Here is a 65,503-nt window from a genome sequence, read left to right as displayed (position 1 = left end):
AGGTGTTAGCTCTTCTCTAAATTTTTGGTAGAATTCAGCTGTGAAGCCGTCTGGACCTGGGCTTTTGTTTGCTGGAAAATTTCTGATTACAGTTTCAATTTCTGTGCTTGTGATGGGTCTGTTAAGATTTTTTATTTCTTCCTGGTTTAGTTTGGAAAGTTGTACTTTTCTAAGGAATTGTCCATTTCTTCCAAGTTGTCCATTTTACTGGCATATAATTGCTGATAGTAGTCTCTTATGATCCTTTGTGTTTCTGTGTTGTCTGTTGTGATATCTCCCTTTTCATTTCTAATTTTATTGATTTGGTTTTTTTCCCTTTGTTTCTTGATGAGTCTGGCTAGTGGTTTGTCAATTTTATTTACCCTTTGAAAGAACCAGCTTTTGGATTTGTTGATTTTGCTATGGTCCCTTTTGTTTCTTTTGCATTTATTTCTGCCCTAATTTTTAAGATTTCTTTCCTTCTACTGACCCTAGGGTTCTTAATTTCTTCCTTTTCTAGTTGCTTTAGGTGTAGAGTTATGTTATTTAGTTGACTTTTTTCTTGTTTCTTGAGGTATGCCTGTATTGCTATGAACCTTCCCCTTTGCACTGCTTTTACAGTGTCCCAGAGGTTTTGGTTTGTTTTCATTTTCATTCATTTCTATGCATATTTTGATTTCTTCTATGATTTGTTGGTTATTCAGCAGCGTGTTGTTCAGCCTCCATATGTTGGAATTTTTAATTGTTTTTCTCCTGTAATTAGGATCTAGTCTTACTGCATTGTGGTCGGAAAAGATGCTTGGAATGATTTCAAATTTTTGAATTTACCAAGGCTAGATTTATGGCTCAGGATGTGATCTATCCTGGAGAAGATTCTGTGTGCGCTTGAGAAGGTGAAATTCATTGTTTTGGGGTGAAAAGTCCTATAGATATCTATTAGGTCTAACTGGTCTATTGTATCATGTAACGTTTGTGTTTCCTTGTTAATTTTCTGTTTAGTTGATCTATCTATAGGTGTGAGTGGGGTATTAAAGTCTCCCACTATTATTGTGTTATTAATTTCCCCTTTCATACTTGTTAGCATTTGTCTTACATATTGCGGTGCTCCTATGTTGGGTGCATAAATATTCATAATTGTTATATCTTCTTCTTGGATTGATCCTTTGCTCATTATGTAGTGTCCTTCTTTGTCTCTTTTCACAGCCTTTGTCTTAAAGTCTATTTTATCTGATATGAGTATTGCTACTCCTGCTTTCTTTTGGTCTCTATTTGCGTGGAATATCTTTTTCCAGCCCTTCACTTTGAATCTGTATGTGTCCCTCGTTTTGAGGTGGGTCTCTTGTAGACAACGTATATGGGGTCTTGTTTTTGTATCCATTCAGCCAGACTTTGTCTTTTGGTTGGGGCATTCAATCCATTTACATTTAAGGTAATTATTGATAACTATGATCCCATTGCCATTTATTTTACTGTTTTGGGTTCGAATTTATACACTCTTTCTGTGTTTCCTGTCTAGAGAAGGTTCTTTAGCATTTGTTGGAGAGCTGGTTTGGTGATGCTGAATTCTCTCAGCTTTTGCTTGTCTGTAAAGCTTTTTATTTCTCCTTCATATTTGAATGAGATCCTTGCTGGGTACAGTAATCTGGGCTGTAGGTTATTTTCTTTCAACACTTTAAGTATGCCCTGCCATTTCCTCCTTGCCTGAAGAGTTTCTCTTGAAAGATCAGCTGTTATCCTTATGGGGATCCCCTTGTGTGTTATTTGTTGCTTTTCCCTTGCTGCTTTTAATATTTGTTCTTTGTGTTTGATCTTTGTTAATTTGATTAATATGTGTCTTGGGGTATTTTGCCTTGATTTTATCCTGTTTGGGACTCTCTGGGATTCTTGGACTTGGGTGATTATTTCCTTCCCCATTTTAGGGAAGTTTTCAACTTTTATCTCCTCAAGTATTTTCTCATGGTCTTTCTTCTTGTCTTCTTCTTCTGGGACTCCTATGATTCACATGTTGGGGCATTTATCATTGTCCCAGAGGTCTCTGAGATTGTCCTCATTTCTTTTAATTTGTTTTTCTTTTTTCCTCTCTGTTTCATTTAATTCTACCATTCTGTTTTCTAACTCACTTATTCTATCTTCTGCCTCCGTTATTCTACTATTGGTTCCCTCCAGAGTGTTTTTGATCTCATCTATTGCATTATTCATTGTATATTGACTCTTTTTTATTTCTTCTGGCTCCTTGTTAAACCTTTCTTGCATATTCTCAACCCTTCTCTCCAGGTTATTTATATGTAACTCCAATTTGTTTTCAAGATTTTGGTTCATTTTCACTATCATTAGTCAGAATTCTTTATCAGGTAGGTTCCCAATCTCTTCCTCTTTTGTTTGGGTGGTGGGAATTTATTCTGTTCCTTTATTTGCTGGGTATTTCTCTGCCTCTTCATCTTGCTTATATTGCTGTGTTTGGGGTGGCCTTTCAGTCTTCTGGCAGTTTATGGAGTTCTCTTTATTGTGGAGTTTCCTCACTGTGGGTGAGGTTGGACGGGTGGATTGTCAAGCTTCCCTGATTAGGGAAGCTTGTGTCGGTGTTCTGGTGGGTGGAGCTGGATTTCTTCTCTCTGGAGTACAGTGAAGTGTCCAGTAATGAGTTATGAGATGTCAGTTGGTTTGGAGTGACTTTGGTCAGCCTGTATATTGAAGCTCAGGTCTAGTTTCCTGTGTTACTGGAGAATTTTCGTGGTATATCTTGCTCTGGAACTTGTTGACCCTTGGGTGGTGCTTGGTTTCAGTGTAGGCATGGAGGCATTTGATGAGCTCCTATCGACTAATGTTCCCTGGAGTCAGGAGCTCTCTGGTGTTCTCAGGATTCGGGCTTAAGCCTCTTGCCTCTGGTTTTTGGTCTTATTCTTGGAGTAGCCTCTAGAAGTCTCTATCTGTCATTTCCAAGGTGGTTCCCTCTGTTTTAGCTTCTGTTTGCTAGTCTCTTCAGTGTCTAATTTCCTCCCTGACACTAGGGGGCAGTGGTGGACACTTTTTAAGGCTCAGTTGTTCAGTCCTGTTCTGGGAAGGGAGGAACGCTGCAGACAAATATCTCTGGCATCTGTGGGGAGTGCTCACAGTGTCTTGGCCACACTGGGTTTTCCCCCACTCACAGCGTGTGTGCTGTCCCAGTCTACACTGCACAGGCTCTAGGTTGCTCTTCCGGGAATTGTCTGAGGCCGGCGCTGGGTTGCATGTACCTCCCAGGTCTAAGCCTCTCCGGTTCAGGTAAGCAGGTACTCCACAAAGGCACAGATTTGGTTGGGCCTGCATTTGGTGCCCTTCCCCGGTCTGAGCAGCTCAGGTGACCATGTGTCTGGCGAGCGGGGTCACTGTGAGTTATCGCCTCCCCAGTCCCTGCTGCTCGGTTTTCTGCGTGTACAACCGGCGCACCTTCTGAGGCGGATGTTGACCCGCCAGAAACCCAAGAAGTCTTGCTTTCAAGGAAGCCTGCTTGCAGTTTGGTATCGGATCCACTTCCTACCTTTCAATCACAGTTTAATGATAACTTTTTAAGGGTCTTCTCCGATTATATTATCCACAGTAGAATTCTCCCTCTTCTTTTCTGTCACATTATTCTATTTATTACCTTATTAACCCTGAATAAGACTATACCTGCTTTATTAAATATCTCCTTCTTTATTGTCTGACCTATTATAATATCCATGCAGGAAAAAATTTTTTTCACGTGATTTTCCCTCTGGTTTTATTAAGTGCTGTTTCCTAGCTCATAGCACAGTTGCTGGCATAAGAGATGTGCCTTAACTGTTAAAAACAATTAATTGGATAAATCATTAGTTGTTACATCTAAAACTTTAAAACGTTTAATTTTGTTTTTAGTATAATTTAATTTATTTAACCAAATTTTAAGGTGATTAAATCTAGTATTGAATGAAAGGAAAGATGTTCTTCCCATGGCAGGGGAGAATATATTAATAAGTCCAGTTGATCAAAATGAGTGAATCTGTATTTTATCCTCATTGGCTGCAGCCTCATAACGATTCTAAAGCTACTTTTTTTTGGATGTTATATCTTTCTGATATTATGTGATTTTCTCTAGTAATATCTTCACATAATTTCTGTTGTTGTTTAGTTCCTAGGTCATGTTTGATTCTTTTGCCACCCCATGGACTGTAGCTTGCCAGGCTCCTCTGTCCATAAGATTTCCCAGGCAAGGATACTGGAATGGGTTGCTATTTCCTTCTCCAGGGGATCATCCCAACCAAGAGATCAAACCTGCATCTTATGCCCTGTCAAGTGAATTCTTCACCACTGAGCCATCTGGAAAGCCTCTATAGATGTTCCTTAAAACCTTTGTGGAAAATCCCAATGAATTAATTAACAAGAATCAACCTTGGACACATTCCAAGACCCAGTGATAATTGCAGCTGGAAGGGATGAAATAGCCTGTGATCTTCACCCCTAATAGGAAGAAGATGCCATTCACTTAGTACCTGGCATAACAATTTCAGGAGGTCCTTTCTTAGACTTATAGCATGATTTTAAAAGTATCATGGGAATGTCTTTCAAAATTTTAGTCAATGAGTCTGGTCATGTTAATATGACAGAGTGAAAAGAACTGAATAGTCAAATGCTATTTTTCTTTTTGAAGTTAGTAGGAAAGAAGTTACTTGTGAAAAATGTCCCTGCCAAATAACTAGTTAATTTCTTCTATGTATGTGCAGGATTTGCTTGTCATTTTGATATATTTCCTAATGCACTAATGCAATAAACTTGTTTATCAGTGTGTGCACCATGGAATTCCTTTCAAATAATCTACACTGCACATAAAAATGATCTGAATAATCAGAAGACTCCATGAAGCAAATGGACAGACAGTCAAATAAATTATATGCTCAACTAATAAGGCGGCCTTTTGCCCTCTGTTGTCAAACTGGATGAAAAATAATTCCAAGTGTTTATGAGTAACTTCAAGTCATTCTTCAGGTTCTGAATAAGAGTCCAGAAGGTAAGAGTGATATTAAATACTGGGACCCAGGGTCACAGTTGTGAGACTTTCTTTGTTATATAAGAGAGTAAATTACTTAGAGTAAATCAAACTTAGATTCAATTCTAGGTGTATGACTTAAAAATGTGTACTTGAGAAAATGAATTAGATATTCTGAGCCTTAATTTCTTCACTTCTGAAACAAGGATTACAGCTCTTGCTACTGTAAATATTAAATGTATTACATTAAACTATGAGTGTTTGATTAGAATATACTATAGGAGTTTGGAGTACTTCTCACTCTACTTGAGTGATGTTATCAGAATAAGATTAAAAGGGACAGTTTGGGCTGCTTCAGGAGAACCAGCTTTTGAGGGCAATATAAATGTGGAGAGACTTAGTAGGAGGCTATTACGGTGGACCTGGAAGAAATTAAGTAGGGAATGATCAAATCTGTGATATATTTTGAAAGTAGAGTTAGTAGGAGTTATTCAAATTTTATGAGAGTAACAAATGGGTAAAGAACACTAAAATTTTGTTTCTGAACAATAACATGGAAAATTATAGTATTTAATGAGATAAATAAGGAATGCCTCTTTAAATTTTGTTTAGAAAATGCTCAGGCTTCTTGTGGAAAATTCAGAAGTTAGTTTTACAAATAGTAAATTACTATTCGATTTGATTTCAAAATTAGAGATGTTGCAAATAAACGTTTGAAATTTAGGGGGAAGATAGGGGTTGGAGATGCAAAATTAGACTGCTGCAGTCTAACTTATTGGTGAGAAAAGGGAAATACGCACCTAAAGACTTAAGAAGTGTCAGTGAAGTTAGAGACAATTCAGGACAAGGACCTTCTATTCACACATTCATCTACCCATATTGACTATGTGCATTACCTTAAGTGTGTCTAATATATTATACTTTGTGTCTATAAATGCTGCACCTTTTCATGGCTTTCTCTTCCTGTTTCTTTATACTTTCAATTATTTCATACACTCAGCTCAAGTACTGTTTCCTATTGAAAGTCTTCTGTGATACCCATTTGATACATTCCTGTATTCTGAGTCTCCAGCACTGCGTGAATTTAATGGGACTTAATACATGTGTCGGCCACCTCATGAGAAGGGCTGACTCACTGGAAAAGACTCTGGTGCTGGGAGGGATTGGGGGCAGGAGGAGAAGGGGATGACAGAGAATGAGATGGCTGGATGGCATCACCGACTCGATGGACATGAGTTTGAGTGAACTCCGGGAGTTGGTGATGGACAGGGAGGCCTGGAGAGCTGCTGTTCATGGGGTCACAAAGAGTCGGACACGACTGAGTGACTGAACTGAACTGAATACATGTGTCTGGAATTGCTTGCTATTTCATTCTGTGTCATGTCAATGGGGTTAAAACAAACAAACAAACAAAAACAAAAGACAGAAAACAAAAAACTATGCCTTATTCAATTTGGTAATCAAAATGTCTATGACACGTTAGACACAAATGGATGTTCTATACGTGTTGTTCCAATGAATGGATAAATAAAAAATTATTCTTATACATTTGAGCACTTTCTTCCTTTTAAGTGTTTCCCCCCTTGTTTTTTTTTTTAGGTAAACTGCTTTGATATGTGAAGTCAGCTCCTGTCCAGATTACATGGAATCAACAAAAAATGTAACCTACTTTGTTCTTCTGGGTCTCACACAGAATCCAAAGGAGCAGAAAGTTCTTTTTGTTTTGTTCCTGTTCATCTACCTTTTGACTCTGGTGGGCAATCTTCTTATTATAGTGACTACAGCTGTCAGTAAGACCCTGAACTCACCGATGTACTTTTTTCTTGCTAGCTTATCATTTATGGATGTCACTTACTCCACTTCTATAACTCCCAGATTGATTTCAGAGTTGTTATATGGGCAAAAAAACACATCCTTTGAATCTTGTATGGCCCAGCTCTTTACAGAGCACTTTTTTGCTGGATCAGGGGTCTTCCTTCTGCTGGTGATGGCCTATGACCGCTATGTGGCCATCTGTAAGCCCCTGCATTATTTGGTCATCATGAGGCAGAGGGTGTGTGTTGTGCTCCTGGTGCTGTCCTGGGCTGGAGGTTTTCTGCACTCAATTATTCAACTTAGCACTATTTATTGGCTCCCATTCTGTGGCCCGAATGTCATTGATCACTATATGTGTGACATGTACCCCTTATTGGAACTCGTCTGTACTGACACCTATGCCATTGGCATCTTAGTGTTGGCCAACGGAGGACTGATCTGCACTGTAGTGTTTTTGCTCTTACTCATCTCCTATGGAGTCATCTTGCACTCTCTGAAGAACCTGAGTCAGGAAGGGAGGCGGAAAGCCCTCCAGACCTGTGGTTCCCACATCACTGTGGTTGTCTGCTTCTTTGTTCCCTGCATTTTCATGTATGCAAGACCCGCTAAAACATTCCCCATTGACAAATCTGTAAGTGTGTTTTATACAGTCATAACCCCCATGCTGAACCCATTTATCTACAGTCTAAGAAATTCTGATTTGACTAATGCAATGAAGAAGCTCTGGAGAAGAGACATCATATCTCATATTAAATAAGTGTATCATCGACCATGAAGGGAGTCATTTCACATCAGGGTCCATTTCCTTAGAATGCAGAAGTCATTTTAAAATTTGATTCTGATTTAAAATTTTTTATTTAAAAAGAAAAAGTTCTCTGTCTTCAAAGAGTTTATGATAATTGCAAGTAAAGATTACACTTATACAGTTATGCTATTAATAGCAGTTTCCTCCATACTAGAATGTAAGGTCCACAATTGCTTCTTTATCACTGTATTGAGAAATGTGTCATGCCTGTATTGTAAGGAGTTAATAGTAAATAATGATTAAGTGGGAAAACTATTATATAGTAACACTGATTTTTATTCAATTTATACATTTAACTTTTTTACTCTTTTTCAGAGACAAAATAATTTTTATTTAGCTTCTTGTAAAGAGTTGGACATGACTGACTGAACTGAACTGAATTTAACTAAACTTTTTAATTTTTACAATTTAAAGTACTTAATTATTCACTCTGTATCATAAGCTCCAGTTTCATCCACCTCATTAGAATTGATTCAAATGCATTCTTTTTAATGGCTGAGTAATATTCCATTGTGTATATGTACCACAGCTTTCTTATCCATTTGTCTGCCAATGGACATCTAAATTGCTTCTATGTCCTAGCTATTGTAAATAATGCTGTGATGAATATTGGTGTACATGTGTCTCTTTCAATTCTGATTTCCTCAGTGTGTATGCCCAGCAGTGGGATTGCTGGGTTATATGGCAGTTCTATTTCCAGTTTTGTTAAGGAATCTCCACACTGTTCTCCATAGTGGCTGTACTAGCTTGCATTCTCACCAACAGTGTAAGAGGGTTCCCTTTTCTCCACACCCTCTCCAGCATTTGTTGTTTGTAGATTTTAGATAGCATATTAAACCTAGATAGCATATTAAACCTAGATAGCATTTGAAACCTAGATAGCATATTAAAAAGCAGAGACATTACTATGCCAACAAAAGTCCGTCTAGTCAAGGCTATGTTTTTTCCAGTGGTCATGAATGGACTTGAGGGTTGGACTATAAAGAAAGCTGAGAGCTGAAGAAGTGATGCTTTTGAACTGTGGTGTTGGGGAAGACTCTTGAGAGTCCTTTGGACTGCAAGGAGATCCAACCAGTCCATCCTAAAGGAGATCAGTCCTGGGTGTTCATTGGAAGGACTGATGTTGAAGCTGAAACTCCAATACTTTGGCCACCTCATGCGAAGAGTTGACTCACTGGAAAAGACTCTGATGCTGGGAGGGATTGGGGGCAGGAGGAGAAGGGGACGACAGAGGATGCAATGACTGGATGGCATCACCGATTTGATGGACATGAGTTTGGGTAAACTCTGGGAGTTGGTGATGGACAGGGAGGCCTGGTGTGCTGCGATTCATGGGGTTGCAAAGAGTTGGACACGACTGAGCGAATGAACTGAACTGAACTGAACTGAATTCTGACCGGCATGAGATGGTACCTCGTTGTGGTTTTGATTTGCATTTCTCTGACTTGAGCCGTGCTGAACATCTTTTCATGTTTTTCTTAGCCATCTGTATGTCTGCTTAGTTTTCAGCCCATTTTTTGACAGGGTCATTTATTTTTCTGGTATGGAGCTGCATGAACTGCTTGTATATTTTTGAGATTAATTCTTTGTCAGTTGCTTCGTTTGCTATTATTTTTTCCCATTCTGAAGTGTGTCTTTTCACCTTGCTTATATTTTCCTTCATTGTGCAAAAGCTTTTTAGTTTAATTAGGTCCCATTTGTTTATTTTTGCCTTTATTTCCATTACTCTTTGAGGTGGGTCATAGAGGATCCTGCTGTGATTTATGTCAGAGAGTGTTTTGCCTACGTTTTCCTCTAGGAGTTTTATAGTTTATGGTCTTACATTTAAATCTTTAATCCATTTTGAGTTCATTTTTTGTGTGGTGTTAGAAAGTGTTCTAGTTTCATTCTTTTATAAGTCGTTGATCAGTTTTCCCAGCACCACTTGTTAAAGCAATTGTCTATTCTCTATTGTATATTCTTGCCTCCTTTGTCAAAGATAAGGTGCCCATAGGTGTGTGGATTTATCTCTGGGCTTTCTATTTTGTTCCATTGATCTATATGAGAAAATACAATTTTATGATTGACAACTGTACACTACTTAACAAAAGCATGTTGATTTTGACATAGAGGCACACAGAGGCAAGTTCCAGATAGAGAGTTATTTACCATTATAAAATTATATTTAGTTTTATGTATTACCCAGTTGGTAGTTAACTTTTATTTACTGTCAGAATTAGTTAGAATTTGGAAATTCCCTGCCAGTCCAGAGGCTGGGACTGTGCACTTTCATTGCCAAGGGCCTGTGTTCAGCCCCTGGTAGAAGAACTAGAATCCCACAAGGTACACCACACAGCCACACACATAAAAAAGCCACACCAAAACAAACAGACAGACAAAAACCTAGGCATGGAATATTGGAAAAAAGAGTTTGCTATAATACAGTTCAAAATTTTTTTGAAATGCAAGCGTTCATTTTACTATGACTCATTACAGTTTCTATTTAAGTCACCACACTTCCACGTAGCGTAATTTATTTCCTGCCACTCTGAGGGTAAACCCATCTCACCCAGTGTTTCATCAGTCCCTTTGGTGTCTCTGCAGGGTGGAGTCGAAGTCCAATCTGTCGTGTGTAATCTGGGTGTATATTCCCACTGCTTTGTAGGGAAGGAAGTTTCACATTATAAAATGCCCTCTTCCCATGAATAACCAGGCAATCTGAGCTACTCTGGAGGAGCACAAAATACTTCACAAATGTTGGCTATTTTGCACCTAAAATCTGATTTTCAGACTCCAAACTTTTTTCTTTCAGGTCTTCTTTGTTTATTGATGAATCCTGAATACTTAATATATAGCACAAGAAACTCTATTCAACATCCTGTAGTAACCTAAATGGGAAAATAATTTGAAAAATAATAGGTCCATGTATATGGACAACTCACTCACTCTGCTGTACACATGAAGCTAATATTTTTAGTCAGCTATAATCCAATATAAAATAAATATTGAATGTTACAAAATAGAAATTTTAATTTAGTAGTTATGTCATTGGATTCCTAGATGTTCATTGGCAGAGAATGGATAAGAAAGTTGTAGTATATATGCCCAATGGAATAATTACTCAGTTATAAAAAGGAACACATTTAAGTCAGTTCTAATGAGGTGGATTAACCTAGAGCTTATTATAAGAGTGAAGTAAGTCAGAAAAATATATTGCGTATTAAAGTATATGAAAGAGAGTACTGATGATCCTATGTGAAGGGCAGCAAAGGAGACAGTCATAAAGAACAGATGTTTGGACTCAGTGGAAGGAGAGAGTGGGATGATTTGAGAGAATAGCACTGAAACACATACCTTACCATATGTAAAAGAGATAACCAGAGGGAGTTTGATTAATGACACAGGGAACCCAAGCCAGTGCTCTGTGCCAACCTGGAGGGGTGGATGGGGGGCGAGGGTGGGGAGCACAGAAGGGAGGGGACACAAGTATGCAGCAGAGGCTATCACAATATTGCAAAAGAATTAGCCTCCAATTGAAGTAAATAAATATATTAAAAATTAAAATTATTAAAAAATAGAGATTTTAATTTAGTTGTTTTGTCATTAGATTGACATATTTACCTCTTAAACCCAGGTTATCTGAAGCCAGTGATATCTGCAGACACTTTGGGCTATCGTGCTATAGTTCATGTTCATATCATAAACCAATTAATGAGGTCACCTGAGTTCTTCAATTTCTTTTAAAAATTGTGGTCAAATATACGTAACAAAATATACAGTTTTAACCATTTTAAAGTGTCATTGCCTTAATTCATATTGTTGTGCCAACATTATGGTCATCATCTCTAAAATGTTTTCAACTTGTCAAACTGTAATTTCACAACCATTAAACAAAATTTCCCATTTCCATTTACCGAGCACCATCCAACTACCATTCTGTTTTCTTTCTATAAACTTGACTGGCTAAGTGCCTCAATCAAATGTAGTCATACAAGATTAGATTTTCTGTGTGACTTCCTTTTTCACTTTGCATCAATATACTATCCTTTCTCCATTGAACACTCTTGACACTCTTGCTGAAAATTATCTAGGATGTATATAAAGCTTTATTTCTAGACCATCTATAGTATTCCATTAGTATGCTGTCCACCTTTATTTCAATGGTCGTGCTGGGATTCCCATAACTTTGTGTTATATGTTTTAAGATCAGGTAGCGTGAGATCTCCAAGTTTCCACTTCCTTTCAAAATTGTTTCGGCAATTTAAAGTCCTTGAGATTCTGTATGAATATTTCTGCTTCTATAAAAACTATTCTGGGATTTTGATAAGGATTGCACTGAATCTGAAGGTATTATTAACATCTTACTAATATGTTGAGTTATTATTTATATCTTAATACTGTTAAATATCCCAGATCATAAATATCTTTCCATGTATGTGTGTATTTGATAATGTCACTAGGATACATTTTGCACTTTTCAGTTTACAAGACTGTCTCCTTGGTTAAGTTTATTCCTAAATATTTTATTCTATTTGGTGCTCTTGTAAATGCAATTATTTTCTTAATTTATTCTTGAGTTTTTCATGAACTTTTAGAAATTCAACATCATTTCATAAAAAACTCTCAACAAATTGGAAATAGAAAGAATGTACCTCGACATAGTTAAGTCCTTATATGACAGATGCACTGCTAACATCATCCTCACCATGGGAAGGTTAAAAGCTGCCACAATAAAATCTGGAAAAAGACACGAGGGCACAAGTCCTTTTTAACATAGTACTGCCATAAAAATTCCTGTGAAAATTTTAAAGTTGTGTAAGTATTCCATTCCATTCTGTTCAGTCGTTCAGTCGTGTCCGACTCTTTGCGACCCCATGAATCACAGCACACCAGGCCTCCCTGTCCATCACCAATTCCCGGAGATCACCCAAACTCATGTCCATTGAGGTGGTGATGCCATCCAGCCATCTCATCCTCTGTCGTCCCCTTCTCCTCCCACCCCCAATCCCTCCCAGCATCAGAGTCTTTTCCAATGAGTCAACTCGACGCATGAGGTGGCCAAAGAATTGCAGTTTCAGCTTTAGCATCAGTCCTTCCAATGAACACCCATTCCTTTAGAATGGACTGGTTGGATCTCCTTGCAGTCCAAGGGACTCTCAAGAGTCTTCTCCAGCACCACAGTTCAAAAGCATCAATTCTTCGGTGATCAGCTTTCTTCACAGTCCAACTCTCACATCCATACATGACCACTGGAAAAACCATAGCCTTGACTAGACGGACCTTTGTTGGCAAAGTAATGTCTCTGCCTTTTAATATGCTATCTAGGTTGGTCATAACCTTCCTTCTAAGGAGCAAGCGTCCTTTAATTTCATGGTTGAGATCAGCATCCGCAGTGATTTTGGAGCCCCCAAAAATAAAGTCTGACACTGTTTCCACTATTTCCCCATCTATTTCCCAATAAGTGATGGGGCCAGATGCCATGATCTTCGTTTTCTGAATGTTGAGCTTCAAGCCAACTTTTCACTCTCCTCTTTCACTTTCATCAAGAGGCTCTTTAGTTCTTCACTTTCTGCCATAAGGGTAGTGTCATCTGCATATCTGAGGTTATTGATATTTCTCCCAGCAATCTTGATTCCAGATTGTGCTTCCTGCAGTCCAGCGTTCTCATGATGTACTCTGCATATAAGTTAACTAAGCAAGGTGACAATATACAGCCTTGATGTACTCCTTTCCCTTTTTGAAACTAGTCTGTTGTCCCATGTCCATTTCTAACTGTTGCTTCCTGACCTGCATATAGATTTCTCAAGAGGCAGGTCAGGTGGTCTGGTATTCCCATGTCTTTCAGAATTTTCCACAGTTTATTGTGATCCACACAGTCAAAGGCTTTGGCATAGTCAATGAAGCAGAAATAGATATTTTTCTGGAACTCTCTGGCTTTCTCCATGATCCAGCGGATGTTGGCAATTTGATTTCTGGTGCCTCTGCCTTTTCTAAAACCTGCTTGAACATCTGGAAGTTCACGGTTCACATATTGCTGAAGCCTCGCTTGGAGAATTTTGAGCATGACTTTACTAGCTTGTGAGATGAGTGCAATTGTGCGGTAGTTTGAGCATCCTTTGGCATTGCCTTTCTTTGGGATTGGAATGAAGACTGACCTTTTCCAGTCCTGTGGCCGCTGCTGAGTTTTCCAAATTTGCTGGCATATTGAGTGCAGCACTTTCACAAGATCATCTTTCAAGATTTGAAATAGCTCAACTGGAATTCCATCACTACCACTAGCTTTGTTCATAGTGATGCTTTCCAAGGCCCACTTGACTTCATATTCCAAGATGTCTGGCTCTAGGTCAGTGATCACGTTATCGTGTCTATCTTGGTCGTGAAGATCTTTTTTGTACAGTTCTTCTGTGTATTCTTGCCACCTCTTCTTAATATCTTCTTCTTCTGTTAGGTCCATACCATTTCTGTCATTTATCGAGCCCATCTTTGCATGAAATGTTCCCTTGGAATCTCTAATTTTCTTGAAGTGATCTCTTGTCTTTCCTATTCTGTTGTTTTCCACTATTTCTTTGCATTGATCACTGAGGAAGACTTTCTTATCTCTCCTTGCTATTCTTTGGAACTCTGCATTCAGATGCTTATATCTTTCCTTTTCTCCTTTGCTTTTCGCTTCTCTTCTTTTCCCAGATATTTGTAAGGCCTCCTCAGACAGCCATTTTGCTTTTTTGCCTTTCTTTTCCATGGGGATGGTCTTGGTCCCTGTCTCCTGTATGATGTCACGAACCTCTGTCCATAGTTCATCAGGCACTCTATCAAATCTAGTCCCTTAAATCTATTTCTTACTTCCACTGTATAATCATAAGGGATTTGATTCAGGTCATATCTGAATGGTCTAGTGGTTTTCCCTACTTTCTTCAATTTAAGTCTGAATTTGTCAATAAGGAGTTCATGATCTGAGCCACAGTCAGCTCCTTTTCTTCTTTTTGCTAACTGTATAGAGCTTCTCCATCTTTGGCTGCAAAGAATATAATCAATCTGATTTCGGTGTTGACCATCTGGTGATGTCCATGTGTAGAATCTTCTCTTGTGTTGTTGGAAGAGGGTGTTTGCTATGACCAGTGCATTCTCTTGGCAATACTCTATTAGCCTTTGCCCTGCTTCATTTCATGCTCCAAGGCCAAGTTTTCCTGTTACTCCAGGTGTTTCTTGACTTCCTACTTTTGCATTCCAGTCCCCTAGAATGAAAAGGACATCTTTTTTGGGTGTTAGTTCTAAAAGGTCTTGTAGGTCTTCAAAGTTCAACTTTGGCTTCTTAAGCATTACTGGTTGGAGCGTAGGCTTAGATTACTGTAATATTGAATGGTTTGCCTTGGAAACGAACAGAAATCATTCTGTCATTTTTAAGATTGCATCCCAGTACTGCATTTCGGACTCTTTTGTTGACCATGATGGCTATTCCATTTCTTCTAAGGGATTCCTGCCCACAGTAGTAGATATAATGGTCATCTGAGTTAAATTCACACATTCCAGTCCATTTTAGTTCACTGATTCCTAGAATGTCTACGTTCACTCTTGCCATCCCCTGTTTGACCACTTCCAATTTGCCTTGATTCATGGACCTAACATTCCAGGTCCCTATGCAATATTGCTCTTTACAGCATCAGACCTTGCTTCTATCACCAGTCACATCCACAGCTGGGTATTGTTTTTGTTTTGGCTCCATCCCTTCATTCTTTCTGGAGTTATTTCTCCACTGATCTCCAGTAGCATACTGGGCACCTACCGACCTGGGGAATTTCTCATTCAGTATCCTATTATTTTGCCTTTTGATACTGTTCATGGGGTTCTCAAGACAAGTATACTGAAGTGGTTTGCCATTTCCTTCTCCAGTGGACTACGTTCTGCCAGACCGCTCCACCATTACCTGTCTGTCTTGGGTGGCCCCACGTAGCATGGCTTAGTTTCATTGAGTTAGACAGGGCTGTGGTCCATATGATCAGATGAACTAGTTTTCTGTGATTATGATTTCAGTGTGTCTGCCCTCTGATGCTCCCTCGCAATACCTACCGTCTTATTTGGGTTTCTCTTACCTTGGTCGTAGAATATCTCTTCACAGCTGCTCCAGCAAAGCGGAGCCGCTGTACCTTACCTTGGACGTCGGGTAGCTCCTCTCCGCCACACTTCTGTGTGTGGTCAGTTGCGCCAGCCAGGTCTCTCGCGTCTGCACCACTGGGACCGGCGTCTCTCGCATCTGCTCAAGTGTATCTTCTGACATCTCTGAAGTGAAATAATTTTATTAATTTTTATATGCTTTCAATTGCTGTAACAGGGCTTATTTTTACCCAAACTTTTATTTTTATATTGGAGGACGGTATCCAATAAGCAATGTTGTGATAGTTTCATGTGGATAGCAAAGAAAGAACTCAGCCTATATATACAAGCATCCATTCTCCACAAAACTCCCCTTTCACCCAGGTTGCCATATAACACTGTTCAGAGTTCTGTGCTATACAGTAGGACCTTGTTGATTATTTAATTGAAATGTTGCAGTGTGTACATGCCAACTCCAAAATCTCTAATTATCTCTCCCCCAAGTTCTTCCACCCTAACAAGCATAAGTTTATTCTCTGAGTCCATGGGTATGTTGTGAGTGTGTGTGTGTTGAGTTGTGTCCCATGGCCTGCAGCCCTCCACACTCCTCTGTCCATGGAATTTTCCAGGCTCCATTTCATAAATAAGATCATTGTATAATTTCTGTAATGGTGTCTATGATGGAAGTCACTTCCTACACTTTCAAACTCAGCTTGAGCATCACCTTTAAGAAAGCTCGTCTTGGATTACTTTCCCAGTAGAATTTTCCCTCTTATTTTCTGTCACTATACCCTACTTATTGTCTTTTAAGCAGTGAATAAAACTGCAACTTCTTTTTTAGTTTTTAGGATAACCATGATATATACTTTCATATTTTATATGGTTCATTTTTTTTTGGTATTTCAGTTTGTTTATTTATTTACTTTACATTATTGTATTGGTTTTGTCATACATTGACTTGAATCCACCCTGGGTGTACATGTGTCCCCTTCTTGAAACCCCCTCCTACCTCCATTCCCATCCCATCCCTCTGGTTCATCCCAGTACACCAGCCCCAAGCATCCTGCATCATGCATCAAACCTGGACTGGCGATTCATTTCACATATGATAATATACATGTTTCAATGCCATTCTCCCAAACCATCCCACCCTCACCTCTCCCACCGAGTCTAAAAGACTGTTCTATACATCTGTGTCTCTTTTGCTGTCTCATGTATAGGGTTATCGTTACCATATTTCTTCCATATATATGCATTAGTATACTGTATTGGTATTTTTCTTTCTGGCTTACTTCACCCTGTATAATAGGTTCCAGTTTCATCCACCTCATTAGAACTGATTCAAATGTATTCTTAATTGCTGAATAATACTCCATTCTGCAGATGGACATCTAGGTTGCTTCCATGGAAACATGCATATCTTCTAATGAATGGATAAATAAAAAATTAAACATTTAAGTCTTTTCTGTCTTTAAGTGTTTTCCCCTTTGTTTTGTAGGTAAACTACTTCTCAGATGTGAAGTCAACTTCTGTACAGATGAAATGGAACCAAGGAACAATGTAACTTACTTTGTCCTCCTAGACTTCACACAGAATCCAAAGGAGCAGAAAGTCCTTCCTGTTATGTTCTTGCTCTTCTATATTTTGACTGTGGTGGGAAATCTGGTTATTATTGTGACTATAGCTGTCAGTAAGATCCTGAACTCACCGATGTACTTTTTTCTTACTAGATTATCATTTGTGGATATCACTTATTCCTCTTCTATTACCCCCAGGTTGATTTCATACTTGTTCTTTGGGGAAAAAATCATAACCTTTGAATCTTGCATGACCCAGCTGTTTACAGAGCACATTTTTGCTGTATCAGGGGTCTTCCTTCTGCTGGTGATGGCCTATGACCACTATGTGGCCATCTGTAAGCCCGTGCATTATTTGGTGATCATGAGGCAGAAGGTGTGGGTTGTGCTGCTGCTGGTGTCCTGGGTTGGAGGTTTTCTGCACTCAATTATTCAACTTAGCACTGTTTATGGGCTCCCATTCTGTGGCCCCAATGTCATTGATCACTTTATATGTGACATGTTCCCTTTACTGAAACTTGTCTCTACCGACACCTATCTCATTGGTCTCTTAGTTGTGGCCAATGGAGGACTGATCTGCACTATTGTGTTTCTGCTCTTGCTTGTCTCCTATGGAGTCATCCTGCACTCTCTGAAGAACCTGAGTCAGGAAGGGAGGCGGAAAGCCCTCCAGACCTGTGGTTCCCACATCACTGTGGTTGTCTGCTTCTTTCTTCCCTCTATATTTGTAAATGCGAGACCTGCTAAGACCTTCCCCATTGACAAATTATTGAGTGTGTTCTATACAGTCATAACCCCCATTCTGAACCCATTAATCTATGCTATAACAAAGATCATGGCATCTGGTCCCATTACTTCATGGGAAATAGATGGGAAACAGTGTCAGACTTTATTTTTTGGGCTCCAAAATCACTGTGGATGCTGATTGCAGCCATGAAATTAAAAGATGCTTACTCCTTGGAAGGAAAGTTATGACCAACCTAGATAACATATTAAAAAGCAGAGACATTACTTCGCCAACAAAGGTCCGTCTAGTCAAGGCTATGGTTTTTCCCATGGTCATGTATGGATGTGAGAGTTGGACTGTGAAGAAAGCTGATCACTGAAGAATTTATGGTTTTGAACTTTGGTGCTGGAGAAGACTCTTGAGAGTCCCTTGGACTGTAAGGAGATCCAACCAGTCCCTTCTAAAAGAGATTAATCCTGGGTGTTCATTGGAAGGACTGATCTAAAGCTGAAGCTCCAATACTTTGGCCACCTCATGCGAAGAGTTGACTCACTGGAAAAGACTCTGATGCTGGGGAAGATTGGGGGCAGGAGGAGAAGGGGACGACAGAGAATGAGATGGCTGGATGGCATCACCGACTTGATGGACATTTGTTTGGGTGAACTCCGGGAGTTGGTGATGGACAGGGAGGCCTGGTGTGCTGTGATTCATGGGGTCGCAAAGAGTCAGACACAACTGAGTGACTGAACTGAACTGAACTGATGAAGAAGCTCTGGAGAAGAAACATCGTATCTCATATTAAATAAGTACATCATCCACCATGAAGCGAGTCTTTCGACATCAGGGTCCATTACCTTACAATGCAGAAGTCATTTTAAAATTTGATGCTGATTTCTCTATTTTTGCAAAAACTTTACTATAATTATAATTAAAGATAATTATACAACTGTGCTATTAAAACAGTTTTCCTCTCTATTAGCGTATAAAGCCTATAAATACCTATTTATCACTGTAGCTAGCAAGATTTAATGCCTATGCAGCAAGATGTTAATAATATATAATTAACTTGCAAGGTTACTATTGTATAGTTACACTGATTTTTGATCATTTATGGTTTTATCTTTTTTACTCTTGTTCAGACACAGAGGAATTTCTCTTTAGATTCTTATCATTTAAGTGCACTTGCTTATTTATATAACTTAAAAATTGTAATTTTATATAGATTGTCTTCTTTGCTATATTTCCATCACATTATGCCCAAAATTTTTAACTGAAATATTTTGCTGCTTACAAGAAAATTTGAAGTAAAATAGGGATTAATTAACAGCATATATGAAAACCAAACAATATAAGATTGAAAGAAAGTGAAATTTGCTCAGTCATGACTGATTCTGCAACACCATGGACTGTATAATCCATGGAATTCTCCAGGCCAGAATACTGGAGTGGGTAGCCTTTCCCTTCTCTAGCGGGTTTTCCCTACCCAGGAAATGAACCCAGGTCTCCTGCATTGCAGGCAGATTCTTTACCAGCTGAGACACAAGGGTAGCCCAAGAATACTGGAGTGGGTAGCCTATCCCTTCTCCAGTGGATCTGCCCGACCCAGGAATTGAACCGGGGTCTCCTGCATTGCAGGTGGATTCTTTACCAACTGAGCTATCAGGGAAGCCCAAACAATATAGGATTAGGTCTCAAATAAATTTCCATATTTCTTATTTTTCTGTCAGAATTTTCTTGTCTTCATAAATGTAAACTCTAATTTTGTTTCTTAATTTTGATTTGGCAATAATCTTTGCAAATGCAAATGTGTTTAACATATGGATATTTGTTACTTTCTTTATATATAATCCTTGCTTTTACTATGCAATGTCTTGAAAAAATATTTTTGTATAAGAAAGCCTTCCTAAGTGATCAATGTGAAGAAATAAAGGAAAATAATAATATGAGAGTGACTAGAGATCTCCTCAAAAAAATTAGAAATACCAAGGGAATATTTCTTGAAACATGGGCACAATAAAGGACAGAAATGTTATGGACCTAACAGAAGCAGAAGATATTAAGAAAATGTGGCAAGAATGCGCATAAGATCTGTACAAAAAAGATCTTAACAAACCAGATAATCACGATGGTGATTTTAAAATTCAGTTCAGTTCAGTTCAGTTCAGTCGCTCATTCGTGTCCGACTCTCCGCGACCCCATGAATCACAGCACGCCAGGCCTCCCTGTCCATCACCAACTCCCGGAGTTCACTCAAACTCATGTCCACAGAGTCGGTGATGCCATCCAGCCATCTCACTTTCCGTCGTCCCCTTCTCCTCCCGCCCCCAACCTTTCCCAGCATCAGAGTCTTTTCCAGTGAGTCAACTTGTCGCATGAGGTGGCCAAAGTATTGCAGCTTCAGCTTTAGCATCAGTCCTTCCAATGAACACCCAGCATTGATCTTCCTTAGAATGGACTGGTTGGATCTCCTGGCGGTACAAGGGACTCTCAAGAGTCTTCTCCAACACCACAGTTCAAAAGCATCAATTCTTTGGCGCTCAGCTTTCTTCACAGTCCAACTCTCACATCCATACATGACCACGGGAAAAACCGTAGCCTTGACTAGATGGATCTTTGTTGGCAAAGTAGTGTCTCTGCTTTTTAATATGTTATCTAGGTTGGTCATAACTTTCCTTCCAAGGAGTAAGCGTCTTTTAATTTCATGGCTGCAATCAGCATCCACAGTGATTTTGGAGCCCAAAAAAATAAAGTCTGACACTGTTTCCATTGTTTTTCCATCTATTTCCCATGAAGTGATGGGACCAGATGCCATGATCTTTGTTTTCTGAATGTTGAGCTTCAAGTCAACCTTTTCACTCTCTTCTTTCACTTTCAACAAGAGGCTTTTGAGTTCCTCTTCACTTTCTGCCATAAGGGTAGTGTCATCTGCATATCTGAGATTATTGATATTTCTCCCAGAAATCTTGATTCCAGCTTGTGTTCCTCATGATGTACTCTGCATATAAGTTAAATAAGCAAGGTGACAATATACAGCCTTGACGCACTCCCTTTCCTATTTGGAACCAGTCGGTTGTTCTATGTACAGTTCTGACTGTTGTGCTTCTTCCAGATTTTAAAATTAGGTACTACATATTTTATTTAAGGCATTTAACTGTGTTTTCTGATGTAACTTTCATATATCTAACCAAAATTTAAGGTGATTAAATTGCATCTTAAATAAAAGGATAGACAATCGTGCTGTGGCAGATGGGGTAGTACATAACATATCTGTTCACTGGAGTAAAATGACTGGGTTTTTATATTAATCTGGGTGATTAATGATGATTCTTTTTTCTCATGAAGTTTTTTTCCCATGTTGGACATTTCTGACATGAATTATGTGACTTGTCCTATTAAAATCTTTGCATATAGATGATCTTTAAAAACTTTGGGGAAAATCCCAGTGAATTAATTAAATATGAGTCAGTCTTGGACATATTCCAGTTCCAAGACTCAATGATAATTGCAGCTGGAAGGGATGAAATATCCCATGATCTTCACCCCTAAGGGTAAGTAGATGCTATCCACTTAGTAACTGGCATCAATTTTTTCCTGAGGCCTTTTCTTAGACTTAAAATATGACTTAAAAAAAATCACAGGAACATCTTTCAAAATCTTAGGTCAACTGATCTGGCCATGCTAGCATGACAGAATTAGAAGGGTGAAACAGCCAAATGCTACTTTTCTTTTTCAAGTTGGTGGAAAGAAGTACTTGTGGAAAATTTTCCTGGGAAATGGCTACTTGATACCTTCTATGTATACATAGGATTTCTTGGTCATTTTGATAAGTTTCTAATCTGATACACTTTTGTTTTTCTGTATGCACCCTGGAAGTCCTTTCAAATAATCTACACTGCACATAAAAATGACTTGAATAATCATGAGACTCCATGAAGAAAATGGACAGACAGCCGAATGAAATCAAATTTATGCTCAAATAATAAGGCAACTTTTGCCCTCTGTTGTCCAACTCGATGAAAAATAATTCTTAGTGTTTACTAGTAACTTAAAGGCATCGTTCAGATTCTGAAGAAGCCTCTAAAGGTAAGACTAATGGTAAATCATGGGAATCAGATTCACAAGTGTGGGATGTTCTTTATTGTAAAAGAAATTATATTACTTTGAAATCAATCAAACTTAGATTCAGTTCTAGATGTAACCCTTAAAAAATATGTGATTTGTGGAAAATGAATGACATATTCTGAGAATTAGTTTCTTCCATTATAAAATGGAAATTCCAGTTCTTATTACTCTAAACATTAAATGTGATACATTAAACTATGAGTCTGTGATTGGAATATACGGTTAAGACTTTTCAGGAGCAGGATGATGTCATCAGAATAAAATTTAAAAGGACAATTTGGGCTGCTTCAGGAGAATCAGTTTTTGAAGGCCAGAATAAACATGGAGAGATTTGGCAGGAGGCTACTTCAGTAGACCAGGAAGAAATTAACAAGTAGGGTATGATCAAACTTGTGATATATTTTGAAAATAGAATAAATAGGAATTATTAAATTTTTATGAGAGTATCAATGAGTGAAGAGCATTGAATTTTTGGCTGAACAATAACATGGAAAATAATAGGATTTAATAAATAAGGAGCGCCTGTTTAAATTTTGATTAAGGAATGCTTATATTTATAGTAGAAGTTTTAAAAGTTAGCTTTATAAGTACTACATTGCCATTAAACTATGCCAAAATTAGAGATGTTACATAGCAGTTCAGTCGCTCAGTCATGTCCCACACTGTGATCCCATGGACTGCAACACGCCAGGCCTCCCTGTCCATCACCAAATCCCGGAGTTTATTCAAACTGATGTCCATTCAGTTGGTGATACCAACCAACCATCTCATCCTCTGTCATCCCCTTCTCCTCCCACATTCAGTCTTTCCCAGCATCAGGGTCTTTTCCAATGAGTCAGTTCTTCACATCAGGGGGCCAAAGTATTGGAGTTTCAGCTTCAGCATCAGTCTTTCCAGTGAATATTCAGGACTGATTTCCTTTAGGATGGACTGGTTGGATCTCCATGCTGTCCAAGGGACTCTCAAGAGTCTTCTCCAACACCACAGTTCAAAAGCGTCAATTCTTCAGTGCTCACCTTTATTTATAGTCCAACTCTCACATCCATACATGACTAGAGGAAAAACCATACTTTTGACTAGACGAATCAGTTTGTTGGCAAATTTATGTCTCTACTTTTTAATATGCTGTCTAGGTTGGTCACAACTTTTCTTCCAAAGAACAAATGTCTTTTAATTTCATGGCAGCAGTCACAATCTACAGTGATTTTGGAGCCCCCAAAATAAAGTTTGTCATTGTTTCCACTCTTTACCCATCTATTTGCCATGAAGTTATGGGACCAGAGGCCATGATCTAAGTTTTCTGAATGTTGAGTTTTAAGCCAACTTTTTCAGTCTACTCTTTCATTTTCATCAGGAAGCTCTATAATTCTTCTTCACTTTCTGCTTTAAGGGTGGTGTCATCTGCATATCTGAGGTCATTGACATTTCTCCCAGCAATCTTGATTCCAGCTTGTGCTTCATCCAGTCTGGTGTTTCTCATGATGTACTCTGCATATAAGTTAAATAATCAAGGTGACAATATGCAACCTTATTGCATACACATGTTTGAAAATTAGGGGAGAAACAGGGGCTGACTCAAAATTAGTCTGTTGCAGGATTTACTGGTCAGGAAAAGGGAAATATCCACCTAAAGACCTAAGAGGTGTCAGTGGGGTTTGAGACAATTCAGTACAAGGACCTTCTGTTCACAGTTTGATCTACCTATACTGTAAATTACCTTAAGTGGGTCTCATTTATTATATTTTCTGACTCTTTAAATATTTCACTTTTTCATAGAATTCTCTCCCATCTATTTTATGTTTTCAATTTTTTTAAAAACTCAACCAAAGCATTGTTTCCTCCAGGAAGCCTTCTTTGATTATAGTTTGATATACTCCTAAAGTGAAGGAAAGTGAAAGTGAAGTTTCAGTCATGTCCGACTCTTTGTGACCCCCTGGACTGTAGCCTACAAGGCTCCTCCATCCATGGAGTTTTCCAGGCAAGAGTACTGGATTGTGTTACTATTTCCTTCTCCAGGGGATCTTCCCAACCCAGGGGTCAAACCCAGGTCTCTCTCATTGTAGGCAGACACTTTTACCATCTGAGGCACCTATGATCCTAAACACTGTGTGATATTCATTAAAAAAAAAAAAAGTTGCTCAGTCATGTCTGAGTCTTTGTGACTGATTGGACTATAATTTGCCAGGCTCCTCTCTCCATGGAATTTTCCAGGCAAGATAATGGAGTGCGTTGCCATTTCCTCCTCCAGTGGATGTTAACAATCCTGGGATCAAACCTAGGTCTCCTGCACTGCGAGTAGATTCTTTACCATCTGAGCACCAGGGAAGTCAAATATTAATGGCATATATAACTTGGGTACGGAATTGCCTGATCCCTTGTTATGTACCATATTACTGAGGGAAAGAAACGATGCCTTACTCCACTTGTAATCAAAATGTCCATGACATATTAGACACAAATAGAGGTTATATATGCATTCTTCAAGTGAATGTGTAAATAAACAATTGTACATTTAAGTGTTTTCCCCTTTAAGTGTCCCCCCCCCCCAGCTTAAGTGTGTTTTTTTTTTTTCATTGTCTTTTAGACCAGCTGCTTCTAATACCTGAACTCAGCTTCTGTCCAGACTGGATGGAACTAAGGAGCAACGTAACTTACTTTGTCCTCCTGGGCCTCACACAAAATCCAAAGGAGCAGAGTGTACTTTCTGCTATGTTCCTTTTCTTCTACATTTTGACCCTGATGGGCAACCTGGTCATTATTGTGACTGTAGCTGTCAGTAAGACCCTGGACTCACCGATGTACTTTTTTCTTGCTAGCTTATCATTTATGGATGTCACTTACTCTTCTTGTATTACCCCTAGAATGATTTCAGACTTGTTCTTAGGGGAAAAAATCATATCATTTGAATCTTGCATGACCCAGTTGTTTACAGAGCACTTTTTTGGTGGATCAGAGATCATCCTTCTGCTGGTGATGGCCTATGACCGCTATGTGGCCATCTGTAAGCCCCTGCATTATTTGGTGATCATGAGGCAGAGGGTGTGTGTTGTGTTTCTGGTGCTGTCCTGGGTTGGAGGTTTTCTACACTCAATTATTCAACTTAGCACTGTTTATGGGCTCCCATTCTGTGGCCCCAATGTCATTGATCACTTTATATGTGACATGTTCCCTTTACTGAAACTCGTCTGTACTGACACCTATGTCATTGGCATCTTAGTGTTGGCCAATGGAGGAGTGATCTGCACTATTGCGTTTCTGATCTTACTCGTCTCCTATGGAGTCATCCTCAACTCTCTGAAGAACCTGAGTCAGGAAGGGAGGCGGAAAGCCCTCCAGACCTGTGGTTCCCACATCACTGTGGTTGTCTGCTTCTTTGTTCCCTCTATATTTGTAAATGCGAGACCTGCTAAGACCTTCCCCATTGACAAATCTTTGAGCGTGTTTTATACAGTTATAAGTCCCATGCTGAACCCATTAATCTACAGTCTAAGAAACTCTGAGTTAACTAATGCTATGAAGAAGCTCTGGAGAAGGAACATCATATCTCATTTTAACTAAGTGCATTAATTACTATGAAAGGATCTGACATCAGGGGACATTTCCTTTGAATGTGGAAGTCATTTTGGGCTTAGTCACTCAGTCATGTCTAGCTGTTTGCAACTGCGTGGACTGTAGCCTGCCAGGCTCCTCTGTCCATGGGGATTCTCCAGACAAGGATACTGGAGTGAACTGCCATGCTCTCCTGCATGTGATCTTCTCAACCCAGCGATTGAACCCAGGTCTTCCCCATTGCAGGCAGATTCTTTACAATATTAGCCACCAGGGAAGCCATTTTACAATTTGATTCTGATTTCTTTATCTTGAACAAGTTTATGATAATCATAATTAAAGATTGCAATTATACATCTGTGCTATTAATAACAGTTTTCCTCCTTACTAGAATGTAAGGTCTATAATTACTTGTTTATAACTGTACCCAGAATGGTATAAAGCCTATATATTAAAAAAATAATGTATAATGAATTCATGAGAAAATTATTGCACTGATTTTTAACTAATTTGTGTATGCTAAGTCGCTTCCGTCATGTCTGCATCTCTGTGACCCTAGGGACTGTAGCTCACCAGGCTCCTCTGTCCATGGGATTCTCCAGGCAAGAATACTGGAGTGGGCTGCCATGCCCTCCTCCATGCGATCTTCCTGACCCAGGGATTGAACTGGCATCTCTTATATCTCCTGCATTGGCTGCTGGGCTCTTTACCACTAGAGCCACCTGGGAAACCCAACCAATTTATGGATGTATATTTTTTACTCTTTTTCATGAAAAAAGAGCAAAAAAGATATTGCAGTTCATGGAGTAGCAAAGAGGTGGACTTAGCGATTGAACAATAATAACAACTCTTTTTCAGGACAGGATGATTTTTATTTAGATTCTTATCATTTAGATGAACTTTTTCATTTATAAAATTTAAAATAGCTATTTATATATATATTGCCTTTTTTTTAACTACACTTCTGTGGCATTATGCACAAAATCTTTAACTTAATACTTTCCTATTTACAAGAAGATTTGGAGTAAAACAGATATCAATAAACAGCATAAATGGAACCAAACAATACGGTATGCAGTGTCACATGAATTTCCTATTTTTTCCTCAGCATCTCCAGCTCTAACTGTTGGACCTGAATTTGTTTCTTTTCATCTGGTAATAATCTTTACAAATGCAAGTGTAATTAACATACATATATTTGCTTCTTTCTATATATGTAACACTTGCTTTTACTATTCAACATCTTGAAGATATTTCCATGCAAGTCCATGTATTTTGTACATGCATGATTAGTCACTTGTAGTTTCCGGCTCTTTGAGGTCCTATGGACTATAGCCTGCCAGTCCCCTCTGTCCGTGGAATTTCCCAGGCAAGAATACTGGAGTGGGTTGCCATTTCATACCCCAGGAGACCTTCCTGACCCAGGATCGAGCTCGTGTCTTCTGAGTCTCCTGTACTGGAACGCAGATTCTTTACCACTGGGCCAACTGGGAAGCCCAGTTATATATATATACATAATTTTTCTTATGGTGCACAGTTCTTATAAATTTATAGTAAAATTAATATGTACATTTCTATTAATGTGGTTGCTAAACTTTTCTATGGCAATTAATATTCTAATTAATATATGTTTTATGTATATGCAAATATAATTTTATAGGGATAGCATTGTTCCTATGATATTTGAATGAATGGTCAGGTAATACATGCATTTAAATGTTGATATTGATAGCTATTGCCAAATTACCATACTTGAGGTTCAGTTGCTATAGTCCTGTCCACTCTATGAGAATTCTTTTGTCCACATCTCAGTCACCAGTACCTAATAAATATTTATGACATCTGATTAAAGTCACTCTTATTCTTTAACCACAACCCTTTTGATATAATTGAATTCGATCATCTTTCCACATATTTAATTTGATTCGTATTTATTTTCTGTGAGTTTATATGTATATAAATATAAATGTATGTATATATTCATTCAAATTTTACCTATTTAATTCAATAGTCAATCTTTTCCATACTGATTTTTATGAGATATTTATATACTAAGAAAAGATTACTTTTACCACTGCATGAGTAGTTTATATTTTCTGGTTGTGTGAAAGTGTCTCAGCTGTGTCCTACTTGTTGTGACCCCAAGAACTACAGCCTGCCATGCTCCTCTGTCCATGGAATTCTCCAGGCCAGAATAATGAGGTGGGTATCCGTGCCCTTCTCCAGGGGATCTTCCCACCCCAGGGACTGAACCAAGGTCTCCTGCATTGCAGGTGCATTCTTTACCATCTGAGCCACCAGCTGCTAAACAAATAGAATAAGAACACTGTGGACTATAGTACCACTCACTGTAGTGAAAAAGCAAAAACCTAAACAACCAAAAATATTTGACAAGTAAGTGAATACAATCTATTCATAAGATGGGTTATCATGCAGCTATCAAAAATCGTGTTTTCAAAGAAAATTTGAAGACATAAGAAAAAGTGCATGATATAATGTTAGTTCAAAAGGGATGACTAAAAATACACACAATATATGCCATCAAATTAAGTTTAAAAATTAGATTTCTTGTTGTTGTTTAGTTGCTAAATTGTGTCCGACTCTTTTGCTACCATATGGACTGTAGCCCACCAGGCTTCTCTGTCCATGGGATTTTCCAGGCAAGAATACTGGAGTGGGTTGCCATTTCCTTCTCCATTTCCTGGTTACAAGTTTTTAGCTTTTTAAACTATGTAGAATGATTTTTGCATGTAAATTTTTTTTTACATTTTATATTCAATTTTTTTCATTTGTGTATCTTGCTTAGAAAGATACGTTTTCCCATTCCATTTGTGTTAAATAGTCTTCAATTCTTTTCCAGTGTTTATCTTTTAAAGCATTTTTATATCTTATATTAAAACTTTTGATTAATCTTGAATTTATTTTGCTATAGGAATTAAATAGGAATTGAAATTTTAGTGGTTTCTCTATATTTTATGTTTTTTTTTGGTTATACAAATTTATGTATTTGTTTTTTATTGGAGGCTAACATCATGAGGAACGCTGGGCTGGAAGAAGCACAAGCTGGAATCAAGATTGCTGGGAGAAATATCAATAACCTCAGATATGCAGATGACACTACCCTTATGGCAGAAAGTGAAGAGGAACTCAAAAGCCTCTTGATGAAAGTGAAAGAGGAGAGTGAAAAGGTTGGCTTGAAGCTGAACATTCAGAAAACAAAGATCATGGCATCTGGTCCCATCACTTCATGGGAAATAGATGGAAAAACAGTGGAAACAGTGTCAGACTTTGTTTTTTTGGGCTCCAAAATCACTGCAGATGCTGATTGCAGCCATGAAATTAAAAGACGCTTGCTCCTTGGAAGGAAAGTTATGACCAACCTTGATAGTATATTAAAAAGCAGAGACATTACTTTGCCGACCAAGGTCCGTCTAGTCAAGGCAATGGTTTTCCCGTGGTCATGTATGGATGTGAGAGTTGGACTGTGAAGAAAGCTGATCGCCGAAGAATCGATGCTTTTGAACTGTGGTGTTGGAGAAGACTCTTGAGAGTCCCTTATACTGCAAGGAGATCCAACCAGTCCATTCTAAAGGAGATCAATCCTGGATGTTCATTGGAGGGACTGATGCTAAAGCTGAAACTCCAATACTTTGGCCACCTCATGAGACGAGTTGACTCACTGGAAAAGACTCTGATGCTGGGAAGGGTTGGGGGCGGGAGGAGAAGGGGACGACGGAGAATGAGATGGCTGGATGGCATCACCGATTCTGTGGACATGAGTTTGAGTGAACTCCGGGAGTTGGTGATGGACAGGGAGGCCTGGTGTGCTGTGATTCATGGGGTCGCGGAGAGTCGGACACGACTGAGCGACTGAACTGAACTGAACTGAACTGAATTATTTTACAATATTTTATTGGTTGGTTTTGCCATACATTGACATGAATCGCCCCGGGTGTACATGAGTTCCCCTTCCTGAACCTCCCTCTCACCTCCCTCCTCCCCTTATCCTCCCTCTCGGTCATCCCCGTGCACCAGTTCCGAGCATCCTGTAACATGCATCAAACCTGGACTGGTAATTCGTTTCACATATGATAATATACATGTTTCAATGCCATTTTCCCAAATCATCCCACCCTTGCCCTCTCCACAGAGTCCCAAAGACTGTTCTATACACCTGTGTCTCTTTTGCTGTCTCGTATATAGGGTTATCATTTCCATCTTTCTAAATTCCATATATATGCGTTAGTAGTATACTGTATTGGTGTTTTTCTTTCTGGCTTACTTCACTCTGTATAATAGTCTCCAGTTTCATCCACCTCATTAGAACTGATTCAAATGCATTCTTTTTAATGGCTGAGTAATATGCGACGAGTTGACTCACTGGAAAAGAGTCTGATGCTAGGAGGGATTGGGGGTGGGAGGAGACGGGAACGACAGAGAATGAGATGGCTGGATGGCATCACCGACTCGATGGACATGAGTTTGAGTGAACTCCGGGAGTTGGTGATGGACAGGGAGGCCTGGCGTGCTGTGATTCATGGGGTCGCAAAGAGTCGGACATAACTGAGCGACTGAACTGAACTGAATTGAATACTCCATTGTGTATATGTACCAAAGCTTTCTTATCCATTCGTCTGCTGATGGACATCTAGGTTGCTTCCATGTCCTGACTATTACAAACAGTACTGCGATGAACATTGGAGTACATGTTTCTCTTTCAATTCTGGTTTCCTTGGCGTGAAATGGTATCTCATTGTGGTTTTGATTTACATTTCTCTGCTTATGAGGGATGTTGAGCATTTTCTCATGTGTTTGTTAGCCATCTTTATGTCTTCTTTGGAGAAATGTCTGTTTAGTTCTTTGGCCCATTTTTTTGATTGGGTCGTTTATTTTTCTGGAATTGAGCTGCAGGAGCTGCTTGTATATTTTGGAGATTAATTCTTTGTCAGTTGTTTCAGTTGCTATTATTTTCTCCCATTCTGAAGGCTGCCTTTTCACCTTGCTTATAGTTTCCTTTGCTGTGCAGAAGCTTTTAATTTTAATTAGGTCCCATTTATTTATTTTTGCTTTTATTTCCAATATTCTGGGAGGTGGGTCATGGAGGATCCTGCTGTGATTTATGTCGGAGAGTATTTTACCTATGTTCTCCTCTGAGTTTTATAATTTCTGGTCTTACATTTAGCTCTCTAATCCATTTTGAGTTTATTTTTGTGTATGGTGTTAGGAAGTGTTCTAGTTTCATTCTTTTACAAGTGGCTGACCAGTTTTCCCAGCACCATTGGTTTTTAAAAATAGTTGTATAACTATCTTTTTGCCATTAACTTGAAATCCTGATTTTTGTTTCCTGAAATCCCAGTTTATTTGGATCCAATTCAAGACCCTCTTCTGTTTCACTAATCTCTTCTTTCATGTGCAGGCTGACACATAATTGGCGTAATATGTAACACATTTTGATCTGTGAGGAGACTAGCAGTGTCTCATTCCCACTGTTTCTCACAAATATACTTAGACTTGAGGGTGGCCATGCCCTCCTCCAGGGATCTTCTTAACCCAGGGACGGAATCCCGGTGTCTGGTGTCTTCTGCATTACAGGTGGATTCTTTACCAGTGAACCACCAGAGAAGCCCCAAATACACACTGCTACTGCTGCTGCTAAGTCGCTTCAGTCGTGTCTGACTCTGCAACCCCATAGACGGCAGCCCACCAGGCTCCCCCGTCCCTGGGATTCTCCAGGCAAGAATACTGGAGTGGGTTGCCATTTCCTTCTCCAATGAATACACACTACTATATTTAAAATAGATTACAGCAAGGCCTATTTTATAGCACAGGGAACTCTACTCAATATTTTGTAATAAACTAAATGGGAAGAGAATTTGAAAAATAGTAGATACATGTATATGTATAACTCAGTTGCTTCGCTGTAGTCATTTTTTAGCAATGGAGACAATTGTAGCAATGTAGACATTGCTAATCACTACACTCTGATGCTTTTGAACTGTGGTGCTGGAGAAGACTCTCGAGAGTCCCTTGGACTGCAAGGAGATCCAACCAGTCCATTCTAAAGGAGATCAATCCTGGGTGTTCATTGGAAGGACTGATGCTAAAGCTGAAACTGCAATACTTTGGCCACCTCACGCGACCAGTTGACTCACTGGAAAAGACTCTGATGCTGGGAAAGGTTGGGGGCAGGAGGAGAAGGGGACGACCGAGAATGAGGTGGCTGGATGGCATCACCGACTCTGTGGACATGAGTTTGAGTGAACTCCGGGAGTTGGTGATGGACAGGGAGGCCTGGTGTGCTGTGATTCATGGGGTCGCGGAGAGTCGGACACGACTGAGCGACTGAACTGAACTGAACTGAATATGGGCTTTCCCGGTGGCTCTGAGGTAAAGAATCCGCCTGCAAAGCAAGAGCTAATGGAGATATGGGCTGGATCCCTGGGTCAGGAAGATCTTGTGGAGGAGGGCATGGCACCCCTCTCCAGTATTCTTGCCAGGAAAATCCCATGGACAGAGGAGCCTAGCGGGCTGCAGTCCATGGTATCTCAAGAGTTGGACACGACTTAAGACTAAATCACCACATATTTAACATAGATGATAACAAGTCCTACTGTAGCACAGGGAACGCTGCTCAATATTTTGTAATAAACTAAATGGGAAAAGAAATGGAAAAAAAATGTAGATACATATATGTGCATAACTCAGTCACTTTTCTGTAGATCTGAAACTAGCACATTGTTAATCACTGTACTCTAATATGGGCTTCCCCAGTGGCTCTGTGGGAAATCTGCCTGTAATGCAGGGACTACAGGAGATGCGGGCTGGATCCTTGCATGGGGAAGATCCCATGGAGGAGGCCATGGCACTGCACTCCAGTATTCTTGTCAGGAACATCCCATGGACAGAGGAGTCTGGCGGGCTACTGTCCACAGTTTTACAAAGAGTCAGATGCGACTGAAACCTCAGCACACAAGCATAAAAAATAAAAAATAAAAAAATAAAATGAAAATTTAAAAATAGAGATTTTAATTTAGTAGTTTTGTCATTGGATTGACTTATTTACCTCTTAAATTCTCCAGAGGTATCTGAAGCCAATGATATTTGCCTATACTTTGGGCTAGCAAGCTATACTCTGTATTCATATCATAAATCAATTAATGAGGTCACCTTAGATCTTATATTCACTTAAAAAATTATGGCCGAGTATACATGACAAAATTCATAAATTTAATCATTTTAAAGGGCATTAAGTTATGCAAATATGACCACTGTCTATATCCAGAACTTCCCCTACTTCTCAAGCTGAAATTCTAAAACCATTAAACAAAATTCTCCATTTTCCCTCACTGACCTGTGGGCAACCACTATTCTACATTTTGTCCATGATCTGACTCTTTAAGTGTCTCAGTCAAGTGGAATCATACAGTATTTGTTTTTTGTGACTGTCTTTTTTCACTTAATGCCATATTATATCCTTTTTTTTTTTTCATAAAATGCTCTTGGCAGTCTTGTTGAAAATTATCTGGGACATATACAAAGGTTTCTTTCTAGACTCAGTTTACTCCATTAGTCTGTTGTCCATCTTTATTCCAATACTAGTGCTGTGATTACTGTAGCTTTGTAGTATGTTTTACAATCAGGAAGTGTGAGACCTCCAACTTTCTTCCTTTTCATTTTTTAAAAAATTTTTGTTTTTATTGGAGGCTAATTATTTTGCAATATTATATTGGTTGGTTTTGTCATACATTGACATGATTCCACCCCGGGTGTACATGAGTTCCCCCTCCCGAACCCCCCTCCCACCTCCCTCCTCCCCTTATCCTCCCTCTGGGTCATCCCCGCACACCAGCCCCGAGCATCCTGTAACATGCATCGACCCTGAACTAGCGATTTGTTTCACATATGATAATATACATGTTTCAATGCCATTCTCCCAAACCATCCCACCCTCACCCTCTCCCACAGAGTCCAAAGACTGTTCTATATATCTGTGTCTCTTTTGCTGTCTCGTATATAGGGTTATCATTTGCATCTTTCTAAATTCCATATATATACGTTAGTATATTGTATTGGTGTTTTTCTTTCTGGCTTACTTCACTCTGAATAACAGGCTCTAGTTTCATCCACCTCATTAGAACTGGTTCATATGCATTCTTTTTAATGGCTGAGTAATACTCCATTGTGTATATGTACCAAAGCTTTCTTATCCATTCGTCTGCAGATGGACATCTAGGTTGCTTCCATGTCCTGGCTATTATAAACAGTGCTGCAATGAACATTGGAGTACATGTTTCTCTTTCAATTCTGGTTTCCTTGGTGTGTACGCCCAGGAGTGTGATTGCTGGGTCATATGGCAGTTCTATTTCCAGTTTTTTGAGGAATCTCCACACTGTTCTCCATAGTGGCTGTACTAGTTTGCATTCCCACCAACAGTGTAAGAGGGGTCCCTTCTCTCCACACCCTCTCCAGCATTTATTGCATGTAGACTTTTGGATAGCAGCCATTCTGACTGGTGTGAAATGGTATCTCATTGTGGTTTTGATTTACATTTCTCTGATTATGAGAGATGTTGATCATTTTCTCATGTGTTTGTTAGCCATCTTTATGTCTTCTTTGGAGAAATGTCTGTTTAGTTCTTTGGCCCATTTTTTGATTTGGTCATTTATTTTTCTGGAATTGAGCTGCAGGAGCTCTTTGTATATTTTGGAGATTAATCCTTTATCAGTTGCTTCATTTGCTATTATTTTCTCCCATTCTGAAGGCTGTCTTTTCACCTTGCTTATAGTTTCCTTTGCTGTGCAGAAGATCCCACAAAAAAAGAAAACTACAGGCCAATATCATTGATGAACATAGATGCAAAAATCCTTAACAAAATTCTAGCAATTAGAATCCAACAACACATTAAGAAGATCATACATCATGACCAAGTGGGCTTTATCCCAGGAATGCAAGGATTCTTCAATATCCGCAAATCAATCAACGTAATACACCACATTAACAAACTGAAAAATAAAAATCATATGATTATCTCAATAGATGCAGAGAAAGCCTTTGACAAAATTAAACATCCAATTATGATAAAAACCCTCCAGAAAGTGGGAATAGAAGGGATGTATCTCAACATAATAAAAGCTATATATGACAAACCCACAGCAAACATTATCCTCAATGGTGAAAAACTGAAAGCATTTCCCCTAAAGTCAGGAACAAGACAAGGGTGCCCACTCTCACCACTACTATTCAACATAGTTCTGGAAGTTTTGGCCACAGCAATCAGAGCAGAAAAAGACATAAAAGGAATCCAAATTGGAAAAGAAGAAGTAAAACTTTCACTGTTCGCTGATGACATGATCCTCTACACAGAAAACCCTAAAGACTACCAGAAAACTACTAGAGCTAATCAATGAATACAGTCAAGTTGCATGATATAAAATCAACACACAGAAATCACTTGCAATCTTATACACTAATAATGAGAAAATAGAAAGAGAAATTAAGGAAACTATTCCATTCACTGTTGCAACGAAAAGAATTAAATACTTAGGAATATATCTACCTAAGGAAACAAAAAACTTGTACATAGAAAACTATAAAACACTAGTGAAAGTAATAAAAGAGGACACTAATAGATGGAGAAATATACCATGTTCGTGGATTGGAAGAATAAATATTGTAAAAATGAATATACTACCCAAAGTAATTTATACATTCAATGCAATCCCTATCAAGCTACCAACGATATTTTTCACAGAACTAGAACAAATAATCTCACAATTTGTATGGAAATACAAAAAACCTCGAATAGCCAAAGCAATCTTGAGGAAGAAAAATGGAACTGGGGGAATTAACCTACCAGACTTCAAGCTCTACTACAAAGCCACAGTCATCAAGACAGTATGGTACTGGCATAAGGACAGAAATATAGATCAATGGAACAAAATAGAAAGCCCAGAGATAAATCCACGCATCTATGGACACCTCATCTTTGACAAAGGAGGCAAGAATATCAAATGGAGAAAAGACAGTCTCTTTAACAAGTGGTGCTGGGAAAACTGGTCAGCCACTTGTAAAAGAATGAAACTAGAACACTTCCTAACACCATACACCAAAATAAACTCAAAATGGATTAGAGAGCTAAATGTAAGACCAGAAACTATAAAACTCCTAGAGGAGAACGTAGGCAAAACACTCTCTGACATAAATCACAGCAGGATCCTCCAAGACCCACCTCCCAGAATATTGGAAATAAAAGCAAAAATAAACAGATGGGACCTAATTAAAATCAAAAGCTTCTTTCTTCCTTTTCAAAACTGTTTTGTCAAATTTGAAGTCCTTGATATTCCATATGAATTTTATCATGAATATTTTTACTTCTGCAAAAAACATTTTTGTAGTTTGGATAGGGTGTGTACTGAATCTGTAGATCACTTGAAGCAATATTAATATCTTAACACCATTAAATATTCTAGTTCATAAATGTTTTCTCATATATGTGTGTGTTCTATAATATCTCTGAGTAAAGTTTTGTGATGTTCAGTTTAAAATGCTTTTGTCTCATTTGTTAAGTTTTCTCTTAATTATTTTCTTCTTTTTGGTGCTCTTGTAAGTGGAACTATTTTCTTAATTTCTGCTTGGTTTGTTCATGACCATATAAAAATTCAACAACATTTCACAAAAAACTCTCAGCAAGTTTAAAATAGAAGGAATGTACCTGGACTTAATAAAGTGCACATGTGACTGATCCACTGCTGACATCATCCTCAACACTAAAGCTTTGAAACTTCCACATTAAAACCTGAAAGAAGACAAGTGGGCACACATTCACAAGTCCTTTTCTTTTAAAAAAATTATGTTTTATTGAAAGATAATTGCTTTACAGAACTTTGCTGTTTTCTGTCAAACCTCAACATGAATCAGCCACAGGTACACATACATCCCCTCGCTCTTGAACCTCCCTTCTGCCTCCCCATCCCACCCCTCTAGGTTGATACAGAGCCCCTGTTTGAGTTTCCTGAGCCAGACAGCAAATTCCCACTGGCTATCTATTTTACAGATGGTGATGGAAATTTCCATGTTGCTCAGCTTTTTTCTAAGCGCAGTTCCTGTTCTCTGAAGTAAGATAATTTTATTTATTAATTTTTGCTTAGTTTTACTTTCTGTAGCTGTACTTCTAATGGTAGTCACATCCTATCTTTTTAATCTGAGTTTAAACATCACGTTTTAAGAAAGAACTTCTCTGATTACATTATCCACAGTAGAACTTCCTCTTATTTCTGTCACAGGGCTCTGTTTCTTATATTACAAGACATGAATACAACTACAACTACTGAATGTCTCCTTCTTTATTGTCTGACTATTCTGAGAAAATAATAAAGGAGCACAAGAAAAAACTTTTACATGACTTTGCCCCAGTTTTGTTAATTATTCATAACAAAGTTGTTGGCATAACAGAGGTGCTCTACTTGCTAAAAAAATTGCTAATTGTTTAAACTATTAGCTATTATATCTACAATTTTAATATACTGAATTGTGTCTCTTGATATAATTTTCATATTTCTAACCAAATTTTATGGTGATTAAGCTGAATATTTAATCAAAGGAAAGAAAATCTTGCTCTTTCAGGTGGGAAAATACATGACAAGTTCACTGGAGCAAAATGACAGGGTTGATATTTTTTTCTTAATTGGCAGCAGTCTTATAGAGATTCTAAAGTACTATTTTTTTCTGACCTGAACTATGTGATTTGGCTTATTAATATCTTTACACACAGATGTTCTTTAAGAACTTTGGGGAAGATCCCACTGAATTAATTAAGCAAGAATCAGTCTTGGACATATTCCAACTCTAAGATTCAATAATAATTGCAACTGGAAGGGATGAACTATTCCATGACCTTCATTCTTAATAGGAAGAAAATGCTATCCACTTAGTAACTGACATCAATTTTTCAGGAGGTCCTTTCTTAGACTTCAAAAAAATCATAGAAATGTTTTTCAAAACTTCAATTTGAAATAGTCTGGCCATGTCAACGTGACAGAGTGAGAAGGGTTAAACAATCAGGTGCTATTTTTCTTTTTAATGTTATTAGGAAAGAGGTTACTTGTGAAAAATTTCCCTGGGAAATGACTAGATGCTATCTTCCTATGTTTATATAGAATTTGTTGGCCATTTTGATAAATTTTCTAATGTGATTAAGCTTTGTTTTTTTTCTGTGTACACCAAGGAATTCCTGTCAAATAATCTATACTGCATATAAGAATGACCCTTTGAATAATGAGAAGAATCCATTTAGAAAATGGACAGTCAAATGACTGTACATATTTATATTCTCAAATAATAAGGCACCCTTTTGCCCTCTACTGTCACACTGGATGAAAGAATTATAGCACTTAAATTGTGTTAAAACTCATTCTTCAGATTGTGAACAAACCTCTGCAAGGTAAGACTAATGGAAAATACTGGAAAACAGGTTAACAATTGAGTGACGTTCTTTATTATGAAAGAAATTAACTTACTTTGAAAGAAATCAAACTTAGATTCAATTCTAGGTATAGCACTTAAAGGCGTGACTTTGGGAAAATGAAATAGATGTTCTGAACCTTAGTATTTTTTAGTTATGAAACAGGGATTATAGTATATGTTACTATAAATATTAAATGTGATACATTAAACTATGACTGCATGATTGGAATATATCGTAAGCCTTTTGAGCAGCAGAGTGATATAATCAGAATAAGACTGAAAAGGACAATTTGGGCTGCTTCAGGAAAACCAGTTTTTGGAGGCAGAATAAACAAGGAGAGACTAGGAAGGAGGCTATCACAGTGGACTAAGAAGAACTTAAAAGAAAAAAAGCATAACAGAAAAAAATAGACGGGAATATTCCAATTTGTGATATATTTTGGAAGTAGAGTCAATAGGATTTATTTAATTTTTATGAGAGTAAAACATAAGTGCAGAGCACCGAAATTTTTTGTCTGAACAATAACATGAAAATTATATCATTTAGCAAGATAAAAGGCAACACTTTAAATTTTGTACAGGAAGTGCTACACATTGTGGAAAATAAAAAAGTTAGGTTTGTAAATAGTAAATTGCCATTCAGTTGCTTGTCCACATTTAGAAGTGCTGCATATACGTATTTGAAAATTAAGTGAAACATGAGGTGTGGAGGCACACAATTAGACTGTTGCAGTGTTTATTGGTCAGGAGCGGGGAAATATCCACTTAAAGACCTCAGAAGTATCAGTGAGGTCTGGGACAATCCAGGACAGAAACATTTCCGTGATTTGATCTACTCACTTTGATTATGTAAATTATCATGAACCTCACTTTTACAGTTTTGTGACGTCACTGATTTCCCTTCCAGGCCTTTCTTGTTGTTTCCCTTAAAAATTCAGCTAAAGCATTAATTCCTCTGGAAAGTCTTCTCTGATTCAATTACGATTGATATATAACTGCACTGTGACTCACCGTCTGTGAATTTCCTTATAACTTATTATATAGGTCTGGAATTATCTGATCCCTGGTCCTGTATTATAATATGAGGGCAAGTAACTCTACCTGATTCAACGTGGAGATACAATATCAATGACACATTGGGCATGAAGAGACTCTCCACACACATTCTTTAGTTGAATATATAACAGAAGATGAAAATTTAATTCATTTAAAAGTTTTCCCCTTGTTTTGTAGGTACACTGCTTCTAACAAGTGAACATAGAACTTAGACTACATGGAAACAAGGAACAATGGCACTTATTTCATCCTCTTGGGCCTCACACAGAATCCAAAGGAGCAGAAAGTCCTTTTTGTTTTGTTCTTCTTCTTCTACATCTTGACTGTGGTGGGAAACCTGCTCATTGCTGTGACTATAGCTGTCAGTAAGACCCTGGACTCACCGATGTACTTTTTTCTGGCTAGCTTATCATTTATGGATGTAACTTACTCTTCTTGTATTACACCTAGATTGATTTCAGACTTGTTCTTCGGGGAAAAAGTTGTATCCTTTAAATCTTGCATGACCCAGCTATTTACAGAGCACTTTTTTGGTGGATCCGAGATTGTACTTCTGCTGGTGATGGCCTATGACCGCTATGTGGCCATCTGTAAGCCCCTGCATTATTTGGTGATCATGAGGCAGAGGGTGTGTGTTGTGTTGCTGGTGCTGTCCTGGGTTGGAGGTTTTCTGCACTCAATCATTCAACTTAGCACTGTTTATGGGCTCCCATTCTGTGGCCCCAATGTCATTGATCACTTTATATGTGACATGTTCCCTTTACTGAAACTCGTCTGTACTGACACCTATCTCATTGGTCTCTTAGTTGTGGCCAATGGAGGACTGATCTGCACTCTTGGTTTTCTGCTCTTACTCGTCTCCTATGGAGTCATCCTGCACTCTCTGAAGAACCTGAGTCAGGAAGGGAGGCGGAAAGCCCTCCAGACCTGTGGTTCCCACATCACTGTGGTTGTCTGCTTCTTTGTTCCCTGCATTTTCATAAATGCAAGACCGGCTAAGACTTTTCCAATTGACAAATCTGTGAGTGTGTTCTATACAGTCATAACTCCCATGTTGAACCCATTAATCTACAGTCTAAGAAATTCTGAGTTAACTAATGCTATGAAGAAGATCTGGAGAAGAAACACTTTTATCTCATATTAAATAAGTGCGAGACATTTGACATCAGGGTCATTTTCCCTAGAATGCTGAAGTCATTTTAAAATTTGATTCTGGATTCACTTTCTCCAATGAATATATATTAATTATTTTAAAATAATGCAATTATAGAACTGTGCTATTAATAACAGTTTCCCCCCTAGTATAATGGAAGGTCTATAACTCCTTGTTTATCACTGTACCTAGAAAGGCATAATGCTTATATAGTGATAATTAATAATATATGGTGATGAAACTTATAGTGAGAAAATTATACACACAATTTTTAATTTAATATGTTTTTGTTTGTAAGAAATATGGGATGGGGAGGGAGGTGGGAGGGGGGTTCAAGATGGGGAACACATGTACCTCTGGGGCAGATTCACGCCAACGTATGGCAAAACCAATACAATAATGTAATTAGCCTCCGATTAAATAAATTAAAAAAATATTGAACTAAGATATTAATAATCAAGATTTTCCATTGGTGCTAGTGGTAAAGAATCCATCTACCAATGGAGGATACCAGGGTCAGGAGGATCCCCTGGAGAAGTGCATGGCTACCCACTCTGGTATTTTGCTTGAGGAATCACCATTGTCAGTGGACTTTTGTGGGCTACAGTTCATGGGTTGCAAAGAGTCGACCTGACTGAAGTGACTTAACATGTGTTAGTAAACAATGAATGAAACCCAAACAATATGGGATGAAGTTTCAAATAAATTTCCTATTTCTCTCAGCATTTCGCAGCCCTCATTCTCAGTTGCTGTTCAGTCACTAAGTTGTGTCCGACTCTTTGCTACCCCATGGACGGCAGCATGCCAGACTCCCTACCCTTCACTCTCTCCTAGAGTTTGCTCAGATTATGTCCTTTGAGTCAGTGATGCTAGAGGTTGACCTTACATTTGTTTCTTTTCATCTGCTAATAATCTTGGCACATGCAACTGTATTTAACATACATATATTTGTTTCTATGTATGTATGTAACACTCCCTTTTACTATGCAAAATCTTGAAAATATTTCCATTCCAGCCCATATATTGTGTGTGTTTTACAGGCAAGATTACTGGAGTGGGCTGCCATTTCCTCCTCCAGGGTATTTTCCTGACCCAGGGACAAACTCCCTTCTCTTACATCTCCTGAATTCACAGGTAGATTCCTGACCACTCTGCCACCTAGGAAGCCCAGTCCTTATATATAATCTTAATTTTTCTTATCGTGGGCAATATTCCTTATACATTTTTACTAGAATTAATGTGCACATTCATCTCCAGTTGCTTGCTAAATCTTTTTATGACAAAAATTATCCCAAAATACATGGTCTTCAGTTCAGTTCAGTTCAGTTGCTCAGTCATGTCCGACTCCGCGACCCCATGAATCACAGCACGCCAGGCCTCCCTGTCCATCACCAACTCCCGGAGTTCACTCAAACTCATGTCCACAGAGTCGGTGATGCCATCCAGCCATCTCATTCTCGGTCGTCCCCTTCTCCTCCCGCCCCCAACCTTTCCCATCATCAAAATGGGTAAATATGAGTTCATTGGTATAAAATCATTGCTATAATATTTGAATCAATGGTCAGGTAGTATGTGCATTTAAAATGTTGATATTGATAGTTGTAGCCAAACTACCTTTCTTGAGGTTCTTCTAATAGTTACAGTCTTATCCACTATCTGTGAAGATACTTTTGTCCACATCTCAATGACCAGTACCTGATAAATATGACATCTGATTCAAGTTACTTTAGCAACAACTGTTTTGATATAATTTAGTTTGGCCATCTTTCCACATATTTAATTTGATTTTTTTGTGAAAAAAATATATCTTTTACCCAATTCATTCAATTCTTTCTTTTTTTCATACTGATTTTTATGAGATATTTATATACTAAAGAAATGATAATTTTTACCACTCTGTATGTAGTTAATATTTTATGGTTATATGTTTTTAACTTTTTGAACTATGTAGAATGCTTCTTGCACACAATAGTTTTTTTACATTTTATATTCTTTTTTTTTTTGTTTTGTTTTTTTCTATCCTACTTGGAAATTTTTTTCCCCATTCCACTTGTGCAAAATATTCCTCAATTCTTTTTCAGTATTTAATTTTTAAAGCCTCTTTATATCTTATATTAAAAAGCTTGATTCATCTTGAATTTATTTTGGTATAAGAGTTGAAAAGGGACTGAAATTTTAGTGCTTTCATTATAATTTTAGGTTTTTAAAAATAGTCTCATAGTTATCTTTTTGTCATTAATTTGAAAAGTATTATATCCCATTGTATTTGGATCCAATTCAAGACAATCTTCTGTTTCAATGATCTCTTTATTCATGTACAGGTTGACATATAATTGCTATGGTATGTAACACATTTTGATCTGTGAGGAGACTGATAATTCTTTATTCCCATTGTTTTTCAGAAACATGATAGATTTATTACTATTTTAAAACTATTAAAAAATAAACAATAATTTGAACATAAATCAGATAAATAATATAGTTTAAAATGAAAATTAAGTTAAATATATTTAACAGAGGCTAGTCACAAAACAATTCAGGTATTATTTTCAATAAGATTCATTTTAAGAAGGCTACTTTAGGAAGAGTTTAAAATACTATTATCCAGTCACTATAAGTGTCTTCAGTCAACAAATCACCTGTTGTAAGCTTGGGCAGAGCTTGAGTTTCCTGCCTCTATTTCTGATACCTTGTAGATAGCTGTTGTTCTTTAGCTTGACACCTAAAATGCTAGCTGACATTTTCTGTCAAAAAAAAAAAAAATCTTCTCTTTCAGCAAGTTCAGGTCTCAAATGTTTGCTGAGAATCTATTGGTGCTGAGATCATTCTGCCCATATTGGTTGCCAGTGAGCGCTATGTGGCCATTTGCTAAACCTTGTACGATGAAACCATCATGAGTGACAGTGATGAGGCTCCCTCTTTGAAGTGACAAGAGCTAGAGGGGTGTACTTGCTGCCACTGAGATTCTCTTCATAGTGTGGGTGCCTATCCGTGGCTCCAGTGTCACAGACTGTTCGTGTGTGACATAAACCCTTTGTGGAAACTTGTTTGCATGCACAGTCACAGCCTTGATCTCTGTTGCTACCAGCAGTGGGTTCTTTTGCCTGTGAAATATTTTCCCTTAATGGTCTCCTATGTGGTCATCTTGTGCTCCCAAAAGATTTATAGGTTGGAGGAGAGATGGCAATTCCTCTCCATCCATGTCTCTCACATCACTGTGGGCCTCTCAATCTTTGTACCCTGTTTATTTGCTTATTTGCAGTAAGCAAACCATGGATAGATTTTATTCTTCAAAAACCCCCCTGCTAAATCTCTCAAGCTTACACACTCAGAAATTTAGAGGCAAAAAAATGCTATGAGGAAGTTCTGGAAAAAACAAAGTGAGTATGGAAAATAAACATAACAATATAAAATGACTTTGTCTTTTAAATGTAGAAGAGAAAATATAATTTTATGGTTTGGGGCCAACTGAATACTACTTATTAATAGTATGTTTATTTTGAAATTTAGGCACTCAGAGGCAAATTCCAGGTAGAGAATTATTTACCATTATAAAACTGTATTTATATTTATATATTGCCAGTTGTTAGTTAAACTTTAATTTGCTATCAGAATTAGGGTTTGAGAATACCCTGGCAGTTCAGTGGTAGGGAATTTGTGGTTCCATTGCCAAGGGCCAGGGTTCAGTCCCTGGTAAAGGAACTGGGATTCCACAGTCCACATTGCTGTTTTTCAGTCACTCAGTCTTGTCTGATCCTTTGTGATCCCATGCACTGCCACACAACAGGCTTCCCTGTCCTTCACCATCTCCCGGAGTTTGCTCAAATTCAAGTCCATTGAGTCGGTGATACCCTCCAACCATCTCATCCTCTGTTATCCTTTTTCATCCTCCTTCAATCTCTCCCAGAATTAGGGTCTTGTCCAAGGACCCTTTCCAATTTGGGTCGTTTCAGCTCTTCACATCAGCTGGCCAAAGAATTGAAGCTTCAGCTTCAGGAGCAGTCCTTCCAGTGAATATTGCGGGTTGATTTACTTTAGGATTGACTAGTTTGGTTTCCTCACAGTAGAAGGGTCTCTAAAGAATCTTTTCCAGCACCATAGTTGGAAGGCATCAACTTGTTGGTGCTCAGTCTATTTTATTGTCCAGCTCTCACATCCGTACAAGACTACTGGAAAAACCACTGCTGTGTCTGTATGGACTTTGTAGGCAAAATAATGTCTCTTATTTTTAATAGGCTGTCTAGGTTGGTCATTGTTTTTCTTCCAAGGAACAAGAATCTTTTTTTTTTTAATTTATTTATTTAATTGGAGGCTAATACTTTAGAATATATTGTGGTGTTTTTTGCCATACATTGACATAAATCAGCCACAGGTGTACGTGTGTCTCCCATCCCAAACGCCCCTCCCACCTCCCTCCCCAGCCCATCCCTCTGGGTTGTCCCAGTTCTCCAGCTTTAGTGCCCTGTTTCATGCATGGAACTTGGACTGGTCCTATGTTTTACATATGGTAATATACATGCTTCAGTGCTCTTCTCTTAAATCACCCCACTTCACCTTCTCCCACAGAGTCCAAAAGTCTGTTCTTTATATCTGTGTCTCTTTTGCTGTCTCACATATAGGGTTGTCATTACCATCTTTCTAAATTCCATATATATGCGCTAATATACTGTATTGGTGTTTTTCTTTCTGACTTACTTCACTCTGTATAATAGGCTCCAGTTTCATGCACCTCATTAGAACTGACTCAAATGCATTTTTCTTTAATAGCTGAGTAATACTCCATTGTGTATATGTACCACAGCTTTCTTATCCATTCATCTGCAGATAGACATCTAGGTTGCTTCCATGTCCTAGCTATTGTAAACAGTGCTGCAATGAACACTGGAGTACACGTGTCTCTTTCAATTCTGGTTTCCTTGGTGTGAATGCCCAGCAGTGGGATTGCTGGGTCGTATGGCAGTTCTTTTTCCAGATTTTTAAGGAAACTCCACACTGTTCACCATAGTGGCTGTACTAGTTTGCATTCACACCAACAGTGTAAGAGGGTTCCCTTTTCTCCACACCCTCTCCAGCATTTATTGCTTGTAGACTTTTGGATAGCAGCCATTCTGACCGGCATGAACTTGTAACTCATTGTGGTTTTGATTTGCTTTTCTCTGATAATGAGTAATTCTGAGAATCTTTTCATGTGTTTGTTAGCCATCTGTATGTCTTCTTTGGAGAAATGTCTGTTTAGTTCTTTGGTTCAATTTTGGTTAGGTCGTTTATTTTCCTGGTATTGAGATGCATGAGCTGTTTGTATATTTTTGAGATTAATTCTTTGTCCGTAGCTTCATTTGCTATTACTTTCTCCCACTCTGAAGGCTCTTTTCACCTGCTTATAGTCTCCATCATTGTGAGAAGCTTTTAATTTTAATTAGGTCCCATTTGTTTTATTTTTGCCTTTATTTCCATTACTCTGGAAGGTGAGTCATAGAGGATCCTGCTGTGATTTATGTCAGAGAGTGTTTTACCTATGTTTTCCTCTAGGAGTTTTATAGTTTCTGGTCTAACATTTAGATCTTTAATCCATTTTAAGTTTATTTTTGTGTATGGTGTTAGGGAGTGTTCTTGTTTCATTCTTTTATAGGTGGTTCACCAGTTTCCCCAGGACCACTTGTTAAGGAGATTGTCTTTTCTCCATTGTGTATTTTTGCCTCCTTTGTCAAAGATAAGGTATCCATAGGTGCATGTATTTGTCTCCGGGCTTTCTATTTTGTTCCATTGATCTATATTTCTGTCTTTGTGCCAGTACCATACTGTCTTGATGACTTAGCTTTGTAGTATATTCTGAAGTAAGACAGGTTGATTCCTCCAGTTCCATTCTTCTTTATCAAGATTGCTTTGACTATTTGAGTTCTTATTTATTTTTTGTATTTCCATACAAATTGTGAAATTAGTGGTTCTAGTTCTGTGAAAATACCATTGGTAGCTTGATAAGGATTGCATTGAATCTATAGATTGCTTTGGGTAGTTTGCTCATTTTCACTATATTGATTCTTCTGATCCATGACATGGTATATTTCTCCACCTATTTGCTTCATCTTTGATTTCTTTCATCAGTGTTTTACAGTTTTCTATATATAGGTCTTTCATTTCTTTAGGTAGAAAGAAACTGGTTTTCTTAAGTATTTTATTCTTTTTGTCACAATGGTAAGTGGGATTGTTTCCTTAATTTCTCTTTCTGTGCTCTCATTGTTAGCATACAGGAATGCAAGGGATTTCTGTGTGTTAATTTTATATCCTGCGACTTTACTATATTCGTTGATTAGCTCTAGTAGTTTTCTGCTGATGTCTTTAGGGTTTACTATGTAGAGGACCATGTCATCTGCAAACAGTGAGAGTTTTACTTCTTCTTTTCCAATCTGGATTCCTTTTATTTCTTTTGCTTCTCTGATTGCTGTGGCTAAAACTTATAAAATCCTCAACAAAATTCTAGCAAACAGAATCCAACAACATATTAAAAAGATCATACATCATGACTGAGTGGGCTTTATCCTAGGGATGCAAGGATTCTTCAATATTCGCAAGACAATCAATGTGATACACCACATTAACACATTGAAAGATAAAAAACAGTCCAGGTTCAATGCATGATACAGGATGCTCGGGGCTGGTGTACTGGGATGAATCAGAGGGATGGGATGGGGAGGGAGGTGGGAGGGGGGTTCAAGATGGGGAACACATGTACACCCAGGGCAGATTCATGTCAATGTATGGCAAAACCAATACAATAATGTAAAGTAATTAGCCTCCAATTAAAATAAATAAATTAAAAAAAACCCATATGATTATCTTAGTAGTTGCAGAGAAGACCTTTTACAAAAAGTCTCCAGAAAGCCGGCATAGAAGGAAAATATCTCGACTTAATAAAAGCCATATATGATAAACCCACAGCAAATATTATCCTCAATGAGGCAGAATAAGATGTTTTTCTGAAATTCTCTTGCTTTTCCTATGACCCAACTGATGTTGGCAGTTTGATCTCTGGTTTCTCAGTCTTTTCTAAACACAGATTTTACATCTGAAAGTTCTCAGTTCACATACTGTTGAAGCCTAGCTTGAAGGATTTTGAACATTACCTTACCACAATCCACATGGCACATCCAAAACAAACAAACACCAACAACCAAACAGACAAGCAAAGAGAACCTAGTTAACAAATATTAAAACAACAATAACAAAAAGAGAGCAGTGGTTATTATATAGTTCTAGAGATTTTGTTTTTAATTTTTGAAATGCAAATGTATTTATTGTTACTCATTACAATTTTTATTTATGTTGTGACATTTCCACATACATGGATATTCCCTGTAACTCTGAGAGTAAGCTCTTCCCACTTAGGGTTCATCAGTAACTTTGGTGACTCTTTTGGAAGGTGGAGGTGAGGTACAATTTGTGATCTATAAACTGTGTGGTATATATTGACACTGCTTTGCAGAGAGGAAAGTTTCACATTATAAAGCCTCTAGTCCCCTTGCATAGCCAGGCAATCTGAGTAGTCCAGAAGAGAACAAAGTCGTTCAAAGATGTTTAGTAAATGTGCATTTAAAATCTAGTTTTGAAACTCCAAAATGAAGAGTTAGGGTTTTATTTCCTTCTTTCTCCTGCCCTCCTTTTTTCTTTCTTTCTTTTTTTTTTCCTTTTGATTTGCTTTGTTTTTTCGTGCATTCTGAGCACTTAGAACGATTCCTGGCCCATGGTAGGTACTCAATATTTGTTGAACTGTTTACATAAATATTTAGACTGACAACACTAGTATATTGAAAATAATCAACAAGGCCTATGGTATAGCACAGGGAACTCTACTCAATATTGTGTAATAAATTAATGGGAAAAGAATTTGAAAAAGAATAGATACATGCCTATACTGTGTACAATTCAGTACAGCTGAACAGTTGAAACTAACACATTGTTAATCACTATACTTCAATATAAAATAAAAATTAAAAAATAGAGGTTTTAATTGACTAGTTCTGTCATTGGATTGACATATTTACTCTTAAACAAACTACCAAGATGTATCTGATTCTTAAACACCTGGAGTGTTAGGTCCATGAATCAAGGCAAATTGGGCATGGTCAATCAGGAGATGACAAGAGTGAACACTGACGTTTTAGGAATCAGTGGACTAAATGGATGGGAATGGGCAAATTTAATTAATATGATGATTGTATCTACTAATTTTGGCAAAAATTCCTTAGAAGAAACGGAGTAGCTCTCATAGTCATCAAAAGAGTCTGTAATGAACTATTTGAGTGCAATCTCAAAAAAGACAGAATGATCTCAGTTCGTTTCCAAGGCAAACCATTCAACATCACAGTAATCCAAACCTATGCCCCAGCAACTAATGCTGAAGAAGTTGAGGTTGAATGGCTCTAAGAAGACCTACAAAAACTTCTGGAATTAACACCAAAATAAAAAAAAAAAAAGATTTCTTTTTTCATTATAGGGGATTGGAATGCAAAAGTAGGAAGTCAAGAGTTACCTGGAGTAATAGGAAAGTTTGATCTTTGAGTAAAAAATGGAGCAGGGCAAAGACCAACAGAGTTTTTCCAAGAGAACCAACTGGTAATAGCAAACACCCTCTTCAACAGCACAAGAGATGGCTCTAATATGGACATCACCAGATGGTCAATACCAAAATCAGATTGATTATATTCTTTTCAGGCAACGATGGAAACACTCTATATAGTCAGCAAAACAGGAGCAGGATCTGACTGTGGCTCAGATCATGAGATCCTTATTGTAAAGTTCATACATAAATTAAAGAAAGTAGGGAATACCACTAGAGCGTTCAGGTTTGATCTAAGTCAAATCACTTATGATTATACAGTGGAGGTGGCAAAAAGATTCAAGGGATCAGATCTGATAGACAGAGTGCCTGAAGTATTATGGACAGAGTTTTGTAACACTGTCCATGAGGTGGTGACCAAAACCATGCCCCCCAAAAAGAAATGCAACAAGCAAAATGGTTGTCTTAGGAGGCCTTACAAATAGCTGAGAGAAGAAGAGAAGTGAAAGGCAAAGGAGAAAGGGAAAGATGTACCACCTGAATGCAGAGTTCTAGAGAACAGCGAAGAGAGGTAAGAAAGCCTTCTTAAGTGAACAATGCAAAGAAATAGATGAAGACAATGGAGTAGAAGAGACTAGATATTTCTTCTAGAAAATCCGAGATACCAAGGGAACATTGCATGCATAGACAGGAACAGTAAAGGACATAAACGGTATGGACCTAATAGAAGCAGATGATATAAGAAGAGGTGGCAAAAATATACCAAAAAAAGAAAAAAATTTCCATGACCCAGATAACCATGATGGTCTTGTCACTCACCTAGAATCAGATATCGGGAGTATGAAGTCAAGTGGCCCTTAGGAAGAATTATTACAAACAGAGCTGGGGGAGGTGATAAAATCCAGTTGAGCTACTTCAAATCCTAAAAAATGATGGTATTAAAGTGCTGTATTCAATAAGCCAGCAAATTTGGAAAACTCAGCAATGGCCTCAGAACTAGAAAAGGTCAGTTTTCATTTCAGTCCCAAAGAAGGACAATGCCAAAGAATGCTCAAACTACTTTATGATTGTGCTCACTTCACATTCTAGCAAGATAATGCTCAAAATCCTTCAAGCTAGGCTTCAGCAGTATGTGAAACAAGAAATTTCAGAAGTACAACATGGATTTAGAAAAGGCTGAAGAACTAGTGATCAAATTGCCTCCATCCATTCCATCGTAGAAAAGGCAAGAAATTCAGGAAAACATCTGCTTCATTGACTACACTATAGCCTTTGACTGTGTAGATCACAACAAACTGTGGAAAATTCTTAAAGAGATGGGAATACCAGACCACCTTACTTGCCTTCTGAGAAATCTGTTTGCAGGTCAAGAAGCAGCAGTTAGAATTGAACACGGAACAGTGGACTGGCTCCAAATTGGGAAAGAAGTGTGTCAAGACTATATATTGTCACCCTGCTTTTTAACTTCTATGCAATGTTGCTGCTTTCAGTCACCCAGTCATGTCCGAGTCTTTGTGACTTTGTGGACTGCAGCATACTAAGCCTCCCTGTTGCTCACATTCTTTTGGAGTTTGCCCAAGCTCATGTGTATTGCATCAGTGATGCCATCCAGCCATCTCATCCTCTGATGTCCTTTTCTTCTTCTGCCCTCTGTCTTTCCCAGCATCAGAGACTTTTGCAATGAGTCATCTGTTTGCATCAGATGACCAAAATTCTGGAGCTTCAGCTTCAACATTAGTCCTTCCAGTGAATATTCAAGGTTGATCTCCCTTAAGACTGACTGGTGATCTTCTTGCTGTCCAACAGACTTTCAGAAGTCTTCTCCAGCACCACAGTTTGAAAGCATCAATTCTTTGGCGTTCTGCCTTCTTTACTGTACAGCTTTCACAACCATATGTGACCACTGGGAAGACCATAGACTTGACTACCCAGACCTTTGTTGGCAGAGTAATGTCTCTGCTTTTCAACACACTGAATAGGTTTATCATCACTTTCCTGCCAAGAAGCAATCATCTGCTGTCACCATGGCAGAAGTCACCACCTGCAGTGAGTTTGGAGCCCAAGAAGAGGAAATCTGTCACTACTTTCCAACTTCTCCCCATTTGCCATGCAGTAATGGGGCCAGATCTTAGTTTCTCTTAATATTTAATCTTAAGCTGGCTCTTTCACTCTCCTCCTTCACTATGCAGAGTACATGATGCTAAATGCTGAGCTAGATGACTCACAAGCTGGAGTCAAGATTGCCAGCAGAAATAACAATCTCAGATATGCAGATGACACCACCTTAATGGCAGAAAGTAAAAAGGAATTAAAGAGCCTCTTGATGGGGGTGAAAGATAAGAGTGAAAAAGCTGGCTTAAAACTCAACATTCAGAAAAATAGGATAACAAAATCCAATCACTTCTTGGCAATTAGGGGGGAATGTGAAAACAGTGGCAGATTTAATTTTCTTGCGTGCATGTTAATTTTCTTCACTTGTGTACGACCCTTTGTTACCCCATGGACTGTAACCTACCAGACTCCTCTGTCCATAGGATTCTCCAGGCAAGATTGCCATGACTTCCTCCAGGGGATCTTCCTAACCCAGGGATTGAAACTGCATTTATTCTGTCTCCTGTGTTGGCAGGCGGGTTCTTTACCACTGATTTTCCTTAATTTTCTTGGGCTTCACAATTACTGAGGACTGTGACTGCATCCATAAAATTAAAAGACTCCTACTCCTTGGAAGGAAAGTTATGACCAGCCTAGATAGTATATTAAAAAGCAGAGACATTACTTTGTCAACAAAGTCCGTCTAGTCAAGGCTATGGTTTTTCCAGTGGTCATGTATGGATGTGAGAGTTGGACTGTGAAGAAAGCTGATTGCCGAAGAATTGATGCTTTTGAACTGTGGTGCTGGAGAAGACTCTTGAGAGTTCCTTGGACTGCAAGGAGATTCAACCAGTCCATTCTAAAGGAGATCGATCCTGGGTGTTCATTGGAGGGACTGATGTTAAATCTGAAACTCCAATACTTTGGCCACCTCATGCGAAGAGCTGACTCACTGGAAAAGACTCTGATGCTGGGAAGGATTGGGGGTGGGAGGAGAAGGGGACGACAGAGAATGAGATGGCTGGATGGCATCACTGACTCGATGGACATGAGTTTGAGTGAACTCCGGGAGTTGGTGATGGACAGGGAGGCCTGGCGTGCTGTGATTCATGGGGTCGTAAAGAGTCAGACACGACTGAGCGACTGAACTGAACTGAACTCCTTGAAAGAAAGACAATGACAAACCTAGACAATTTATTTAAAGGCAGAGACATTGCTTTGCTGACAAAGGTCTGTATAGTGAAAACTATGGATTCTCCAGTAGTCTTGGACTGTTGTGAGAAGACTGAGTGTTGAAGAATTGATGCTTTTGAATTGTGGTGTTGGAGAAAACTCCCGAGTACCCCTCGGACTGCAAGGAGATCTAACCAGCCAATCCTAAAGGAAATCAACTCTGAATATTCATTGGAAAGACGGATGTTGAAGCTGAAGCTCAATACTTTGGCCACTTCATGCAAAGAGCCAACTCATTGAAAAAGACCTTGATGCTGAGAAAGATTGAGGGAAAGAGTAGAAGAGGGCAGTAGAGGATGAGATGATTGGATGGCATCACTGACTCAATAGACATGAGTTAGAGCAAACTCCAGGAGATACTGAAAGACAGGGAAGACTGTCATGCTGCTCTCCTTGGGGTCACAAAGAGTTGGACTCGACTTAGAGACTGAACAGGAACAATCCTAATCCCATGATATTTGCATATATTTTGGACTATAGTGCTATATAGTTTATGCTTATGTCATAAATCTATTAATGAATTCACCTTAGTTCTTAAATTTATTTTTAAAATTATGGTCAAATATACATAATAAAGTATACAATTTTAACTGTATTAAAGCAGCATTAAGTTAATTCACAATGTTATGCAAACACTACCACGTCTGTATCCAGAACTTTTCCATCTTCTCAGACTGAAATTCTGTAACCACCAAACAAAATTGTCCATTTTCAGTCACTGAGCCCCAGGCAAACACCATTCTACTTTCTGTTTATGATTTGGCTTTCTAAGTGTCTCAGTCAAGTGGTATCATACAGTATTTAGGTTTTTGTGACTGCTTTTGTCACTTAATGTCATATAATATCCTTTTCCAATAAAATGCTTTTGGCACCCTTGTTGATATCTAAAGACATATGCAAAGGTTTATTTCTAGACTCTGTGTTTTATTCCATTAATCTGTTGTCCATATTTATTCTAACACTAGTGCTGTGATTACTACAGCTTTGTAGTATGTTTTACAATCTGGAAGTAAGAGACCTCCACGTTTCTTATTTTTCAAAATTGTTTTGACAATTTGGAGTCTTGAGATTCTTTTGAATTTTGTCATGAATTATCCTGTTTCAGTGAAATATAGGCTTGGAATTTTATAGCTCTTGTAATAAACCTATAGATCACTGTAGGTAGCATTAACATCTTAATATTATTAAATGTTATAGCTTATAAATATCTTCCCATATATGTGCGTGTTCTGTAATATCTCTGGCTAATGCTTTGCAGTTTTCAGTTTATAAGACTATTGTTCCATGGTTATGTTTATTCTTAATTATTTTATTCTTTCTGGTGCTGTTGTAAGTGGAATTATTTTCTTAATTTCTCCTTGATTTGTTCGTGATCATATGAAATTTCAACATTTCACAAAAAAACTCTCAATAACTTTGAAATAGAATGAATGTACCTTGACATAATAAAATCCATGTATGACAGATCCACAGCTAACATCATACTCAACATTGAAAGATTAAAACTTCCCCTTAATACTGGAAAGAGGACAAGAGAGCTCATGCAGAGAAGGCTTTTTTTAACATAGTACTGCCATAAAAATTCCTGTGAAAAATTCAGTGCTTTCTATGTAAAGCTACTGTCACCTTTGAAGTGAGATATTTTTATTTAGCTTTCTCTTCTGTAACACTTTTTCTAATGGCAGCAACTTCCTCTCCTTTAAATCACAGATTAAATATCATCTTCTAAGAAAGGACTTCAGTTTGATTTGTCACTCAGTCATGTCCAACTCCTTGCGACCCCATGGACTGCAGCACAACAGTCCTCCCCGTCCACCACCAATTCCCAGAGCTTACGCCAACTTATGTCCATTGCGTTGGTGATGCCATCCAACAATCTCACCCTCTGTCTTCCCCTTCTCTTCCCACCTTCAATCTTTCCAAGTATCAGGGTCTTTTCCAATAAGTTCGCATCAGGTGGCCCGAGTATTGTAGTTTCAGTTGCACCATCAGTCAAATTCTTGCTCTTATTTTTTGTCACAGTACTCTAATTCTTTTTAACTTATATGCAGAGTTAAATAGTTATTTTAACTTATATGAAGAGTACATCATGAAAAATGCTGGGCTGGAGGAAGGACAAGCTGGAATCAAGATTGCTGGGAGAAATATCAATAACTTCAGATATGCAGATGACACCACCCTTATGGCAGAAAGTGAAGAAGAACTAAAGAGCCTCTTGATGAAAATGAAAGAGAGGAGTGAAAAAGTTGGCTTAAAGTTCAACATTCAGAAAACTAAGATTGTGGCATCTGGTCCCATCACTTCATGGCAAATAGGTGGGGAAACAGTGGAAACAGTGGCTGACTTAATTTTTCTGGGCTCCAGAATCACTGCAGATGGTGACTGCAGCCATGAAATTAAAAGACGCTTATTCTTTGGAAGGAAAATTATGACCAAACTAGACAGCGTATTAAAAAGCAGAGACATTACTTTGCCAACGAATGTCCATCTAGTCAAAGCTATGGTTTTTCCAGTAGTCATGTATGGTTGTGAGAGTTGGACTGTGAAGAAAGCTGAGTGCTGAAGAATTGACGCTTTTGAACTGTGGTATTGGAGAAGACTCTTGAGAGTCCCTTGGACTGCAAGGAGATTCAACCAGTCCATCCTAAAGGAGATAAGTTCTGGGTGTTCATTGGAAGGACTGATGCTGAAGCTGAGACTCCAATACTTTGGCCACCTAATGTGAAGAGCTGATTCATTTGAAAAGACCCTGATGTTGGAAAAGACTGAGGGCAGGAGGAGAAGGGGACGACAGAGGATGAGATGGTTGGATGGCATCACAGACTCAATGAACATGGGTTTGGGCGGACTTCGGGAGTTGGTGATAGACAGGGAGGCCTGGCGTGCTGCAGTTCATGGGGTCAAAAAGAGTCAGACATGACTGAGCAACTGAACTGAACTGAACTCTAGTTCTTATATTACAAGGTATAAATAAGAACACATGTACTGTATTAAATGTATTCTTCTTTATATTCTGACTCCAATATAAGAAAATAAGATCCGTGCAAAAAGATTTTTACATGATTTTCCCCCATGTTTTGCTAATTGCTGTATACTTACTTATAGCACAATTTCTGGCATAAAAGAGGTGCCTTAACCTTTAAAAAATTAATAATTGGATATATAATTAGCTATTAATTATTAGATTTTAAGGCATTTAATTCTGTTTTTTGATATAACTTTCATATATCTAACCAAAATTTAAGGTGTTTAAATTATATGCTAAATTTAAGAAATTCATTCTATAGCAGGTGGGGAATACACGACAAATAAGTTCACTGAAGCAAAATGACTGGGTTTATATATTATTCTGATGGACTTTAGTCTCATAATGATTCTAAATTGTTTTTTAGAATGTTGGACCTTTTTTTCCCCATGTAGGACATTTCTGACATGAATTATGTGACTTGGCCTATTAATATCTCTACATATATATGATCTTTAAAAACTTTGGGGAAAATCCAAGTGAATTAATTAAATAAGAATCAGTCTTGGACACATTCCAGTTCCAAGACTCAATAATAATTGCAACTGGAAAGGATGAAATATTCATTGATCGTTACCCCTAACAGCAAGAAGTGATAATCACTTAGCAATTGGCATTCATTTTTCTGAAAGTTTGAAACTATGACTTACAAAATTTCGTGGCAATATCTTTCAAAACTTTAGATTAACTAATCTGATCATGTTAACATGACAGAATGAGAATTGCTAAATAGCCAAATGATATTTTTCTTTTTCAAATTAGTAAAAAGAGCAGTGGCCACAGGACTGGAAAAGGTCAGTTTTCATTCTAATCCCAAAGAAAGGCAATGCCATAGAATGCTCAAACTACCGCACAATTGCACTCATCTCAGTTCAGTTCAGTCGCTCAGTCGTGTCCAACTCTTTGCGACCCCATGAATCACAGCACGCCAGGTCTCCCTGTCCATCACCAACTGCCGGAGTTCACTCAAACTCATGTCCATCGAGTCGGTGATGCCATCCAGCCATCTCATTCTCTGTCGTCCCCTTCTCCTCCCGCCCCCAACCTTTCCCAGCATCAGAGTCTTTTCCAGTGAATCAACTCTTTGCATGAGATGGCCAAATTATTGGAGTTTCAGCTTTAGCATCAGTCCCTCCAATGAACACCCAGGATTGATCTCCTCTAGAATGGACTGGTTGGATCTCCTTGCAGTCCGAGGGACTCTCAAGAGTCTTCTCCAGCACCACAGTTCAAAAGCATCAATTCTTCAGTGATCAGCCTTTTTCATAGTCCAACTTTCACATCCATACATGACCATGGGAAAAACCATAGCCTTGACTAGACGGACCTTGGTTGGCAAAGTAATGTCTCTGCTTTTTAATATACTATCAAGGTTGGTCATAACTTTCCTTCCAAGGAGTAAGCGTCTTTTAATTTCATGTCTGCAATCAGCATCTGCAGTGGTTTTGGAGCCCAAAAAAATAAAATCTAAAGAATGCTCAAATTCTCCAAGCCAGGCTTCACCACTCATCTCACACGCTATTAAAGTCATGCTCAAAATTCTCCAAGCCAGGCTTCAGCAATATGTGAACCATGAACTTCCAGATATTCAAGCTTTTTAGGTAAGGCAGAGGAACCAGAGATCAAATTGCCAACATCCGCTGGATCATCAAAAAAGCAAGAGAGTTCCAGAAAAACATCTATTTTTGCTTTATTGACTATGCCAAACCCTTTGACCGTGTGGATCACAATAAACTGGGGAAAATTCAAAGAGATGGGAATACCAGACCACCTGACCTGCCTCTTGAGAAACCTTTATGCTGGTCAGTAAGCAGCAGTTAGAACTGGACATGGAATAACATACTGGTTCCAAATAGGAAAAGGAGTACGTCAAGGTTGTATATCGTCACCCTGCTTATTTAACTTCTATGCAGAGTACATCATGAGGAATGCTGGGCTGGAAGAAGCAAAAGCTGGAATCAAGACTGCTGGGAGAAATATTAATAACCTCAGATATGCAGATGACACCACCCTTATGGCAGAAAGTGAAGAGGAACTCAAAAGCCTCTTGATGAAAGTGAAAGAATAGAGTGAAAAAGTCGGCTTAAAGTGAAAGTGAAAGTGAAAATGAATTTGCTCAGTCGTGTCCCACATTTTGCTGACTCCATGGATTGTAGCCCACCAGGCTCCTCCATCCATGGATTCTCCAGCTTTAAGCATCAAGTCCCATCACTTCACGGGAAATAGATGGGGAAACAGTGGAAACGGTGACAGACTTTATATTTTGGGCTCCAAAATCACTGCAGATGGTGATTGCAGCCATGAAATTAAAAGACGCTTACTCCTCGGAAGGAAAGTTATGACCAACCTAGACAGCATATTGAAAAGCAGAGATATTACTTTGCCAACAAAGGTCAGTCTAGTCAAGGCTATGGTTTTTCCCGTGGTCATGTATGGATGTGAGAGTTGGACTGTGAAGAAAGCTGAGCACCGAAGAATTGATGCTTTTGAACTGTGGTGCTGGAGACGACTCTTGAGAGTCCCTTGGACTGCCAGGAGATCCAACCAGTGCATCCTAAAGGAGATCAGTCCTGGGTGTTCATTGGAGGGACTGATGCTCAAGATGAAACTCCAATACTTTGGCCACCTGTTATGAAGAGTTGACCTATTGGAAAAGACCCTGATGCTGGGTGGGGTTGGAGACAGGAGGAGAAGGGGACGACAGAGGATGAGATGCTGGATGGCATCACCGACTCGATGGATGTGAGTTTGAGTGAACTCCGGGAGTTGGTGATGGACAGGGAGGCCTGGTGTGCTGTGATTCATGGGGTCGCAAAGAGCTGGACACGACTGAGCGACTGATCTGAACTGAACTGAGATGAGTGCAATTGTGCGGTAGTTTGAGCATTCTTTGGCATTGCCTTTCTTTGGGATTAGAATGAAAACTGACCTTTTCCAGTCCTGTGGCCACTGCTCTTTTTACTAATTTGAAAAAGAAAAATATCATTTGGCTATTTAGCAATTCTCATTCTGTCATGCTAACATGATCAGATTAGTTAATCTAAAGTTTTGAAAGATATTGCCATGAAATTTTGTAAGTCATAGTTTCAAACTTTCAGAAAAATGAATGCCAATTGCTAAGTGATTATCACTTCTTGCTGTTAGGGGTAACGATCAATGAATATTTCATCCCTTCCAGTTGCAATTATTAGACAGGACTGAGCGACTTAACTGAACTGAAGTGAAGTGAAATTATTTTCTTAATTTCTCCTTGGTTTAATCATGATCATATAAAAACTAAACAGCTATTCATAAACAACTCTCAGCAAGTTGGAAATAGAAGGAATATCAGTTTAGTCCAGTTCAGTTGCTCAGTCATGATCCCATGCACTACAGTATGCTAGATTTCCCTGACCATCACCAACTCCCAGAGTTTACTCAAACTCATGTCCATTGATTCGGTAATGCCATCAACCATCTCATCCTCTGTCGTCCCCTTCTCCTCCCGACTTCAATCTTTCCTAGAATCAGGGTCATTTCCAATGAGTTATTTCTTCACATCAGGTGGCCAAAGTATTGGAGTTTCAGCTTTAACATCATTCCTTCCAATGAATATTCAGGACTGATCTCCTTTAGGATGGACTGGTTGGATATCCTTGCAGTCCAAGGGACTCTCAAGAGTCTTCTCCAACACCACAGTTCAAAAGCATCAATTCTTCAGCGCTCAGCTTTCTTCACAGTCCAACTCTCACATCCATACATGACCACTGGAAAAACCATAGCTTTGACTAGACAGAATTTGTTGGCAAAGTAATGTCTGTGATTTTTAATATGCTGCCTAGGTTGGTCATAACTTGTCTTCCAAGGAGTTCAGTTCAGTTCAGTTCAGTCGCTCAGTCGTGTCTGACTCTCTGCGACCCCATGAATCACAGCACGCCAGGCCTCCCTGTCCATCAGCAACTCCCGGAGTTCACTCAAACTCATGTCCACAGAGTCGGTGATGCCATCCAGCCATCTCATTCTCCGTCGTCCCCTTCTCCTCCCGCCCCCAACCTTTCCCAGCATCAGAGTCTTTTCCAGTGAGTCAACTCGTCGCATGAGGTGGCCAAAGTATTGCAGTTTCAGCTTTAGCATCAGTCCCTCCAATGAACATCCAGGATTGATCTCCTTTAGAATGGACTGGTTGGATCTCCTTGCAGTATAAGGGACTCTCAAGAGTCTTCTCCAACACCACAGTTCAAAAGCATCGATTCTTCAGTGATCAGCCTTCTTCACAGTCCAACTCCAAGGAGTAAGTGTCTTTTAATTTCATGGCTGCAGTCACCGTGCAGTGATTTTGGAGCCCCAAACCTAACATCTGCCACTGTTTCCCCATCTATTTCCCATGAAGTGATGGGACCGGATGCAGTGATCTTAGTTTTGTGAATGTTGAGCTTTAACCCAACTTTTTGACTCTCCTCTTTCACTTTCATCAAGAGGCTCTTTAGTTCTTCACTTTCTGCCATAAGAGTGGTGTCATCTGCATATCTGAGGTTATTGATATTTCTCCCAGCAATCTTGATTCCAGCTTGTGCTTCCTCCAGCCCAGCATTCTCATGATGTACTCTGCATATAAGTTAACTAAGCAAGGTGACAATATACAGCCTTGATGTACTCCTTTCCCTTTTTGAAACTAGTCTGTTGTTCCATGTCCAGTTCTAACTGTTGCTTCCTGACCTGCATACAGATCTCAAGAGGCAGTTCAGGTGGTCTGGTATTTCCATCACTTTCAGAATTTTCCCCAATTTATTGTGATCCACACGGTCAAAGGCTTTGGCGTAGTCAATAAAGCAGAAATAGATGTTTTTCTGGAACTCTCTTGCTTTTTCAATGATCCAGCAGATGTTGGCAATTTGAACTCTGGTTCGTCTACCCTTTCAAAAGCCGGCTTGAACATCTGGAAGTTAATGGTTCACCTATTGTTGAAGCCTGGCTTGGAGAATTTTGAGCATTACTTTACTAGCATGTGAGATGAGTGCAATTGTGTGGTAGTTTGAACATTCTTTTGCATTGCCTTTCTTCGGGATTGGAATGAAAGCTGACCTTTTCCAGTTCTGTGGCCACTCCTGAGTATTCCAAATTTGCTGGCATATTGAGTGCAGTACTTTCATAGCATTGTGTTTTAGGATTTGAAATAACTCAACTGGAATTCCATCACCTCCACTAGCTTTGTTCGTAATAATGCTTCCTAAGGCCCACTTGACTTCTTATTCCAATATGTCAGGCTCTAGGTGAGTGATTACACCATCGTGATTATCTGGGTCATGAAGATCTTTTTTGTACAGTTCTTCTTTGTATTCTTGCCACCTCTTCTTAATATCTTCTGCTTCTGTTAAGTCCATACAATTTCTGTCCTTTACTGAGGCCATCTTTGCATGAAATGTTCCCTTGTTATCTCTAATTTTCTTGAAGAGATCTCTAGTCTTTCCCATTCTATTGTTTTCCTCTATTTCTTTGCACTGATCACTGAGGAAGGCTTTCTTATCTCTCCTTGCTATTATTTGGAACTCTGCGTTCAGATGGGTATATCCTTCCTTTTCTCCTTTGCTTTTGTTTCGCTTCTTTTCACAGATATTTGTAAGGCCTCCTCAGACAGCCATTTTGCTTTTTTGCATTTCTTTTTCTTGTGGATGGTCTTGATCCCTGTCTCCTGTACGATGCCACGAGAAGGAATCTACCTCGACATAGTAAGTTCCCATGTGACAGATCCATCGCTAACATCTTCCTCAACATTAAAGCTTTAAAACTTCCACATTAGAATCTGGAAGAAGACAAATGGTCACACTCTCATAATTCCTTTGTAACGTAGTACTGACATAAAAATTCCCATTGAAATTTTAGATTTTCCTAAGTATAGCTCCTGCTTTCTTTCCTATTCACTTAAAGACCTAAGTGAGATAATTTTGTTATTAATTTTTATTTAGTTTTGCTTTCTGCAACAGTGCTTCTAACGGTAGCCATTTCCTTCCCTTTTAATCTCAGTTTAAGCATCACCTTTAAAGAAAGACCTTCTCTGATTACTTACCCACAGTAGAATTCTTCCTCTTATTTTCTATCCAGTATTCTATTTCTTATATTACAAACCATGAATACAATACAATCAATGTCTCCTTCTTTATTGTCCAACTTTATTATGAGAAAAGAATAAAGGAATGCAGGAAAGAAACTTTTACGTGACTTTAGCCCAGTTTTATTAATTGCTGTGTCCTCTCGTATAGTACAGTTGCTGGCATTACAGAGGTGCCCTACTTTTTTTAAAAAAAATTATTAATTGTTGAAATTATTAGCTTTAAATGTACAACTTTAATATATTTAATTGTCTTTTGATATAATTTTCATATTTGTAACCAAATTTTATGGTGATTAAATTGAGTATTAAACAAAAGTAAAGAAAATCTTGCTATTGCTGGTGGGAAAATACACAACAAGCAAGTTTACTGATGCAGAATGACTGGGTTGACATTTTACTCTTGATTGGCAGCAGTCTGATAGAGATCTAAAATACTATTTTTTTCCCATGTTGCATTTTTCTGACATGGATTATGTGATTTGACCTGTTAATATCTTTACATATAGATGTTCTTTAAAAACTGTGGAAAACCCCACTGAATTAATTAAGCAAAGATCAGTCTTGAACACATTCCAAATCTAAGATTCAGCAATAATTGCAACTGGAAGGGATGGAATATTTCACGATCATCATTCTTAAGTTGAAGAAAATGCTATCCACTTAGTAACTGGCATCAGTCCTTCAGGAGGTCCTTTCTTTGACTTAAAAAATACAGTCTGGCCATGTCAATGTGACAGAGTGAGAAGGGCTAAACAATCAAATGCTATTTTTCTTTTTAATGTTATTAGGAAAGGGGTTACTTATGAAAAATTTCCCTAGGAAGTGACTAGTTGGTATCTTCCTATGTTTATATAGGATTTGTTGGCCATTTTGATAAACTTCCTAATGTGATAAACCTTTGTTTTTCTGTGTACACCATGGAATTCTTTTCAAATAATCTACACTTCATATAAAAATGACCTTCTGAATAATGAGAAGAACCCATTTAGGAAAGGAACAGTCAAATGACATAATTTTATCCTCAAGTAATAAGGCTTCCTTTGCCCTCTACTGTCATACTGGATGAAAGAATTCCAGGGTTTACATTGAGTTAAAACTCATTCTTCAGATTGTGGACAAGCCTCCTCAAGGTAAGACTAATGGAAAATACTGGGAGACAGATTAACAATTGAGTGACTTTATTTATTATGAAAGAAATTAACTTACTTTGAAATAAATGAAACTTAGATTCAATTGCAGGTATAGCACTTAAAAATGTGTGACTTTGGGTAAATGAAATAAATGTTCTGAGCCTTAGTTTTTTCAGTTATGAAACAGGGATTGTAGTTTATGTTACTATAAATATTAAATGTGATACATTTAACTATGACTGCATGATTGGGATATACTGCAATACTTTTGAGCAGCAGAGTGAAATCTTCAGAATAAGACTGAAAAGGACAATTTGGGCTGCTTCAGGAGAACCAATTTTTGGAGGCCAGAATAAACGTGGAGAGACTTGGTAGGAGGCTATCACAGTGCACTACGAAGAAACATAAAAAAAAAAGGAAAAAATAGACGGGAATATTCCAATTTGTGATATATTTTGGAAGTAGAGTCAATAGGATTTGTTTAATTTTTATGAGTGAAAAATAAGTGAAGAGCACTGAAATTTTTTATCTGAACAATAACATGAAAAATTATACCATTTAGCAAGATAAATAGGTAATAATTCTTTAAATTTTGCATAGGAAAAGCCTACATTTATTGTGGAAAATAAAAAAGTTTGTTTTATAAACATTAGTTCAGTTCAATTCAGACTCTTTGTGACCCCATGAACCGCAGCATGCCAGGCCTCCTTATCCATCACCAGCTCCCGGAGTTTACAAATATTAAATTGCATTCAATTGGATGTCCACAATTAGAGATATATAATTTGAAAATTAGGGGAAACACAGGATCTGGTGGCACAAAATTAGACTGTTGCAGTGTTTATTGGTCAGGAAAAGGGAAATATTCACTTAAAGACCTAAAAAGATCAGTGAGGTCTGGGACAATTCAGGACAGAAACTTTCTTTTCATGATTTGATCTACTTACATTGATTATGTAAACTACCTTAAGTGAGTATCACTTTTATACTTTGTGACTTCACTGAAGTTCATTCCTGTCCTTTCTTGCTAATTCATTAAAAAAAAATTCAGCTAACACATTAATTCTTCTGTAAATTCTTCTCTGATTCTAGTTTTCATTGATATATCCCTGTACTGTGACTCTTAACTTCTATGAATATCCTTATAACTTAATACATGGGGGCAAGCAACTCTACCTTATTCAACTTGGCAATTAAAATGTCAATAACACATTGGATATGAGAAGATTCTCCAGACATTCTTTTAATTGAATTTATAACAAAGGATGAAAATTATAATTCATTTAAAATTTTTCCCCTTGTTTTGTAAGCACACTGTTTCTAACATGTGAACACAGCATCTATACAGACTAGATGGAACCAAGGAACAATGTAACGTATTTCATCCTCTTGGGCCTCACACAGAATCCAAAGGAGCAGAAAGTCCTTTTTGTTTTGTTCTTGTTCTTCGACATATTGACTGTAGCGGGCAATCTGCTTATTGTGGTGACTGTAGCTGTCAGTAAGACAGTGAACTCACCAATGTACTTTTTTCTTGCTAGTTTATCATTTATAGATTTAGTTTATTCCTCTTCTGCTTCCCCCAGATTGATTTCAGACTTGTTCTTTGGGGAAAGTACCATATCCTTTGAATCCTGTATGACCCAGCTGTTTACAGAGCACTTTTTTGGTGGATCTGAGATATCCCTTCTGCTGGTGATGGCCTATGACCGCTATGTGGCCATCTGTAAGCCCTTGCATTATTTGGTGATCATGAGGAAAAGGGTGTGTGTGGTACTGCTGCTGGTGTCCTGTGTTGCAGGTTTTCTGCACTCAATTATTCAAGTGAGCACTGTTTATGGGCTCCCATTTTGTGGTCCCAATGTCATTGATCACTTTATGTGTGACATGAACCCCTTACTGAAACTTGTCTGTACTGACACCTTTGTCATTGGCATTTTAGAGGTGGCCAATGGAGGACTGATGTGCACTCTTTTGTTTCTGCTCTTGCTCGTCTCCTATGGAGTCATCCTGCACTCTCTGAAGAACCTGAGTCAGGAAGGGAGGCGGAAAGCCCTCCAGACCTGTGGCTCCCACATCACTGTGGTTGTCTGCTTCTTTGTTCCCTGCATTTTCATGTATGTGAGACCTGCTAAGACCTTCCCCATTGACAAATCATTGAGTGTGTTTTATACAGTCATAAGCCCCATGTTGAACCCATTGATTTATAGTCTAAGAAGCTCTGAGATGATGAATGCTATAAAGAAGCTCTGGACAAAAAAAGTGAGATCAAGTAGCAAATAAGTGCATTATGCATTGCAGAGAAAGTAGTTTAACACTAGGAATTTACTTCAAATATCAAAGTCTATTGTTTTCATGAAAACTTTTCTCTGAAGAAGTTATCATGAGTTTTATTAAATAATAAATATTTGTTTATGTTATTAATAGTAGTTTCCCTCTTTGAATGTAAACATTAATGTCTAGTTTATCACTGCAACTGGAAAGTTGAAATGCATTTAAAATAGAGTAAATAAGTCATATGTAATGCATTGGTTAGAATTACAAAAATAACTAACTAATATGCATTACTTTTATTACTGTCTCATTTTTTGTAACCAGATTCTTACCGTTTTTTTTTTAATTTATTTATTTTAATTGGAGGCTAATTACTTTACATTACTGTATTGGTTTTGCCATACATTGACATGAATCTGCCTCGGGTGTACATGTGTTTCCCATCTTGAACCCCCCTCCCACCTTCCTCCCCATCCCATCCTTCTGGTTCATTCCAGTACACCAGCCCCGTGGATCCTGTATCATGCATTGAACCTGGACTGTTGATCGTTTCACATATGATAATATACATGTTTCAATGCCATTCTCCCAAATCCCACCCTCGCCCTCTCCCAGAGTCCAAAAGACTGTTCTATACATCTCTGTCTATTTTGCTGTCTTGTATACAGGGTTATCATTACCATCTTTCTAAATTCCATATATATGCGTTAGTATACTGTATGGGTATTTTTCTTTCTGGCTTACTTCACTCTGTATAATAGGCTCTAGTTTCATCCACCTCATTAGAACTGATTCAAATGCATTCTTTTTAATTG

At 38.3% G+C, this 65,503-nt stretch overlaps 3 protein-coding genes and 2 pseudogenes across 3 annotated transcripts; all 5 read left to right on the top strand.

Annotated features, from left to right (window-relative positions):
* Nucleotides 1-6,602: 6,602 nt before the first annotated feature.
* Nucleotides 6,603-7,532, top strand: LOC148775711 (olfactory receptor 4A47-like). The gene has a single exon (XM_088843548.1). The coding sequence runs from the start codon at nucleotides 6,603-6,605 to the stop codon at nucleotides 7,530-7,532; it is 930 nt and encodes a 309-aa protein (XP_088699674.1).
* Nucleotides 7,533-17,189: 9,657 nt separating this feature from the next.
* Nucleotides 17,190-18,757, top strand: LOC129554144 (olfactory receptor 4A47-like; annotated as a pseudogene).
* Nucleotides 18,758-24,701: 5,944 nt separating this feature from the next.
* LOC129554145 (olfactory receptor 4A47-like) lies at nucleotides 24,702-25,631 on the top strand. Its single transcript, XM_055422770.2, has one exon. The coding sequence runs from the start codon at nucleotides 24,702-24,704 to the stop codon at nucleotides 25,629-25,631; it is 930 nt and encodes a 309-aa protein (XP_055278745.2).
* Nucleotides 25,632-39,357: 13,726 nt separating this feature from the next.
* Nucleotides 39,358-40,288, top strand: LOC129554147 (olfactory receptor 4A47-like; annotated as a pseudogene).
* A 23,479-nt stretch (nucleotides 40,289-63,767) lies between these two features.
* On the top strand, nucleotides 63,768-64,697 carry LOC148775710 (olfactory receptor 4A47-like). The gene has a single exon (XM_088843546.1). It carries the CDS (start codon nucleotides 63,768-63,770, stop codon nucleotides 64,695-64,697), a length of 930 nt encoding a protein of 309 aa, XP_088699672.1.
* The last annotated feature ends 806 nt before the right edge of the window (nucleotides 64,698-65,503 follow it).

Source organism: Moschus berezovskii, chromosome 14 (genome assembly GCF_049115385.1).
Source record: "Moschus berezovskii isolate FMDL1 chromosome 14, NW_MosBer_1.0, whole genome shotgun sequence".
NCBI classification, from domain to species: domain Eukaryota; kingdom Metazoa; phylum Chordata; class Mammalia; order Artiodactyla; family Moschidae; genus Moschus; species Moschus berezovskii.
The sequence above is the reverse complement of the archived record's forward strand: the minus strand, read 5'-3'. Positions and strand labels throughout refer to the sequence as shown.

Excerpts from the sequence above, each read along its gene's own strand:
- LOC148775711 (XM_088843548.1), top strand. The coding sequence starts at position 6,603 with ATGGAATCAACAAAAAATGTAACCTACTTTGTTCTTCTGGGTCTCACA.
- LOC129554145 (XM_055422770.2), top strand. The coding sequence starts at position 24,702 with ATGGAACTAAGGAGCAACGTAACTTACTTTGTCCTCCTGGGCCTCACA.
- LOC148775710 (XM_088843546.1), top strand. The coding sequence starts at position 63,768 with ATGGAACCAAGGAACAATGTAACGTATTTCATCCTCTTGGGCCTCACA.